At 46.3% G+C, this 71,785-nt stretch overlaps 1 protein-coding gene and 1 non-coding gene across 2 annotated transcripts; both read left to right on the top strand.

The window, feature by feature from the left end:
- Positions 1 to 30,847: 30,847 nt before the first annotated feature.
- LOC112425711 (U6 spliceosomal RNA) lies at positions 30,848 to 30,955 on the top strand. Its single transcript, XR_003016842.1, has one exon. It is a non-coding gene; the product is annotated as a U6 spliceosomal RNA (small nuclear RNA).
- Positions 30,956 to 59,291: 28,336 nt separating this feature from the next.
- Positions 59,292 to 63,607, top strand: LOC105476584 (zinc finger protein 703). Its single transcript, XM_011732679.2, has 2 exons — positions 59,292 to 59,781; positions 60,705 to 63,607. Exons 1-2 carry the CDS (start codon positions 59,539 to 59,541, stop codon positions 62,235 to 62,237), a joined length of 1,776 nt encoding a protein of 591 aa, XP_011730981.1. The 5' UTR covers positions 59,292 to 59,538; the 3' UTR covers positions 62,238 to 63,607.
- The last annotated feature ends 8,178 nt before the right edge of the window (positions 63,608 to 71,785 follow it).

Genomic DNA, 71,785 nt, shown 5'->3' with positions numbered 1-71,785 from the left:
AGAAGTGACTGGCTTTGGTGCAGCCCATCCAGCTCCTCCCATCCACACCATTTTCTGGGCTCCCTCCTCTTCCTTTGTCCTGCCTTATCCTCCAGGTCAATGGCCATAGAAACTTCCAGGGAAGAGCCAGCAATGGAGGAAAGTAGGACAATCTTTAACCACAAAATCTTTAGCACAGGAACATTTCCCTGATTGTTGCAGATGAAAGCACTTGGAGTGAATAGGTTGTCTAAGCCTAAGCTGAGACAAGCTCACACGGCATAGTTTCAGGCCTGCACAGTTCCCTTTAGATGTGCCCACAGGAGGCTGCATGTATGAGCTTTTTTTTTTTTTTTTTTTTTTGAGACAGAGTCTCCTCTGTCACCAGGCTGGAGTGCAGTGGTGTGATCTTGGCTCAGTGCTGCAACCTCCTCCTCCTGGGTTCAAGCGATTCTCCTGCCTCAGCCTCTCAAGCAGCCAGGACTACAGGCACATGCCATCAAGCCCGGCTAATTTTTTTGTATTTTTAGTAGAGATGGGGTTTCATCGTGTTAACCAGGATGGTCTTGATCTCCTGACCTCGTGACCCACCCACCTTGGCCTCACAAAGCGCTGGGATTACAGGCGTGAGCTACCGTGCCCAGCCGCATGAGCTTTTAACACTACTTTCTTGGCAGTGATAATTTGCAGGTTAAAAAAATATATATGGGGGTGGTGAGGAAGGGGAGGGAGAGCATTAGGACAAGTATCTAATGCATATGGGCTTAAAACCTAGATGGCGGGTTGATAGGTGCAGCAAACCATCACAGGACATGTATACCTACGTATCAAATCCGCATGTTCTGCACATGTATCCCAGAACTTAAAGTTGAAAAAAAAAAAAATGGGCCTGGCATGGTGGCTCAAGCCTGTAATTTCAGCACTTTGGGAGGCTGAGGCAGGTAGATCACTTGAGGTCAGGAGTTCAAGACCAGCCTGGCCAACATGGTGAAACCTTGTCTCTACTAAAATTACAAAAAAACAAAATAGCCGGGTATGGTGGTGGAGACCTGTAGTCCCAGCTACTCGGGAAGCAGAGGCAGGAGAATCACTTGAACACAGGAGGCAGAGGTTGCGATGAGCCAAGATTGCACCACTGCACTCTAGCCTAGGTGACAGAGCGAGACTCTGTCTCAAAAAAAAAAAAAAAAAGTCTCGGTCTGGGCACCGTGACTCATGCCTGGAATCCCAGCACTCGGGAGGCCAAGACAAGAGGATTTCTTGAGCCCAGTAGTTCAAGACCAGCCTGGGCAACATAGTGAGGCTCAGTTTCTACAATATATATATATATATTTTGCAACAGAGAGACCTAGTCTCAAAAAATTTTTTTTAAAAATATCGTGTGATGCAACCAGTACAGTGGGACTGCAGTACAGTGGATGTGTCTTGGCATATCCACGATCAGGGGATCATCCCACAAGACAGGCCTGCTTTCTCAAAATCAGTGCTTTTCGCCCCAGGAACCTGCTGCCACGGAACATGGGTCCACAAACTATAGTCTGTAAAATAAATCCAACCAGAGCCCGTTTATATAAAGAAAGTTTCGTTAGAATACAGCCGTGTTCATTCCGTGATGCATTGTGCATGGCTGCTTTCGCAATACAACAGCAGAGCTGAGTCGTTAAAACAGACAGCAGAAGGCACACCACACCTAAAATATATACTCACTTGCCTTTTGCAAGAAAAGTTGCAATCCCCTGTTCTAGACTCTATCCAGCAATGCTGCATGACAGGGAAGGCTTCTTAGTAAAAGGCAATCAATAATTAGTACACATACGGCGATGTATTGTTTACCGAGTGTGCTCATGAACGCGATCCCAGCAATCCTGTGAGACGGAGATTCTCATTATTCCTGTATTACAGAAGAGCATACTGAGACTCAGAGAAGCAAAATAATTTACCCAAGGTCACACAGAGAGCCAGAGGTGGAGCTGGGAGTTGAGGCCAGGCCAGGTGATCTAAGAACCCAAGCATCCCCACTATTCCACCCTGAAGTGGAGAAGCCCTAGGCTGACTCCAGCACTACTACTCACCAGCTGGTGACCTTGGGAAGGTCACTTAGCCTCTCTGGACCCTAGTGTCTTCAAATCCAAAATGAGGAGTCACAAAGCTGAGCACAGTGGCTCACACCTGTAATCCCACACTTTGGGAGGCCAAGGCAGGAGGATCACTTGAGGCCAGGAGTTTGAAACCAGCCTGGGCAACACAGCAAGACTCCATCTCTACAAAAAAATAAAAATAAAAAAATCAGCCAAGTGTGGTGGCACATGCCTGTAGTCCCAGCTCCTCACAAGGCTGAGGCAAGAGGATCCCTTGAGCCCAGGAGTTTGAGTCTTCAGTGAGCTATGATTGCACCACTGGACTCCAGCCTGGGCAACAGTGTCAACCCCTGTCTCTAAAAAAGAAAACAACAACAACAAAAAAAAAAAAATGAAGAGTTGTTCATTGGCAAGCCACCAAAATACTCATTTTGATAGATGCTAAGGGACTCTCCAAGCAAAACCCACAACGCAAACAGCCTGTGAAACATCTCCTGAGGCAAAAACCCGGTTTCCCTCGCCTGATCCGACGCCTCTTCCACCCACAGACGGATTATAGAAGAAGCTCCCGGGCAGGCCTGTGGATGGGAAGGAAGGGGGTCAGGAGAGACCTGCTTTGAGGACTGACCCTCCTAAAGCCCTTCAAGTGCTCCTGGCCCCCAAAAAAGCCCCGTCAGAGGGTAGAGACATTAGCAGCAGGCAGGAGAGGTTGCTGAACACACACAGACACCCCTACCCCACACCAACCCCACCGCCGCTCCCTGGTCATGCGGCCTCCTGAGACAGCAGTCTGCACACTGCCAGGAAGCCCCCACTGCCTCAGTGGTGCTAGGCTGCCTCACACCTGTTGGGCAGGTTGGGGCAGGGGCAGGTAAAAGCAGGAGGGAGAATGCTAGTCCCTTTGTTACAGGAACTGCCATCTCTCTGTGTCAACGTCACTGTCTCTTTCTCTCTCTTCGTATGCTCTCCCAGAGCACCCCCCAAAATCATTATTAACATGATAAATAAAAATGAGAAGCAAGTTATTAAATGTAAAATATGCAAAGTTCCTCCCAGAACTCATCGGGCAGTTCATAAATGTGGCAGCTTAATGTTGCTGCTGATGCAGGCAGCTGATGGAGCCTCGCCGGCTCCTGGCTAATTGAAGCTGTTAAGGAAGTGGAAGACAGAGGTGGTTTTACGTGGCTTCTCTCCCACCTGTGGGAGGATCGGAAGAGTGGCCCTCAACTAAGACCCAAGACCAAGTCCATAGTCCTCGTCATGTACCCTGCAGCCACTGACGCCAGGGCCAAGGGCCTGGAAATTCCCAACCTAGCCAGATCTCAGAGTCTCCACCTGGACCCCACTTTACGATCTAAGAGGATCCTCACCTCTCATCTCCAGAAAAGCATTTCTTTTCTTCTCTTTTTTTTTTTTTTTAAGAGATGGAGTCTTGCTCTGTCGCCCTGGAGTGCAGTGGCATGATAAGAGCTCACCGCAGCCTCAAACTCCTGGGCCCAAGGGATTCTCCCACCTCAGCCTCCCCAGTAGCTGGGACTACAGGCACACACCACCATGTCAGGCTAATACTTTACTTTTTTTTTTTTATGGAGATAGGGGTCTCACTATGTTGCCCAGGCTGGTCTCAAATTCCTGGCCTCAAGCAGTCCTTCTGCCTTGGCCTCCCAAAGTGCAGACATTACAGGCCTGAGCCACTGCATTCGGCCTAAGAAATGCATCTTCACACAGAGATTGGGGCAGGGTCCAGAAATGGTTTGTTTTAGGGTAACTGGAGGGATTCTGACTCACAGAAGCCCTTGTCCTCAAAACCCAGGCCAAGTAGAAACAACCCATCTGTCTGCCAACAGATATGGATAGCACCTTGTGGCACACACTTGTGATGGTGTTCAGGCATAGGAGGAATAAAGCGTCGATGCCGCAGCGCAGACGGGCCTTGAAAACATGATGCCGAGTGGAAGAAGCCAGGGACAGGAGGCATATGATTCCATTTCCCTGAAATATCCAGAATAGGTCAATCTACAGAGCCAGAAAGTGGACTCACAGCGAGGACCTGCTTAACGCCTGCAGGGTTTTGTTGTGGGGTGAGGAAAGGGTTTTGCAGCTAGACAGAAGTGGAGTTGCACCACATTGTGAGTGACTGAATGCGGCTGAATTGTTCACTTTAAAAGGTTTAATTTTAAATGAATTTCACCTCCATTTTTAAACTGGGGGGAAAACCACAAAGCCCAGGCTGCTTGACCTCCCCACGTCCTGTGAAGTTGCGCTCCTTTTCGCGGGCTTCTGATTTTTCCATCAGGAAACTCGATCAAGACCTAGCTCTGTCACCCAGCTCCTTGCCTAGAAGGGGGTGACCCAGGGGCCTCTGGCTTCCCCCTCTTCAACTCATCGAAGCGTCAGAAAGACCTGCAGCCATTTCCTCCAGTCAGCGGGCATGGAAGAGGAGCAAGGGAACCTTTGGGAGGCAGAGCTCAGTACAGCAGAATGAACAGGAGCTTCAAGACTAAAGAAGCCAATGCCGCCACTCCACTGTGATGAAGGGTGAGTAGAAGGCAGGTGGAAGGGGGCATTATTGCAGCTCTGCTTTGCCTGGATTTAGCTGTGCGATCTTGAATAAGACCCTTGAATTCTCTGATCCTCAATTTCCTCATCTATAAAACAGGGATGTAGACATCAGCCTCACCCTCTTCGTGGATTTATTTTAAGCATCAAATGAGATCCTTTGTATATCTGTTATTGATAAAACCAGTGTATTAACCAACAAGCATTTATTAAGGAACTGCTAAATTCCTAGCAGCGTGTTCAGTAATGCCCAGGAAGCAGGGAGTTGGTAGCCAGGTGGAGGGGATGGAGAGTAGCTATGAGGGACAATCCCTGCCTTCTTTATAGGAAGGCAAAACTAACACAAACAAAACCACTAGGAAGCAAAGAACAGTGATCTACGAGCAGTCCTGGTGTATTGACACGGGAAAGATCAAGGATTCTGAACACTGAGAGTTCTAGCCGCACTCTACTGCCAATGCTGTGACCTACTTGGGAGTCATTTAAATATTTTGGTGTTAGATTCCTTGTTTTCCAGGTGAAAGAGTTCAATTAAAAGTCCTCAGCCGGGCGCGGTGGCTCCACTCCTGTAATCCCAGCACTTTGGGAGGCCAAGTCGGGTGGATCATGAGGTCAGGAGATCGAGACCTCCCTGGCCAACATGGCGAAACCCTGTCTCTACTAACATACAAAAACTTAGCCGGGTGTGGTGGCAGGGGCCTGTAGTCCCAGCTACTCAGGAGGCTGAGGGAGAAGAATCGCTTGAACCTGGGAGGTGGAGGTTGCAGTGAGCAGATATCACACCACTGCACTCCAGCCTGGTGACAGAGCAAGACTCAGTCTCAAAAAAAAGAGTCCTCAGTGCAGTGGCTCACACCACGCCTGTAATCCCAGTATTTTGGGAGGCCGAGGCGGCTGGATCTCTTGAGGTCAAGAGTTCAAGACCAGCCTGGCCAACACGGTGAAACCCCATCTCCACTAAAAATACAAAATAGTCGGGCGTGGTGGTGTGCACCTGTGATCCCAGCTACTTGGGAGGCTGAGGCAGGAGAACTGCTTGAACCCAGGAGGTGGAGGTTGCAATGAGCTGAGATTGCACCACTGCACTCCAGCCTGGGTGACAGAGGGAGAATCTGTCTCAAAAAAAAAAAAAAAAAAAAAAGTCCTCAGAGGCTCTTTCTAGCTTTAGGAATCTGATACTTAGCCAAATTAAAAGGCAAAAGAAAAACCAGGAAATATACTTTTATTAAATAAGCCAGAAGATGACTGCTTTTGATATGTAAAGAAGTCAATAGGGGCCAGGCGCGGTGGCTTATGCCTGTAATCCCAGCACTTTGGGAGGCCGAGGCAGGCAGATAAAGAGGTCAAGAGTTCGAGACCAGCCTTACCAGCATGATGAAACCCCATCTCTACTAAAAATACAAAAATTAGCTAGGCGTAGTGGTGCATACCTGTAATCCCAACTACTCAGGAGGCTGAGGCAAGAGAATCGCCTGAACCCGGCAGGTGGAGGTTGCAGTGAGTCGAGATCACACCACTGCACTCCAGCCTGGGCAACAGAGTGAGAATCCATCTCAAAAAAAAAAAAAGTCAATGAGAACAAAGATGACTACCCCAAAAGGAAGAAAAAAATACATAAAGAACACAAGATTCTATACAAAGATTTTCCCACTAATTATGATAAAGAAAAACTAGAAACAGAATAGTTTTCATTTTAATCATGGTAGAGTCACATTACATAGTCATTGATAGTCATATTTTTCATAATATTTAATGATAAAAGAAAGTGTTCATAATCAAAGAGAAAAAAAGAACTTTCATGATTCCAGTTTTGTTTTGTTTTTACCAAAAAAAAAAAAATAAACAGTCATAAGTAGATGATAAATAGGTCGAAATTAATGAAAGGCTAGAAAGATATACACCAAAGAGTTAACAGTAGTTCTTTCTGAATGTGGATTAATAATTTTATTTCTCCTTTTGTGTTTTTCTGATTTCTACAATGAGCACATTATTTTCTAATTTAGAAAAAATACACATAATCTGCAATACAACAGAAAAGCAAATTCAGGGTTTTACATTCTGTTTCATTAAAATTTAATTCTAATACCAAAATGATAAAAACCTTCACTGAAACAAATTTTCAAAGGTTATTAAAAAATGACTGTTATCTTTCTGAGGCTGTTTCTCCATAACGGCACCCATCTCACTTTGTTGACTAGCCTACCTCTGTTCTCAATTACACTTGCAATTCCTTCGAAGCAGGACAGGAATTGAGTCATATCCACTCATGGCACCAGGTGCCATAATAGGTGCTCAATAAATGTTTGCTGTGGGCGGGCACGGTGGCTCATGCCTATAATTCCAACACTTTGGGAAGCCGAGGCAGGCAGATCACTTGAGATCAGGAGTTTCAGACTAGCCTGGCCAACATGGTGAAACCCCGTTTCTACTAAAAAAAAAAAAAAATACAAAAATTAGCTGGGCGTGGTGGCACATGCCTGTAATCCCAGCTACTTGGGAGGCTGAGGCAGGAGAATCACTTGAACCTGGAAGGGAGAGGTTGCAGTGAGCCGAGATCGTGCCACTGCACTCCAGCCTGGGTGGCAGAGTGAGACTCCATCTCAAAAAAATAAACAAATAATAAGATAAAATGAAATAAATAAATAAATATTTGTTGAATAAAGGGTAAGAATTGAGAGATCATTGGTCTGGAAAAAATTGGACAAGAGGCGATAGAAAGTGAGGTTGGCCTTGAAGGCTGGGCAGCAATGGATATTAATAAATTTATTCATCTACTTAGTGATCCTGCTAGGTCTGAGCACTGCACTGGATACTGTGCCTCGCTGGGAGGAATCGCAGGCTAGGGATAGAGGCAGACTCATGCAAAAAAGATAGGAATAAAATAATGAAGCTAGAACAGGGAACACCAAAGAAGAAGCTGTCCACCCTGCTGGCACAGAGGGCAGCGAGAGTGGTTGGGGAGAGGGACAGGCCATGAGGGCAGTGCTGGAGGGAGAGAGAGGGCAGGAGAAGCCACCCTGCAGCATGCATCACAACTCCATCACCCAGTGACCATCCCCAACTTCCACACAAAGTTCACAGGCAGGGAAGCCAAGGACCTGGAAACGGAAACACCTCCCCAGGAGGGCGTGTCCACACGCCTGCAGCCTGGGTTGGTGTCCCAGCGGGCTCTCCCTGTGTAGCAGTCCATTCTTGCATTGCCATAAAGAAATACCTGAGACTGGGTAACTTATAAAGAAAAGAGATGTAATGAGCTCACCGTTCTGCAGGCTGTACAGGAAGCATGGCGCTGGCATCTGCTTAGCTTCTGGGGGACCTCAGGAAGCTTCCAATCATGGGGGAAGGTAAAAGGCAAGCAAGCGTGTCACATAGCCAGAGCAGGGGCAAGAGAGAGAGGAAGGAACGCCATACCCTTTTAAACAACCAGATCTCATGAGAACTCACTATCACAAAAACAGTACCAAGGGGTAGTGCTAAACCGTTCATGAAGGATCCACCCCCATGATCCAATCACCGCCCATCAGGCCCCACCTCCAACACTGAGGATTACAATTCAACATGAGATTTGGTGGGGACACTGATCCAAACCTATCACTCTTTGACCAATATCTTGGACCTCAATATCCAAGTCTGCAAGAATCATGTGTCCAACTCAAACTGGGAAATTATTTTTACCTTGAGAAGAGGTGGTCCTTAAACTGGGGACCCAATAACCATGCTGTCTGCATCACAGTGCCATCACCCCGTGGTGATGAAGGGTGAGTGGAAGGCAGGTGGAAGGGGGAGTTTCTCCCTATGTTTGGCTCCTTGACTTTAAAACTGGGGGACCTTACCTGGTGAGTTGGTGGGGCTTCTCCCAAGGAGTTCCCTGAAAGCATGTCTTCTGCATACAGAAAAAGTGTTGTTGCTGTTGTTGTTTTTAATTTTTTAATTTTCACACACTTAGGGGGTAAAAGTGCAGATTTCTTACATGCATCTATTGCATAGTGATGAAATCTTGGCTTCTAGTGTGTTCATCATCCAAATAGTGAACACTGTGCCCCACAGGTAATATGTCAGCCCTCACCTCTCTCCCAGCCTCCCACCCTTTGGAGTCTCCAGCGTCTATTTCTCCCCTCTGTATGTCCATGTATATGCATTGTTTAGCTCTTACTTATGAATGACCACATGCAGTATTTGACTTTCTGATTCTGAGTTATTCCACTTAGGATAATGGCCTCCAGTTTCATCCGTGTTGCTGCAAAGGACATGACTTTTTTCTTTCTTTCTTTTTTTTTTTTTTTTTTAAAGACGGAGTTTTGCTCTTGTCACCCAGGCTGGAGTGCAGTGGCACAATCTCAGCTCACTGCAACCTCCACCTCCCAGGGTCAAGAGATTCTCCTGCCTCAGCCTCCCAAGTAGCTGGGATTACAGGTGTGTACCACCACACCTGGCTAATTTCTGTATTTTTAGAAGAGACGGGGTTTCACCATGTTGGCCAGGCTGGTCTCAAATTCCTGACCTCAGGTGATCCACCTGCCTTGGTCCCAAAGTGCTGGGATTACAGGTGTGAGCCACTGTGCCCAGCCAATTTTATTCTTGTTTATGGCTGTGCAGTATTCCATTTTCTTTATCCAATCCTTCATTGATGAACACTTAGTTTGATTCCTTAACTTTGCTGTTGTGAATAGTGCTGCAGTAAACATGAGTACAGGTATGTTTTTTATACAATGATTTATTTCCCTTGGGGTAGATACCCAGTAGTGGGATTGCTGGATGGAATGATAATTTTATTTTTAGTTCTTGAGAAATCTCCATTCTGTTAGGAAGGGGGGTTTTATCTATGCAGTAAATACCAGTGTCTGCAACTGCAGCTGGCCCTGATCTGGAATGCATTATATGAACACAAGCAAATGTAGATTGTCGTCTTCAAGTGGAGCTTCTCGGGGGGGAGGTAACAAAACGTTGCCACTGGCCTGAAAGTCAAATGAGGCTCTGCATGACATGGTGTGACCTGTTGTCCTGACACGCCGGCCCTCCTCTTCCCTCCCGAGGAGAGAAAGCCCAGGATTGGGTAGAGAGCCCATGACTTCAACTGCTTCCCAGAGCACCCCTGGACAGCGAGGAATCCTCGTGTGGCAGGTCCGTGGTGTTGCGTCATCCCCTCTCCAGGACACATGCACGGCACATTCAGTCGTTCTTCGTGCAGGACTGATTGTCCACCACATGTCTTACACTGGGAGAGGTGCTGGGGGCAGTGGTGACCTCTGAAGGGAGAGCAGACCCAGGTCCAGCCTGCACAATCTTTCCGGGACTGTGGTCAGCCCTCACTACCACCCTGCAGCTCTCCTCCCCTCCACAGACACGTGGAAAGACATCATCGTTGGCTGCTTTTGGGGGGAATGTTTTATGGAGGAAATGGGACTTGAGCAGTCCCACTTTGTGGGAGCAGAAGGTTTCATTACAGGGAAAAAGGCAATCCAGGCAGGGGCATTCAGACCAACCAAGGTACAGAGCAGACAGTGATTCAGAATCCTGGGCCCGTGGAGCTGCTGTGGGAGGCGAAGTCGTGAAGGCCCCTCCGACAGCTCCTGCTTATGGGTTGAGAAGACGGCGGGTACCACTCTTCGGACCTCCCCCTGAGAGGAATGATGTGAGGCCTCTTGTTAAAACCTGCTCTGAGCTCTTGCTGTTGGCAGCTCCTAGAGGACGGGGAAAACCTGAAATAGGAATGGCATCCACCCTGCGCGGTGCCCCTCGGGTGAGATCTGCTGCTGCGGGAAAGCACCCGTTCTGACCTGGTGGCAGCTTCCTCTGAGGAGCTCATCCACCGGGAGCATGTTGCCCTGTTCCATGTTCCAGGCAGCACAGTCGGGAAAGAGGACTTAGCTCCGGGCATGCAGGGTGCCCTCCAGGCTCTGCATGTTTGCTGAAGCAGGGACCAGTGGCCGGCACCAGAGCACGTCTCATGAGGTTCCCTTGGTCTAGTGTCCCCGCATACTCAGCAGACAGCACTAAGCAGGGCCCTAAAGTCCAGGAAAGGGACAGGATTGCCCAGAATTGCCCACAGAGAGTGAGTGGGCAAGCTGGCAGGCCCAGGCCTGCACCATCCAAGCAGGAGGAGGAACGTCGGGGATGGGCTGTTTTGACATGGTGGTCACAGGCCTGGCCGTGGGAAGGCCAAATGTCACTTTGGTTGAGTTAGACCAAAGTATCCATTGCTTTTCTTTGTTTTCATTCTCTATCTTGACAAAAGCTTGCATGTGCGTGAGTGTGCATGTGTGGGCATATGTGTGTTTGTGCATGTGTGTGCATGTGTGTGTGCATGTGTGTGCATATGAGTATGCATATGTATGTTTGTGTGTGTGTGTGCATGTGTGTGCATGTGAGTATGCATATGTATGTTTGTGTGTGTGTGCATGTGTGCATGTGTGTATGTGTGTTTTGTTTTACATTGCCACAAGATAAATAGAACCATGACTTACACTTCACAATTCACACAGGGATTTCACGTGCATTTGACAGTTGGAGCATGTGTCCTGATGCCATAATTTTTTCCCCATCTAGAAAGATAAAGGGGTTGGTGTTCATGTTCCCCAAAACCACAGCCCTCTAATGTTATGTCTGTGCCACACCTCCTCTCCCACTGCCTCCCAGCTCCGCCAAAGGGCAGTAAATCACAAAGACTAAGCACTATTCTCAAGGCAGCTCCTGTCCATTCCTTTGGGGCAGGTGTCATTAAGAACTAAAACCAGCTTCTGCCCCCAGGTAAATCCTCCCTCCTTAGCCACACTAATACATCATTTTCCAAACCTCCTGGAGAAGGTAAAACCCTGAACTCTGAAAAGAGGTCAGATGACTTGGACATAAAGATGGGCTTTTCAAAAGAGGCACAGGGATGGGAGTGGCTGGAAGAGAAAGCAGGAGTCCAGTGCATAATGTTACGCTTTAAACCACATGCCTTTTCCCAGACTGGGTTATTAAATTAATTCAGAACTTATGCTCACACTTAAAAGATTTCTGTCATATTTTATGAACACGATGATCTCAGAGTAATTTGCACTGGAAATGTGTCATATTAAATCAGGGGCACTAATAAACTTTATTACTTAAACTCCACATGGATCAGACATGGCAGATAAACCATCTTACTTTTGCACTCATCTTTATACCATAGAAATATGGCCCCTCCTATGGGAAAACATAAATAAGCTTGATAGCCTTTCCTCTGCCCCACCATGAATGTATCCATCTAGGCTGGAGGCATCACCTGCCTGTCCTACTACCCCACGCAGAAGCTTAATGTGGGAGTGGGAAGTTTTGATCCAGGCAGAACGATTTCTTCAGGATTTTAAAATGCTTTCATTTCTGTGGCTTTATCACCTTTTGTTCACACTGGCCTGGCCTTTATCCTGGGCTGTGTGTAATAGCTAAGAATTGGTTTACACGAACAAATATGGTATAAAAAGTACTGACTGGTGAGTTACAAGGCCTGAGTTCTTCTGGTTCTGCTACCAGCTGGCTCTGTGATCTGAGCACAAATCAGACAGGACCGTGTAATACAAAAGGCATAGGCGTTGGGATCAGAGGTTTATTTCCATTTAACAGATGTTTTTTGAAAGCGTAACATGATCCAGGCCCTTGGCAGGGCACTAGAGATGCAAGAATGAGTAAGAATTCAATTAGAATCCCAACAGAGTTATTTGGGAAATGAAGTTAAATTGTTACAAAATATGTGTAGATCTGAACCCTTCTACAGATTTAAAATATTTGTGATTGTTTTAAAAACTCATATCAAAACATCTAAGAATAGCCAAGAAAATTAGGAGTAGCATGGAGGGACTTGCCTCATGAGATATTAAATACAAAGTCAGTGTATTCAAAAAGGTGTGGTGTTAGCAAGCTCGTAAGCTCATCTACCAACTTTCAGTCAACAACCCTGTGGTCATGGGAGTTGAGGTGAAAAGAAGGGAAATGATTGCAAGCCAATATTTGGAGCATGTGGACTTCCCAGGAGTCTTCACCAATGCAGGCAGCCAGGCATCCACCTTTCCCTAGGAAACTGTTAAGTTTTTTCTGGAAAAAAAAAAAGGTAAACTGAAGAGTTTCTGAATTTAGAGAAATGGGATCACTGAAGGACAGGCACAAGGTAAAGATAGTACAATAGTAACAATAGAGAAATTTGGTGAAAATCCATTCTTTACGTGGAGAAACATGAAACTGCCGGCCCTTTCCTGCTCTGTTTCTGGGCCGCAAGCAGCTGGGAACACCCTCACATGCATCACCGGAATTCCGGAGCGGGAGATTGCATGACACTTCCAGGCTAGAAAGAAAAAGACCCTCACATACTAACACTAGTGGGATGCAGTGGTAACCTGATCTCCCCCAGGAAGTCCCTCCCCTACACACAAACAGCCTCCACTTAAGCATGGATACAGGGCCAAGGACCATCAGACCCTTGAGGAAATATTCTCATAGAAGATACGATCAAAAACAAACACAAGAAAAAGAATTTGGAAGGAAAATAGACAAGGCAATAATATCCTCAGAGAGATAAGATGATTTCTCATCCATAAACAAAAGTAAAATGCTATTAAAAAACCCAACTTGAAAACAAGAAAGAGCTCTTGCAAATTTAAACCAATAACCAAAATAACATTATTCGGAAGGATTCAAATTAAAAGTTAAGGAAATCTCCCATACATTACATTCAACCAAATGGCAACAAAATAGAAAATAAAAGTGGAAGAGATATAAAAATCTGGTGTAAGCATAAAGGGCTAAAATCCAAATAACAAAGAGCTAAAATCCAAATACCAAGAATGTTGTAAAGGTAGAAGAGAAAAATTGCGCGAAGGAAGTTATTGATGGAAAAAATTAAACATAATTTCCCAGAATTAAAAGACATTGAGGGTACTCCAAGTGACTGTTCTAGTGAATGGAAAAAGACCAGCATGAGGGAAATTTCTGTGAAATTTCAGAATATCAAAGATAAAGAGATGATCCCTACAACTTCCATAGCTCAAGATGGGGATGGAGGGAGCAGGTACGTTAAAAGTAATAGGAATCAAAATGGGTCAAACTTCTCAAAAGAAAACCTAGATGTCAGATGATGGTGAATCAATGTCTTAAAAGTTATTGGCCAGACACGGTGGCTCACACCTGTAATCCCAGCACTTTGGGAGGCCAAAGTGGATGGATCACTTTAGGCCAGGAGTTCGAGATCAGCCTGGCCAACATGGTAAAAACCCCATCTCTACTAAAAGTACAAAAATTAGCTGGGTGTGGTGGTGCACACCTGTAATCACAGCCACTTGGCAGGCTGAGGCACAAGAATCACTTGAACCCAGAAGGTGGAGGTTGCGGTGAGCCAAGATCACGCCACTGCACTCCAGCCTGGCAACAAAGTGAGACTGTCTCAAAAAACTTATGAACAGTCAGATGTGGTGGCTCACACCTATATTCCCAGCCACTCTGGAGGCTGAGGCAGGAGGATCTCTTCGGCCCAGGAGTTTGAGGGTGCACTGAGCTATAATTGCACCTCTACACTCTAGCCTGGGCGGCAAAATAAGACCCTATCTCTTTAAAAAAAAAAAAGTTATGAACACGAAAATCCATTTCACTTCTATACAATAACCATGAACAATCTGGAACAAAAATTAAGAAAACAATTCCACTTCCAATAACCTCAAAAAGAATAGAATGCTTAGGAATAAATTTAAAGGGCTGAAAGACTAGTACACTGAAAGCTACAAAATGTTGTTTAAAAAATTAAAGGAGACACAAATAATTGGAAAGATAGTCTGTGTTTATGGACTGGAAGATTTAATATTGTTGAGATCTCAATACTACTCAAAGCAATCTACATATTCAATTATATCTCTATCAAAATCTCAACAATTTTTTTTTGCAAAACTAGGAAAATGTACCATAAAATTCATATGGAATATCTGACTAGTCAAAACAATCTTGAAAAAGAACTAAGTTGGAGGTCTCCTACTTCCTCCTTAGAACATGTCCTACAAAGCCAAAGTAATCAAAATTGTGTGGTACTGACAAAAAGGCAGTGGAATATAATAGAGAACACAAAAATAAATCCTCACATATGTGGTCAAATTATGTTTTATAATTTTGAGACAGGGTCTCACTCTGTTGCAGGGGTGGAGTGCAATGGCACCATTACAGTTCACGGCAGTCTTGACCTGCCAGGCACAAGTGATCCTCCTGCCTCAGCAACCCCCATAGCTGGGACTACAGACATTTCACCACCACACTGGGCTAGTTTTTTTTTTTTTTTTTAGAAACAGGGTCTCACTATGTTGCCCAGGTTTGTGGTCAAATGATTTTTTGACAAGGGTACCAAGGCCATTCAATGACAAGACCATTCAACAGTCTTTTCAACCAACGGTGTTGAGAAAACTGGATATCTACATGCAAAAGAATAAAGTTGAACTTTTACCTTACACTGTATACAAAAATTAACTCAAAATAGATCAAAGACTTAAACATAAGCGATAAAACTATAAAACTCTTAGGAGAAAAGTTTCATGACGTTGGATTTGGCAATGATTTCTTGGATATGATGCCAAAGGCACAGGCAATAAAAGAAAAAATAGATTAAACTTCATCGAAATTAAAAACTTCTGTGCATCAAAGGACACTATCGACAGAGTGAAAAGGCAACCCACAGAATGGGAGAAAATATTTGCAAGTCATATATCTGATAAAGGCCAGAATATGCAAAGAATTCCTACAATTCAACAACAAAAAAACAAACAACCCAATTGAAAAATAGGCAAAGGACTTGAATAAACATTTCTCCAAAAAAGATAACAAGTAATCAATAAGCATATGAAAAGATTCTCAACATCACTAATTATTAGGGGAATGCAAATCAAAACCACAATGAAATACCACTTTACACCCATTAAGATGGCTACTAACAGAAAGACAGAAAATAAGAAGTTTTAGTGAGAATATGCAGAAATGGGAACTCTAGTGTGTTGCTGGTGGGAATGTAAAATGGATCAGCAGCTGTGGAAAATGACATGATGTCTGAACATAGAATTACAGTAGGATTCGTTAATTCCACTTCTAGGTATATACCCCAAAAAAGTGAAAATGGGAACTCAAACAAATATTTGTGCATCCATGTTCATAGCAGGATTATTCACTATAGCTGAAAAGTGGAAGTAACCCAAATGTTCATCAGCAGATGAATGGATAAACAAAATGTGGTATGTCCATATAATGGAATAGTATTTAGTAATAAAAAGGAGTCAGCTACTGTTACCTGCAACAATATGAATGAAGCTCAAAAAATTATGCTAAGTGCAAGAAGCCAGGCATAAAAAGAAATATTGGCCAAGCGAGGTGGCTCATGCATGTAATCCCAGCACTTTGGGAGGGCAAGGTGGGTGGATCACCTGAGGCCAGGAGTTCAAGACCAGCCTGGCCAACATGGCGAAACCCTATCTCTGCTAAAAATACAAAAATTAGCCAGGCATGATGGTGCACACCTATAATCTCAGCTACTTGGGAGGCTGAGGCAGGAGAATCACTTGAACCCGGGAGGCAGAGGTTGCAGTAGCCAAGATGGCACCACTGCACTCCAGCCTGAATGACAGAGTGAGAATCTGACTCAAAAAAAAAAAGTAAATATTATGTGATTCCATTTATCTGATATTTCTAAAGATGGAAAATCAGTAGAGACAGAAAGCGGATCAGTGATTCCCTGGGACTGGGGGGTCGGAGTGGAGACTCACTGTGAATGGGTCCCTGGGAACCTTTTGAGGTGACAGAAAAAGTTCTAAAACAACTTTAGTGATGGTTGCACAACTGCATAAATTTACTAAACTCATCCAACTGTACACTTAAAATGGGTGAATCTTACGATAAGTAAATTATACCTCAATAAAGTTTTGGGGTTTGTTTGTTTGTTTGTTTTTGAGACCAAGTTTTGCACTTGTTGCCCAGGCTGGAGTACAACGGCGCGATCTCAGCTCACCACAACCTCTGCCTTCTGGTTTCAAGCAATTCTCCTGCCTCAGCCTCCCCAGTAGCTGGGATTACAGGCATGTGCCACCACGCCCAGGTAATTTTGTATTTTTAGTAGAGACGGGGTTTCTCCATGTTGATCAGGCTGGTCTTGAACTCCTGAACTCAGGTGATCTGCCTGCCTCGGCCTCCCAAACTGCTGGGATTACAGGCGTAAGCCACTGTGCCCAGCCAATAAAGTTGTTTTTTTAAGTCACCCGAATTGGGTATTCTTTCCTACACTTAACTGTGTGACACAAGAGCTTTGTTCTGAAATTCTGAAAGTGAGCAGAGAGGGGTTGCATGGGTGAGGCAGGCAAAATGAAAAAGATCAAATTGTCCACTGAAATGCTTTATGGCACCCACAGGAAAGAATTGCAGGCTTTGGGGGCTGCTCTGTCACACTCCAAGAACAGACAGAGCCAGGGTGGAGCCAGGGTCCCTCCTGCAATGGAGAAGTTATGAGTTATGGGCAGCAACATCCTGCCCTTTGCAACTCACAGGTGCTATTTCTCAACCTTCCCCTGGAACATCAGAATACCAGTACAAGGTGAAGACGGCCCTGAGGAGAATGTTTTTCCTCACTGTCCCCCTGCCAATTTGCAATGCGCAAAAGACAGAAAGAAGTAGTTAATGGTTAGAGGACTGTGTGTGTGTGTGTGTGTGTGTGTGTGTGTGTACGCGCAAGTGCGTGTGTGTGTGCGCGCGTGTGTGTGTGTGTGTGTGCAGTTAGACCCATATACGGGCCCATTTGTATGTGTGAGGGGTGGGAAGTGGGAAGATAAAAAATGTAGAGTTTCATCACAATTATATTGCACATTTTTAATTATAGGGAAAAGATAAGAAGGCAATGCACTCGAATGCTATTCTTGGTAGGTTGTTAATTTTTAAACTAGGAAATGAATGTTACTTAAAAGAAAAAAAAAACTTTCCTTTTTACATGGGTTGGCCCACATGCAAATTGGCAGACAGAATCTACAAGTAAAGAGAAATGCTTAATTCAGCTTTTGTGTAATGAAATTAATTTTAATATAAATAAGATTTTAAAAGGATAAAGACAATTTAGAATGTTAATTTCAAATTTTGCTTTGCTATTGAAAGAACTATTAGGAAACAGGGAAACAAAAACACTTTCATTGGGTTAAAACAAAAACTTTCACTAACTTCGTTGGTTTGGTGATCAACAAGAGCAATATGATGGTTGTTGTCATCTTTGTTTATGATACCAGAAGATAAGGGAGGCTTAGAGGTCAGAAGTAGACTTCTCTGTGCAGATGAGAAACCTAAACAATGCAAGTCCTCAAAGAGAATTCTTTTGCTCATATTTCCTGAATGGCCAGTTCCATATCACATTAGCCAAATATTTATAGAATTTCCACTTTTTCATTATGCTTTACAGACAAAACAAAGGGTATAATTCATTTGTATGGAAAAAATTCATTGAAATCCAATGTGGTTTGAAGTCAAATGCCATTTACAGGCTATCAACATATGTATGTCCAAGTTTATGCATGTTTAAGATCAACCCATGTGGGTACCAGTTCACGCATGTTTAAGATATGGAGGGTAATTTCTACCTCTCAGGATTGTCTGGGGAATTTTGTTTGTTTGTTTTTGAGATCAAGTTTTGCTCTTGTCACCCAGTGCAATGGTGTGATCTCAGCCCACTGCAACCTGTGCCTCTCGGGTTCAAGCAATTCTCCTGCCTCAGCCTCCCGAGTAGCTGGGATTACAGGTACACGCCACCACATCCAGCAAATTTTTGTAATTTTAGTAGAGATGGGGTTTCACCATGTTGGCCAAGCTGGTCTCAACTCCTGACCTCAGGTGATCTGCCCACCTCGGCCTCCCAAAGTGCTGGGATTACAGGCGTGAGCCACCATGCCCGGGCTGTCTGGAGAATTTAAGGGTGTAATGTCTGGTAAGGCACTTGCCAAAAATAGGATGACATTCAGTAAATGGTAGATCTTTTCCATCCCATTCCACATCTCACCCATTGTCCACCACCCCACCCAAATACACACACACACACACTTTACAAGTCTTAATCTGCAAAGTTTCACTGATACATCCCATGGAAAAATTAAATGAACCATTTTCAAGAAGAAATGCCCCACTGCACACAAGAAGACTGTAAAGGGCATTCCTGCTCCCAGGGAAGAGGAGCTGGTGACTGGAAACAGCAAAAGGACACCTTATTCCCCTGCCCTCCCCCTGTGCTGGCAGGAGTAGAATTAGAAGATGCCAGAGCACCCAAATCTGGCTAGGAATCTGCTGAGTGAAAGGCAGAGCCTGGTGAACTTGGCTGATTCTGAGGTCAAGGTTGCATATTCAAGCCCCATAAGGAAGATTTATCCTGGCAACAACCTCCCCCTGGCCCTGGCCCATTCATGGATGTTTCCATTGCATGGAAGAGCTTTGTCAGGGGGTGGGGTAGAAAAGGCTAAACACAATCTGTTCCCATCTTCATAAAAATAATAATTTTTAAAAACACAAAACATTGTTCCTCCTGACAGTGGGGCCAGATGTCCTTTTCAAATATCAATACCTGGGAGAAGCCGCAAAGAAGCAGAGCTCTGGTGGAGAATCACATGACTTAGGGAAAACATTCAGTTGCTATAACAAGTGTCAAAATAATAGTGGTTTAACATGGTAGTTTATTTCCTCTCTCACATAAGAATTCAAGTATAAAAAATTCAAGGCAATAGGGCAGCTCTGCAAGATGAGGAACCCAGGTTCCTCCTAGCATACACCCATGACTGCACAGCAAGAGGTTTCCATTTTGCAATCTAAGATGGCTGCTGTACCTCCACCATTACACACATGTCTCAGCCAGAAAGATTGGAAAGAGCGAGGAAGGAGCAAAGGCAAGGCACAACCCTTCCCTTCTGTTTAAAGGCACAATTAGAAATTTGCACACACGACTTGGGCTCACATCCCAGTAACCAGAACCTAGTAACAGAACGCAGCTACCTAGCTGCAAGGGAAGCTGGGAAATGTAGTCTTTCTGTTGGGTGACTGGCTGCTGAGCACAATTTAGGTGGTGGATTGCTTTCCTGGGGCTGCCATAACAAAGTTCCATAAACTGGGTGGCTTAAAACAACAGAGATTTGTGCTCTCACAGTTCAAGAAGCCAGAAGTCTGAAATCATGATGTCAGCAGGGTTGGTTCCTTCAGGAGGCTCTGAGGGAGAAACTGCCCCACACCTCTCTCCTAGCTTCTGCTGGTGTCTGGCAATCCTTGGCACTCCTCGACTTGTGGCTGCATCATTACGGTCTCTGCCTCCCTTGTCATATGGCCTTTGTGTCTCTGTATCTAAATCTTTTCTTTTATCAAGACAAGAGCCATTGGATTTAGGGTCCCACTCCCAATCTAGTATGATCTCATCTTAAATTTGATGACATCTACAAAATTCTTATTTCCAAGTAAGGCCATATTTACAGGTACCAGGAGTTAGCACTTGAGCCTATCTTTGGAGAAGACACAATTCAACCCAACAGAGGGGCTTCCTGCCAAAGGAAGAAGAGGAGAGTGGATACTGAAGAACAGCAACCCCCTTGCTGCAGGACCCCAGGGAGTCGTGCTGGAAGACAGCCACTGTGATGTCAGAATGCACACTCTGTTCCAGTTGCTTGCAAGTGAACCTGACCGACATCTTCCTCTGCAGACACTTCATCTTCCAGGCATGTCATATGACCTGTGTCTCCCAGGCTCAACTGTTCTGCTCCCACAGGTCCACGTCTCAAAATGCCCTCCCATGCTCTTCCCCTCAGCCAACTCCTAAGGAAGAAGTTGCTCCCACAGGCTTTTCTTCTTGCCCCAGCCCACAGTGGCTGATAGCTGTCACCCTGGGCTTCCATTATGACTTTTATGAAACCTAGGCACTTGCCCTCATGGGCCCTTTTCCCTAAGAGCAAAAACTAATCCTTATTTAAATTTTTGTTTAAATGTTTATATCATGCTGCACTGGGTGTGGTGGTATGCATCTGTAGTCCCAGCTACTCAGGAGGTTGGGCCCAGAAGTTTAAGTCCAGCCTGGGCAACATGACAAGACCCCCATCTCAAAACAAATAAATAAATGTTGTATTAAAAAGCATTTTATGATTACACTTGGTATAAAGATGAATGTATTAATGCTATGCACAAAAACATTCTCTTCAACCTAAAAGATATTTTCCTCATCATTTTAAGGAAATTAAAACATTTCTCCAGATCATTAAAAGTATTATGGGCACTAGGCACTGCCCTGCCTGCTGAACGGATAAGACAACTTTACTGGAAAAGATGCTGAAAGGGACAACAGAAAAAAAAAACCCAGCCACCAAATCTGACCACAGACTGCTGAGCAGAGAGTGTGAGTACCATCTACCACCTCTTCCACCCCCAACAGGGAGGACACTTTATGTGCTCTCAATACAAATTGGGAATATGCAACAAGGTCTCAAGCCACTGACTGGTCAGAAAAGACAGCCTCCGCCGGCTGTGGTGGCTCATGCCTGTAATCCCAGCACTCTGGGAGGCCGAGGCGGGTGAATTGCCTGAGCTCAGGAGTTCGAGACCTCCCTGCGATGTGGTGGAACCCTGTATCTACTGAAATAAAAAATTTTTTTTAATTGCCAGGCGTGGTGGCATGCGCCTGTAATCCCAACTACTAGGGAGGCTGAGGCATGAGAATCGCTTGAGCCTGGAAGGTGGAGGTTGCAGTGAGCTGAGACCATGGGCTCCATGCATTCCAGCCTGGGCTACAGAGTGAGACTCCATCTCAAAAAAAAAAAAAAAAAAAGAAAAGAAAAGAAAAGGAAGAGAAGAGAAGAGAAAAACGAAAAGGCAGCCTCCTCCCAGAGCTGTGAAATAAGCATCCTTCACCTCCCACCATTGTTGTCAAACACAACACAACTTAAAGAGTGGCCACCCATGCAACACAGTGGATACAAAGCCTTTATTAAAGGATGCGAGAAACCTCCCATCCTTCAGCATCATGAACTGTTCAATCCTTTGCCACAAATCTGAACTATCCCAAAATATACTTAATCCCAAACTAGCCTTCCTTCTTATTTTATAACCCATGTAGATTTCAAAACTATTATTTTCTAATGTATTTCATTTCAATTCACAAACTGGTTTGCAAGATATGTTTGCTAGGGTGACCAACTCATCTTGGTTGGCTCAGAACTTTCCTGGTCTTGGCCCTGTTTCACACCAGAAAACCTCTCAGTCCCAAGCAAACCAGGACAGTTGGCCAACCTATAATGATATCTAAGCTTCATCATCCTCTTCTGAATTGTATATGTTTAGACCAACAAGACAAAAATCACCAAGAAATGTTTTAAAGCAGCAATTGTTGTTCTGGAAAGTTCAAGTATGGCCCAATGCAACAGCTCAGCAAGATGTACACAGGCACTCGATATGGCCCAACCAGGTCCCCCTGGCTCTTCAGGCAACGTTGGCATGGGAAGGGGTGGCTATGAGTCATCTCCTTTTTTCCTGGGTTTCTCAGAATGGTCTCTTCCATAAATATTTTAGATGAAGGAGGAGGATTTGGGTTTCTGCCAAAGGAGAAAAAGGATTCCAACAGTGGTTCCCAAACCACAGTGCACTTAGGAATAGCCTGAAGAACTTGTTAAAAATAGACAGGTCTGGGCTCTATCCCCAGAAAGTTTAGCTTCAGAGAGTCTGAGAAACACTCTTGTTAACAAGTACCCTGGCTGATCTTGATGCATATTATTGGTGGACCACACTTTTCAAAACTCTGGATTTGGGGCAAAGCTGTGAATGTTGCTTCCTCTTCTGTCTGAAGTGAAGCAGGACCAGAGCTTACAAGAAAGGAAGGGATAACTGAATGCAGTAATAAAGAGGGAGGCACTTAGTGTCAGGGCTACTGTTATCTAAAAAGCACTTGCTTGTAAATCTTGAGATTGTTGGAATATCTTAGGCAAAGCATATCTGGTTTAATCAGGGTGGCTATGCTTTACATACACATACACCCTGTGTGGTACATGGATCCATACAGCTGTAATGTAGATACAGATAAAGCATACACGATAGCAGCCATGAGGCTGATTTGTATATAACAGGCACTTACAAGCGTTTATATTTATGTGTGTGTGTGTGTGTGTGTGTGTATGTCATGGTGGTATGTTTAACATACATAGTAACAAATCAGTAGTCCTGTTTTGATCATGTTAAATCTGAGATGGCCATAAGATAGCCAAATGCAGGTGACAAACAGGCAGTTGGATCTAGGCACCTACAGCTCTGGGATTTGACCAGGGGTCAAGTTAGGAGTAGAGATGCAGATTTAAGGAGTTATCGGCATATAATCCCCAGGGCATCAATAAAACAGAAGCCACAAGGCCTGAGGTTTTCATGCCAAGTCAAGGTCACAGGCCCCATGGCTTTACAACGTGAGCTAGGTTCACTAAATGAAACCAGAAACTAGTAGAGCTTAGGCTATCCATAAACAGGAACTAGAATGTCCTTGTTCATCAGCTCAGGGTACAGCTCAAAGGCCATGTGTAGAAGTCCTTTGCCTCTCAAGGTGAAAACCCTAATTCAAGTTAACCCTCAGCGCAGAAACTCATAGGCCCCAGGCTGAGGCAAGCCTAGTTGCCCCATAGGCAGGCCTCCACAACACAACAAAGAAAGAGAGAGAGAGAGAAAAGAGAAAGAAAGAGAGAGAGAGAGGAAGGAAGGAAGGAAGGAAGGAAGGAAGGAAGGAAGGAAGGAAGGAAGGAAGGAAGGAAGGAAGGAAGGAAGGAAGGAAGGAAGGAAGACGTGAACAGGAAAACAATTTCCACAAACAACATCCCCAGGGGAAGGTGCACTGTGCCAAAATCACAAAATATATGAGGAAGTCCAAAATCAGGGCAGGCGATTTACAAACTCCACATTACCCCCATCCCTATCTCTAAAAAAGGAAGAAATCATATCTAAAGAGGTGGGGATAATAGAACAATCTGAAAGGGACTTTGAAATCAGCACAGTCAGAAACAGCACAGTTGGAAACAGAAAATTCAGAGTCTTGAAAAAAAGCAGGACATGCTGAAATTGGTGTTTCGGAATGATTAGAGCAGCAATGACGTGCAGAATTAAATGGAGAGGAGTGGGATTGGAAGCAGCAAGACCAGCCAGGAGGCTTCATGCAGTCTACCTACAGGTAATACTTTCTCTCGCTCCTGAAGTCTTGTAAAATTTAACTGGCGTATCTCTGATGGCCTTATGACCTTACCAACTTTATTTATTGTTTTATAACTGCTTTCACATATATAAACCATATAAAGGAACTCATTGAACTCAATGCCCCTTGGAGTGATGTGTTTGTGTAAATAGCTAGATAGTGCATGGATAGATAGGTGATGGGTGCATGGATGCATGCGTCTATGGATCTATATACCACACAGAGTGTACGTGTATGTAAAACATAGCTGCCTTGATTAAACCAGATATGCTTTGCCTAAGATAGTCCAACAATCTCAAGATTTACAAGCAAGTGCTTTTTAGATAACAGTAGTCCTTCCTTCCTACCTTCCTTTCTTTCATAAATAAATTAACCAACAAATGAACAAGAGTCATGTAAGAAACTGATTGAATAGAACCTCTAGCTTGAACTAAAGCACAAAATGAAGCTGATGGCCTACCATTAATTGATCTCCCTAGGACCTGATAGTCTCCCTAAACTGGCTGTCTTCTTCTTATCCCACGGGTACATCATCTATTAATGCATTTAGAAGTCAGCTAAATTCAATGACAGCTTTAAGCCCTGTAGCAATAATGAGAATCTTTTGCTATGTGTAAGTCTCCCTGGTGCAGATTGCTATATAACCTGTCTTCCTTTTCAAATTGATTGTCAGTCCATAAGCATTTGCCTATAGGTTACAATGGGCCTTGACCTAAATCTGACTGCTGTATTCCTAAATAGGTAGAACCCTTCCCCTTCCCTCTTTAAGAAAAAACACCCTAATGCAATGACCAAGCCTTGGGAAACATGAATAACTTAGTGACTTGCACAGGGACACAAACCTGCCATGCTGAATAGCCGAATAGCAAAGATTTCAGGACCCCCTGAGAGGCCTAGAGTCATACTTATCTCCAAAGCATGGTGACAATCATGATGATGACAATGACACAAAGCTGTCTTTTATTGACTATCTAATACTGCTAGGCATCATCCTAGGCATCTTCAATACAATCTGGCATATAATCCTCACAAGAAACCAGTAAAAAAGTTACCAGCATGCTGTCTTAGTCTGTTTTATATTGTTTATAACAGAACACCAAAAATTGAATAATTTATAAATAAATGGAATTTATTTCTTAAAGTCATGGAAGAGGAGAAGTCCAAGGTCAAGGGGGTGCATCTGGTGAGGGCCTTCTTGCTGGTGGGAATTCTCTGCAGAGTCCTGAGGAGGCTGAGCATGCTAGCTCAGGTCTCTCTTCCTCTTCTTATAAAGCCACCAGCCTCACTTTCATGGTAACCCATTAATTCATTAATCCATCAATGGACTTCTCCATTAATGAAGGTAGAGCCTTCATGACTCGATCACCTCTTAAAGGCCGCACTTCTTAAAAGTTCCTCATTGGGGATTAAATTTCAACGTGAGTTTTGGAGGTAACAAACATTCAAACCATAGCACATGCCCATTTTGCAGATGAGAAAACTGGAGATGAAAGAAGTTAAATAAATTTCCCATTGTAAAAATCTAGTAAGTGTCAAAGCCAGGATTCAAACCCAGGTCAGCCTGAATGCAGTCTGTGTTCTTTCCACTTCCCGACACTGCTTCCTCTGCCAATGCTCATGCGCTAGCAAAACAACGAGTGGCACTCAGCCACTTTGAGTGATTGTCTCAAGGACTTCAGATGATAGACATGGGCTCTAGAGCTGGAATTGTTTCCCAGGAAACTATAAACACACACAGGCACCAGCTTGCTGTGTTTTGAGTCCAATCTCATCCATGGCTTGCAAGGGAAAGACTAACTCAACCTGGTCTTTCATGCTGCCTCCATTTCACTCTATAGAGAATGAGCTGGTCCAACCCAGTTCCTGATTTTTGTGTCCCCATTGTGAGACCAGCTACTTACCTCCATGGCCAAAACAACTGCAAACAAATAGCTCTGAAATGTTAATGGTCTTCTTGGTGGATACAGAATAAGGCATAATAGGGAAAGACTATTCATAGCATGTTCTAGTACCTGCACTCCATTACCAGTGCAGTCTGGACTCATTGTACTGACTTGCTTTTTAGGCTCAAGTTAACCATAGAATTAATTATTTGAAATGATTTCAAGAAGCTTAAGATGAATTATTTCCTTTAAAATGATTCTACAAACCATATGACCATCAACAAGACAATGGGAGAAGTTGTGACCCATTCATACTGTGGAATATTATACACTTGTAAAAATAGATGAATTACAACTGCTTGCGACAACATGGAGGAAGCTTAGAAACATAATGTTGGTTGAAAAACAAAATCCCAGAAATCTACATACAACATGTGGTCATTTTTAGAGGTGTTTGCAAATTTTTTGACACCCTACCCTTCCAAAGATGGAGGCTAATTTCATTTTTCTTGAATGTGGGCCAGATTTAGTACTTATTTTTTTTTTCTTTTTAATTTTTTGTAGAGACAAACTCTCACTATGTTGGTCAGTCTTGTCTCAAACTACTGGACTCACACAATCCACCCACCTCAGCCTCCCAAAGCAATGGAATTACAGGTGTGAGCCACCACACCTCGCCTAGTGACTTCCCCCCACCACGCCGAGACAGGGTTTCACTCTGTTGCCCAGGCTGGAGTGCCATGACACAATCTCCTCTCACTACAACCTCCACCTCCCAGGTTCAAGCGATTCTCCTGCCTCAGCCTACCAAGTAGCTGGAACTACAGACACGTGTCACCACGCCTGGCTAATTTTTGTATTTTAGTAGAGACAGGGTTTCACCATGTTGGCCAGGCTGGTCTTGAACTCCTGGCCTCAAGTGAACCGCCCACCTTGGCCTCCCAAAGTGGTCTTTAACATGAGTCACTGCGCAGCCCTATTGACTCATTTCTAATGAACATGGAAAAAGCGATGGTATGTTGCTTCCATAACTAAATCAGAAAAAGATATCACCACTTCTGCCTTACTCTCTTGTATCATTTATTCTAGAAAAGCCAATCATGACTGGGCACAGTAGTTCATACATGCTTGTAATCCCAGCACTTTGGGAGGCTGAGGCAGGCAGATCGCTTGAGCTCAGGAGTTTGAGACCAGCCTGGCCAACATGGCGAAACCCCGCCTCCACTAAAACACAAAAATTAGCCAGGTGTGGTGGTCGGTGCCTGTAATCCCAGCTACTCAGGAGGCTGAGGCTGGAGAATTGCTTGAACCCAGGAGGCAGAGGTTGCAGTGAGCTGAGATGCTGGCACTGCACTCTAGCCTGGGTGACAGAGTGAAACACCCTTGAAGAAGAGAGAGAGAAAAAGAGAGAGAGAGAGAGAGAAAGAAAGAAAGAGGAAAGGAAAGGAAAGGAAAGGAAAGGAAAGGAAAGGAAAGGAAAGGAAAGGAAAGGAAAGGAAAGGAAAGGAAAGGAAAGGAAAGGAAAGGAAAGGAAAGGAAAGGAAAGGAAAGGAAGAAAGAAAGGAGGGAGAGAGGGAGGGAGGGAAGGAAGGAAGGAAAGAAGGAAGGAAAGAAAGGAGAAAGAGAGAGAAAGTGAGAGAGAGAAAGAAAGAGAGAGAGAAAGAAAGAAAGAGAAAGAAAGAAAAGAGAGGGAGGAAGGAAGGGACAGAGAGAGAGAGAAGGAGAGAAGCAGAGAAAGACAGAGATTGAAGAGAAGCCAATCACTAGTCCTCAAGACCTTTAAGCAGCCTGTGGAGAGGCCCATGTGGAGAAGTACTTGATCTTCCTGCCAATATCTAGCAACAACTTGCCAGCCACATAAGTGTGCCACCTTAGAAGAAGATCCCCCATCCCTAGTCAAGCCTTCAGATAACTGTAGCCGCTACCAACATCTTGACTTCAACTCCATGAAAAATCCCAAGCCAGAACCACTTCCAAGTTCATGATCCATAGCTAAACCACTGCCAAGTTCATGATCCATGAAAAGTTGTAAGATCAATATTTATTGTCTGAGGCCACCGGGTTTGGTGACAATTTGTGATACAGCAATATAAAACTAATAAATGATATGATACCATTTATTTTATTTTTAAATATTTTTTCTGCAGTTTGTAGCAATCATTTTTTATAAATATCAAAAGCAAGAAATTGCTTATACAGACATGTACATGTGATAAACTATTTTTTAAGTGTGGGAATACTAACCATTCCACTGTTAACAACTGTAATGCTTAGATTAAATACATAAAACAATTATGCAAAAGCATCAGAGAGCAACAGAGTTTGGCAATACTGGTGGGGCCAAGAGTACATAGATAAAGGAAGTGAGGTAAGCCATACATTTGGCTCTGATTTTTCCTTTATGTTACTTGCCATTTTATGATGTGGAGCCATAAAGGCTAAAGGCAGAGAGTATCAGTGAGGCTTGCAGAAATCTCATTAGGCTAGGGAGTCAGAGGTTGGAGTTCAAGGCCTATCAATGGGGAAGGAACTTGGAAAATACTTCAAGATTTTGGTTGAGATTGCTAAATAACTGTGCCCCTAGAAGTGAGTTAAGCTCCAAAAGCAAGGAAGACTATCCTTAGGAATCTTGGAATATCCCCTAGGCACAGTTAGAGGTAGATGAACCCTAACAAAGCTCCTAGACCTATCCTCAATTGCATCAGCATGAAAATGAGAATACCTTATTTCCCTGACATAAGCAAATTTAATAACCTTCAAAGGAAGATATCTATAGAATACAATTTTTCATACATGATGTCTAGATCTCAATTGAAAATTACTAGGCATGCCAAGAAATAGGATCAAATGACTAAAAACCAAGAGGGGAAAAACAATAGAAAAAAAGTGATGCAGATATTGGAGTTATTAAACAGAGACTTTTAAATAACTATTATTAATATGCTCAAGGAAATAAAAGAAAGGACAGAGAATTTTACCAAAGAACTGGAGTCTGCTTAAAAAAAAACGGTCAGGCCAAGGCGGGCAGATCACGAGGTCAGGAGTCCGAGACCAACCTGGCCAACATGGTGAAACCTCGTCTCTACTAAAGATACAAAAAATTAGCCAGGCATTGTGGCGTGTGCCTGTAATCCCAGCTACTCTGGAGGCTGAGGCAAGAGAATCACTTAAACCTGGGAGGCGGAGGTTGCAGTGAGCCGAGATTGCACCATTGAAATCCAGCTTGGGCGACAGGGCGAAACTCCGTCTCAAAAAAAAAAGAAAAAGAAAAAAAAGCCAAATGAAAATCTTGGAATCAATATAATAAAATTACTGAAATTAAAAATTGAATAGATGGATTCAATAGCAAATTAGACATAGCCAAGACAAGACAGTAAAGAACAGAGACAAAAGAATGAAAAATGGGGGGAAAAAAATGTAATTGTCTGGCCACAGTGGCTCACACCTGTAATCCCAGCACTTTGGGAGGCCAAGGTAGGCAAATCCATTGAGGTCAAGAGTTTGAGACTACCCTGGCTAACATGACAAAACCCTGTCTCTACTAAAAATATAAAAATTAGATAGGCATGGTGGTGGGTGCCTGTAACCCCAGCTACTCGGGAGGCTAAGGCAGGAGAATTGCTTGAACCGGGAAGTGAAGGTTGCAGTGAGCCGAGACTGTGCCACTGCATTCTAGCCTAGGCAACAGAGTGAGACTCGATCTCAAAAAAAAAAGTAATTGATATGGGGGTATGGTAAAAACATCTAACATATTTGTAATTGGGACCCAGATGGAGAGAAGAATGGGATAGAACCAACTTTTAAACAAATATTGGCTGCGAATTTTCCAAAAATGATGAAAAACAGCAAGCTACAGTGTAAAGAATTTCTCCTCATGCATAGACGTACACAAACACACACACACATACACACACACCTAGCTATATCACAGAAAAACTGCTGAAAACAAAAAAAGGAAAAATCTTAAAAGCAACCAGAGGGAAAAACCCACATTGTTTTCAGAAGAGCAACAATAAAACTGACAGCTAAGCAAGAGAAAAAATGGATAAAGAAAATTGTTGAAGTGCTGAAAGAAAATAATTACCAACTTAAAATGCTATACTCAATGAAAATATCCTTCAAAAGTGAAGGCATAGTAAAGACATTTTAGGGCAAACAAAAACAGAGAACTTCTTGTTGGCATAGCTACATTCAAAGAAATACTGGAAGAATTTTTTCAGGCAGAAGATAATCCCAGATGAAAACAGTAATGCAAGACGGAATAAACAGGCTAGGCGTGGTGGCTCACACCTGTAAACCCAGCAACTTGGGAGGCCAAGGCAGGCAGATCACCTGAGGTCAGAAGCTCTAGACCAGCCAACATAGTGAGACCCTGTCTCTACGAAAAATACAAAAATTAGCAGGACGTGGCAGCGCATGCCTGTAGTCCCAGCTACTGGTGAGGCTGAGGCACAAGAATCACTTGAATTCAGGAGGTGGAAGTTGCAGTGAGCGAAATCGTGTCACTGCACTCCAGCCTGGGTGACAGAGTGAGACTGTATTAAAAAAAATAAAAAATAAAAAAAAGAAATAAACAACACCAAAAAAGTAAAATTTCTAAATTAATATTTACTACATAAAGCAATAACACTAATGTCTTATAGAGTTCAAAATATAGAGAGAATTAAATATGTTAACAATAACACAAAAGGCAGGAGAAGGGTAAATGGAGTTAAAGTGTTGTGAGGTTCTTGCATTGTTCAGGATATGACATGTACAGTTGTTCCTCTGTATCTATTAAGGATTTGATCCAGGACTTCCCACAGACACCGAAATCCACAGATGTTCAAGTCCCTTACATGAAATGGCATAGTATTTGCCTATAACCTACCCACATCCTTCCATATACTTTAAATCATCTCTAGATTACTTATAATACCTAATACACTGTAAGTGCTATGTAAAGAGTTGTTTTATTGAATTGCTTAGGGAATAATAACAAAAGTCTGTACATATTCAATACAGATGACACCATTCATTTTTTTCCCAAATATGTTTGATCAAAAGTTGGTTGAATCCACAGATATGGAACCCATGGATATGGAGGCCAACTCTAGTCATTTAAGATAGGTTATAATAAAATAATGATACATGTTGCAATCTCTAGGCTAATCATTGTGTTCACTTTGGCAGCATATACACTAAAATGGGAAGAATACAGAGAAGATTAGCATGGCCCCTTGAGCAAAGATGGCATGCAAATTCTAGGGTAATCACCAAAGAATAATAAAAGAATGTACAGTTAACAAGCTTTAGAGTAGGGAAGTGGAATAATTTTTTAAATGCATGAATAATCCAAAGAAGGAGAGAAAGGGGAAAAATTAACAAAAAAAAAAGAACAGATGGAACAAATAAAAAGTAAATTGTAAGATGATAGGTTTAAATCATAGTATCAGTAATTAAATATAAATGATCCAAAGATGCCAATTAAAAGACAAAGATTGTGAGACTGGATAAAAATAAACCTCAAATATAAGGATATGAAAGGAAAAGTTGTGTGGCAGTTTTAAAACATAGCCACAAATCCTTTGGCACCCCTCTCATTAAGAGATGGAGTCTGTCTCCCTTCCCCAATCTGTGTGGGCATGTGGTTCCTTCAACCAATAGAGTACAGAAGAAGTAACACTGCGGGACTTTTGAGGCAAGAGCATAAAAGTCTATGCAATTTATGCCTTGTTTGGTGAAACAGTCACTTTTGGAGCTCTGAGCCCCTGTGTGAGAAATCTGACTACTCAAGTCCGCCATGTTATAAGGAAGTCCAAGTAGGCACTACAATCAACAGTCCTAGCTGAGTCCAGTCTCATGTTAGCCCAGTCCAGGTACCAGACATGTGATTGAAGAAGTCTCCAGATTCTAGTCCCCAATCATTCACATCTTTCCAGCCAAGACTCCAGGCAATGTAGAACAGATATAAAGTGTCCCTGCTAAGCTCTGTCCAAATTCTTCACCCACAATACTTATGAGCATAATAAAATGTTTGTTGGTTTATGCCAGTAAGTTTTGGGGTGGTTGGTTATGCAGCAGCACAAAAATGGAAAAAGTTGAAGCTAAAAGGATGAAAAAGATACATCAAGCTAACAATCAAAAGAAAGCTGGTGTAGCTAGACAAATATCAGACAAAGTAAACTTTAAGGCAAGCAGTTTTACTGAGTGATATTTCCTAACAATAAAGGGATCAATTCAATAAAAAAATTGCAAGTCTAACTTTGTATACACATAATAACGTAGCCTCAAAATAAACAAAGCAAAAACTGACAGAAGAACTAAGGGAGAAAAACTCAGATCCACAAGTACTGTTGGAAATGTTAACATACCTAAGTAAATTTTAAAGTACTGAAGTAATACAAAGGATATTCTCTGATGACAATGAAATTGAGCAAGAAGTCCAAAACAGAAAGATAACTAGAAAATCCCCAGATATTCAGAAATTAAGGAATACACTTTTCTAAATAATGCATGAGTAAAAGTGAAAAAAAACTCATTAAAGTATCAAACTTCTAGTTAACAGAAAAAAAAAAATACCACTAATAACAAGAAAAGGCAAGTCACAGAATGGGAGAAAATATTTGCAATATATATGTATGGAAATCAGAAAATATTTTGAACTGAATGGCAATGAAAATAACGTATCACAAATTATTGGATGCAACTATAGCCAGGCATGGTGGCTCACTTCTGTAATCCCAATACTTTGGGAGGCCACGGTGGGAAGATCACTTGAGCCTAGGAGTTCAAGACCAGCCCAGCCAACAGCAAAAAGCAAAACCCCATCTCTACAAAAAGTACAAAAATTAGCTGGGTATAGTGGTGCACACCTGTAGTCCCAGCTACTCAAGAGGCTGAGGTGGGAGAATCACTTAGGCCTGGGAGGTCAAGGCCACAGTGAGCAGTGTTCATGCCACTGGACTCCAGCCTGGGCTATAGCACGAGATCTTGTTTCAAAAAAAAAAAGAAGTTATTGAATAAAACTAAAATAGAGACAAAGGGAAATGTATAGCCCACTATAGCCCACTACAACTACCAATATGGCTGAAAACGTTTTTTAACTAACAATACCAAACATTGGAAAACTGTTTGAAGTATCTATTATAACATGTACCTATGTGGTGACATAGCAATTACACTCCTGTTATACCCAAACTTAATGAGTAAATATGTGCCCCAAAAGATGTGGACAGGAGAGTTCATGGCAGGTTTCTTAATAGCCAGAAAATGGACACAACGCAAATGCCCAGGAATAATAAAATGAGTGAACAAATTGCATGGTTATACAGTGGAATACTCCTCAACCACAAAAAAAGAATGAACTACTGATGCATACAACAACATGGAGGAATCTTGCAAATAGAATGTTGCCCGAAAGACAAGAGTACATACTTAACAATTCCAAAACTAATCTACACTGACATATACCAGAACAGTGGTTACCTTGGGATGGGGGTGGAGGGAGGACTGACTGAGAAGGGACATTTCTAGTGTACAAATAATATACCATGACTTAATCCAGGTATGCTTACATAAGTGTATAGTGTGTAAAAATTAATCGAGTTGTACTCTTAAAATCTGTGCATTTTATTATTATGTATGTTGTACTTTAATTTTTTAAATGAAGCTTTTTTGAAAAAGCAAAATGAAAATAAACATAAAATTCCAGAAAGTGGCTGGGCACAGTGGTTCACAGCTATAATCCCAGTACTTCAGGAGGTTGAGGCAGGTGGATCACCTGAGGTCAGGAGCTCGAGACCAGCCTGGCCAACATGGTGAAACCTCATCTCCACTAAAAATACAAAAATTAGGGCAGACGTGGTGGCTTACGCCTGTAATCCCAGCACTTTGGGAAGCCGAGGCGGGTAGGTCACGAGGTCAGGAGTTCGAGACCAGCCTGGCCAACATGGTGAAACTCCATCTCTACTAAAAATACAAAAATTAGCTGGGAGTGGTGGCAGGCGCCTGTAATCCCAGCTACTCGGGAGGCTGAGGCGGGAGAATCACTTGAACCCGAGAGGCAGAAATTGCAGTGAGCCGAGATTATGCCACCGCACTCTAGCCTGGGCAAAAAGAGCGAAACTCCTTCTCAAAAAAATAAAATAAAATAAAACTCCAGAAAGTGGTCATTTCTGGAGCAGAGACCAGAAGATAGAAGAGGAGAGGCTAACATTCATACGTACAATGCGTATACCCTTCTGTATGCATCAAATATTAAATGCTAACACACACATTATATTAGTAAAAACAAATTCTTCAAATATTTACCACGCATGTACTGAACTCTGGAAGAATTTTAAAAGCAAAATGAATATAAATGACTCTCACTGATGTTTAAATACATGAAGACAATTGCATTAATTTAATAAGTGCCCTCCTAGCGTCATGCTGATTGTACCTTCAAGAGACCACTTTGTATGACGTAGGCCATAAGCATGACAGGCATTATTGAATGCATACTGTCTGTTGGGCACAGTTGTGAATGCTTTACATGCATTTAATTGTCATATAACCATATGAGGCCAGTACTGTTATCACCCCAATTTAACAGATGGGGAAACACACACAGGGAGTTCAAGTGATTTGCTGGTGGCCTCACAGCAGGCAAGCAGCCGAGCCAGCATTTGAAGCCTGCTTTTGAATGGCTGTCTGGTTTCAGAGCCTGCTTGCTCTACCTCTGCACCACTCTGCCTCTTTTAAGGAGCACAGCTCCCATTTCTGGGAGTTTTCCACCATACCCCTGACTTCTGAAGAGGACTGAAATGGAGTTGCACGGTGTCCATAGAGAGGGGGCTTGTGACATGTCTGTAATTACAATGACAGTGAATTGCATTGTCATCACTGACAATGATGGTCATAATAAACATTGAGCCCACATTGTTCTATATCACAGAATATATTAAAAAGTTGCTATGATTAAACAATTAACAAGTTTTTTAATTCCAGATCTTCACTAAGAAATAACCTGGATCGGCCAGACACAGTGACTCCCACTTGTAACTTCAATACTTTGGCATGCTGAGGCGGGTGGAACACCTGAGGTCAGGAGTTCGAGCCCAGGCTGGCCAACATGGCGAAACCCCGTCTCTATTAAAGATATAAAAATTAGCCTGGAGTAGTGGCATGTGCCTGTAATCCCAGCTACTGGGGAGGCTGATGCAGGAGAATCGTGTAAACCAGGGAGGCTGAGGTTGCAGTGGGCCGAGATCACACCACAGCACTCCAGCCTGGGTGACAGAATGAGACTCCCTCTCAAAATAAATAAATGAACAAACTAAGAAATAACCTGGATAAATTATCTTCTCTCTCTGAATTCTCTCCCATCCTTTTCTGGCTTATGGCACCTACAACTTTATATTTACTTATTTTATTTATTTGTTTGTTTGTTTATGTATGTATGTATGTATGTATGTATGTATTTATTTATTTATTTATTTTGAGACTGAACCTATTCTATTGCCCAGGCTGGGGTGTAGTGGCACGATCTCAGCTCACTGCAAGCTCCACCTCCCGGGTTCACGCCATTTTCCCACCTCAGCCTCCCGAGTAGCTGGGACTACAGGTGCCCACCACGACACCCGGCTAATTTTTTGTATTTTTAGTAGAGACGGGGTTTCACCATGTCAGCCAGGATGGATCACCTACGACTTTATAAATGCTTGAGCATTTGTTTCTGATTCTTCTTTGTCTTCTTGTGGGGCATGTTACTTAGACATGGAAGATGCTGAGTAAATATCTTTGTAATATCTGTGAAATAGCTGAGTCCATACATGACAAATAAATAAAGATGACGTCAAACATCCAAGGTCTTTGCAAAAGCTCCCACATGTCCCTTGGCCTTGCCCGTCATATTCACTGCTGTAACCCTGAGATTTAGAAAAGAGCCTGTAAGTTGTAAGTGCTCACTCAATACCAAGTTTTGGTTGAATGAATGAAAGCAGGAATGACAGATAATTCTGGCACTTTGTAAAATATCTGTAGACCAAGCCTCATCTCTGTGAAAGGCCTTGCTGACACTGGAACGGGTCGACATGTCTACCAACTCAGAGGGATAAGGAAGAGGCACTACACTGCTGGGTCCTGATAAGAGAAGAAGGCATCTACAATGCTGGAGTGGACAGCAGGCTGGAGGGAGAATCCTTTTAAGAAAACCCATGCATGCGGCGGGTGCGAGTCTCCCAGGTTTTCAGTGAGCGGTTCTTACTATGCACAGGGGAGGATAGGGATGAGGGTAAATGTCTTGAGTATCTCTGAGAATTTTCTTTTTTCATCTTTTTTTTATTTTTCTGAGATAGAGTCTCGCTCTGTTGTCCATGCTGGAGTGCGGTCACAGCTCACTGTAGCCTCCAACTTCTGGGTTCAAGCCATCCTCCTGCCTCAGCCTCTTAAATGGCTGGGACCACAGGCACACCACCACACTTGGCTAATTTTTTTTTTTTTAATTTTGTAGAGACAGGGTCTCACTATGTTGACCACCAGACTGGTCTCAAACTCCTGGCCTCAAGCAATCCTCCTGCCTTGGCTTCCTAAGCCCAGCGAGAATGTTCTTTCCTTGACTACTAAGAGTTCAGCAGTGTCTGCCAGGCTGAGCAAGTGGAGCTCCAGGGTCAGGTGGGTGGAAGAAGTTCCGTCCTCAGTCTCCCTGCTCCACTCCTGTCTCTTGTTTTCTTTTGGGAATTCTTTCTCTAGCGATGGGGAAGGCATGTGATGGCCTTTTTAAGGATAGAACATCACGAGTCATCTGGAACTGCCTCTTGGGGAAAGACTGTTCTCTTCCCTTAAAAAGCATGCCTTGTTCTTCCAGGAGAGATGCTTGCCTTCCTTCCTCCCCCTCCTCTCCACCCTTCCCTTCCCACTCTAGCCTCTCCTTCAAGCTGTCTTGCGTCCTCTTCTCCCTACTCCTGCCTTTTTCTCTGGTCCTCAGCGGGGAAAGCCAGGAGCCTAATCTCAGGAGCAGAAAAAATCTCCAAACCAATACACAGAGCCCAGGAGAAATGATCTGGAGCAAAGTGCTTCTCAGGGGCTCGTGCAGCAGAAAATCAGAACCTGATCATCTGGTCTGATGTGTCTGTTCCTATCCTTTGGTTGCAGAAGATCAAGTTCTGGCCATCACACATGTTGATGTCTGATACAAGGCATTGCTTAGCAAAGCCCTGAACTCTGCCTCCCACCACCACTCCCCTGGCTAAGTGAGGTCTGGGGGGCTGACATCGGCCTGGCCTCATCACTCTCTGACTCTCAGACTCAGAACCTAGTATCAGGGAGATTTCATCCTAAGACCTCCTTGTCTTCTGGGGGCCTTCATTCATTCACAACATTCTGAGTGAGTTCTTATGTCACCTGCCTCAACAACTTTGCTTCTCCACTTCCAGTTATTTCTATCTTGGTCCATTTTACCGGCTCCTTCTCTTTCCACCACTTTTCTCTCTGTCTCCTTCATTTCTTCCTGTTCTAGGTGCTTCACATGGCCCTGTCTGCAGGCACCTCTCTCGTTTCTGTCCCCGGGAGCATTCTCCTCCATCCTCCCTCCTTCCTGGGGACTCTGGGAAGTGCCTGAGTGTGGCCTTGCAGGTTGCGCCACCGCTTTCATCCTGATCCAGGTGGCTGCAATCCAGTACAGGATTTACGCTGCCCTGACCCTGAGCCGTCAAGAAGGAACAGCCAGATTAATGGGGTGGGCGGGCTGGGGTAATAATCGTTTGTTTGATGTGACAAGCCTGATAGGCGTTGATTTACTTACAGACTGATGGGCTTTTAATTGAGCACGCCATCCCAGTCACTTCAAAGGCAGGGGAAGTTGACAAGGGGCCCCTTTCACGAGGACTCCTGGTGACTGACAGGCCCCCTCTGCTAAGACTCCCGCCTGGCCCAGGACCGGCCCGGGCAGCCCTCACCCGGCTCTGTACCAAAGGAACACATTTTCTGTAACTCAGAAATAGCCTTTTGTCTACTGCCGAGGAAGGCGGCCCCTGCTCGGAAGGCCTCACATCTCTCAGAGGGGTGAGGAATAAGGAGGAATGGGGGAGCCTGAGATGGGGCTGCAGAAAGGGCCTGGAGGAGGTAGGGGAGATTCCATGCCCTTGATGTGCAAATGGCTACTTTGTTCTGACCTCCTGTGTTGAGCCAGCCTCCTCCACCTCACTTTCTCCACCTTCTCCTCACTTCCTCCCAGTCTCTCTCTCTCTCTATATATATATGTGTGTGTGTGTGTGTGTGTGTGTGTATTATATATGTATATATGTATTATATATACATATATATGAAAATATATATTTATATATCATTTATATTATATATACATATGTAATATATATGAAATATATATTCATATATGACATATATATGAAAATTATATATATGTATTATATGTATAATACATATACATACAATTTTCTACTTTTTTTCTTAAATTAGAGACTGGGTCTCATTATGTTGCCCAGGCTGGTCTCAAACTCCTGGGCTCAAGGGATCCTCCAACCTTGGCCTCCCAAAGTGCTGGGATTACAGGCGTGAGCCACTGGGCCTGGCTGCTCCCTCTTTTCAAGCCCTTCTTTTTGTATTATCCTTCCCAGTTCTCGGGCCCCTTCCTTCTCCCGCTCTTTCTCCTCCCACTTCCTCCTTCCTTCTGCCTCACAGGAGAGGCCAGAAAAGGTGGAGTCAGCTCCTAATGTCCCTAGAGTAGTGGCCCATTCACAGCAGCCCCCTCCTCCCTGACAACCACCCTCTCTCCCCCAGGCTGTAGGCTGTGAGGCCTTCAGACCAGGACACCGTTGGACGTGGAGGCGGGGCCTCTAAAGTAAACCCCTCTCTCCTATAGATAACACTACAATGAACAGGGGCCACAGACACCCAGGCCTAAGGCCAGGGACTCAGGTTCAGTGCAGTTTCTATCCCATTCTTGTTTGGTCCGGAAGATGCTAGGCCAAATGTGATTAATATTAAAATAGAGGTTTTATTCTGTTTGAAATGTTAGAAAACATTCTTTATCAAGGATGTTCTGTCGAAATGGATTTGCTTTGGTTTTGTTTTGTTCAAGTCCCATAGGACACAGTCCCTGACCTCTAGGAAGAGGGACCTTCTACATCAACCCCCAAACTTCATCACTAAGTGGGGAGTGGGGATGGAGGGGAGGTCAGTGAGACTCCCACCCTGCAGGAGTTTGAGTTGTAAGTCAGGCCCTTTTAGTGACTGCCAGAGACAGTAGGCAAGCCCTGTTCCCTGCATTCCTCTTTTTTTCCCTGTGGTAACTTACCCAGGCACGCAGAGCCAGGCCCTGGCTAGAAAGACCATGGTAATAACTCACATTTGCATGCCACCATTTCATTTGGAAGGGACCTTCTTTTTTTCTTTTTCCTTTTTTTTTTTTTTTTTTTTTGAGACTGTCACCAGGCTGGAGCGCAGTGGCTCGATCTCGATTCACTGCAACCTCCACCTCCCGGGTTCGAGCAATTCTCCTGCCGCAGCCTCCTGAGTAGCTGGGACTACAGGTGTGTGCACCACGCCCAGCTAATTTTTCTATTTTTAGTAGAAATGGGGTTTCACCATGTTGGCCAGGATGGTGTCAATCTCGTGATCCACCCCCGCCCCCCACCGCCCCTGCCGCCCTGGCCTCCCAAAGTGCTGGGATTACAAGCATGAGCCACACCGCGCCTGGCGGCACTTTCACATATATTATCTTAATTAGTCTTTTAACAACTGTGGGAGGTAGATAAGCGCAATGTTATTATGCCCATTAGACAGATGATAAAATTGAGACTCAAAGGATGATGTGCTCCTAAGAGGCAAAACTGAGTCTCAAACTGGGGGATTCTCCTGCTTCTTCTTCCACCGCCCCTCACTGCATCCCAATGACTATTGCCCCATTCCTCTGGAAGCTGCATTTTCTCACTCTAAACAGATAGGTGGTTTGTTCCCATTTCCCTTTGTCTTTTTCCCCCTTTGTCTTTTTCCCCCTTTTAGGTCCTTCCCCACCCTCCTGGCCTCGGTGTCCAGAGTCAGAGAGCCTCCAGCCCTCACCTTACAAGGCAGAGCTCTCCCGCTGGTCTCTGTTTCAAAGCTCACTTACAAATGTTGCCTGGGAGCCTGATGTTCCCTCAAGATTTGCTACCCCCACCTCTCCTCTCATCCATAGAAGGGCCATAGGTGAGGTGCCTGGGCCTTTGGTTCTCTGCTGTTGAGAACGTGTTCACCAAGGTAGCTCATGACCTGTTGGAGGGGTATTTCCCACTGCAGATCTAAGCCCCAGGGCTGACGCTTGAGAGAAATCAATTAGCTCTCCCTTCTCTGCCTCTATGCCTTGAATCTAATATTTTCACAGAAATATTAATGCCCTGAGATATTATGGCTTGTTTACACATTGGTCCCCTCACTAGAGAGTCCAGTCCTTTAGGGCAAATACATATCTGTTCATCTTATATCCCCAGGGCTCAATGGTGCCAGTTTAGCTGAAATGTTTGTTGTTGAAAGTTTTGTTGGCCCAGACTGTGTGGTGGTTCATGCCTGTAATCTCAGCACTTTGTGAGGCCGAGGAAGGGGAATTGCTTGAGCCCAGCCTGGGCAACAGGGTGAAACCCCATATCTACAAAAAATTTAAAAAAATTAGCTGGGCATATTGGCATGCTCCTATAGTCCCATCAACTCAGGAGGGTCAGGTGAGAAGATTGACTGGGCCTGGGAGATCAAGGCTGCAGTGAGCTGTGAGTGCACCACTGCACTCCAGCCTGGGTGACAGAGTGAGATATTGTGAAAAGAAAAGAGAAGAGGAGAGGAGAGGAGAGGAGAGGAGAGGAGAGGAGAGGAGAGGAGAGAAGGGGAAGAGAAAGTGAAGGGAAAGGAAGGGAAGGGACTAAGGAAGGAAGGAACGAACCAAGGAAGGAAGGAAGGAAGGAAGGAAGGAAGGAAGGAAGGAAGGAAGGAAGGAAGGAAGGAAGGAAGGAAGGAAAGAAGGAAGGAAGGAAGGAAGGTTGGTTTTGTGTGAAAGGCCAAATAGTGGACTGGTGGAGTCAAACAGCCTACGAGAATTTGAATCCCAGCTCCACTGCTTGCCAGCTACTGTTGGACAAGGCATTTAAATGTTCCATGCCTCAGTCTCCTCATCTGTAAAATGGGACAAAAATAGTACCTATCTCATAAAGTTACATTATGAGGCTTTCATGAGTTAATAACATATTTCATCTCATCCACAATGCGCTGTTAATTTAGGTCCAACAAAGAAAGAAAACAACTGCTGTTAAATAATCAGTGACACGGTGCCTTTTTTATCTGTGTCAGAGATGTTTAAAATGTAGGGAAAATGCATCTTAGAATTGATTAGCAATGCCTGTGTGAAACACACGGAACAGTCGTTGGCACACAGAGCCTGCTATGAGAGTGAGAGCTACTGCCTGTCATTGCTGTTGAACTGAATTCTCACAAGAACCTGATGATGAGTTCACTTAATCCTCGTTTTACAGATGAGGAAACAGAAATGCAGAGAGCTGAAGTGGCTTGACCAAGCTCACTCTGCCAGGTAATACTCAAAGGCATTTAAACCTGCCTTTGAGGTGCAATAATCTATAGTGATTATAGTCACTGGCAGCGGCCCACCAAGCTACCAGGGAGTTAGGAGCTGCGTTTTGTTCTCAATTGCATTCTCTTTTCTTAATCTAAGCTTTGTTTCCCCTCTGGTATAATTAATCTCCTTATTCCTCCCCCTCCTCATTTTTACTTGGCTCTGATCTTTCTACCTTTCTGCTAATGGTTTCAGGTTTTACTGTATCTGCATTTGAAATTGTAAGCAACTTCAGATCTTTCATGGTGGTGGAAGGAGTATAAATAAATATAAAGGCAAAAACTGGCTTTTTTTTTTTTTTTTTTTTTTGAGACGGAGTCTTGCTCTGTCGCCCAGGCTGGGGTGCAGTGGCCGGATCTCAGCTCACTGCAAGCTCCACCTCCTGGGTTTACGCCATTCTCCTGCCTCAGCCTCCTGAGTAGCTGGGACTACAGGCGCCCGCCACCTCGCCCGGGCTAGTTTTTTTTGTATTTTTTAGTAGAGATGGGGTTTCACCGTGTTAGCCAGGATGGTCTCGATCTCCTGACCTCGTGATCCACCCGTCTCGGCCTCCCAAAGTGCTGGGATTACAGGCTTGAGCCACCGCGCCCGGCCCAAAAACTGGCTTTTAAAGATGACAGGTAGCAAGAAAAAAGATAGAGAGAATATGCCCACAATCACATGTGGGGTGTGTAGGCTCCACGTGGACACCCTGAGGGACAGCCCAGCCAGTGCCCACCCAGACACCCTGCCCCCTGGCTCCCTCCAGCCTTCCGTGAGAGCCTCTGATGCCAAGTGCCTTGACAAAAATGCAGAAAGCTCCACATGCCTCTCAAGCCAGTTATTGGCCACACCAGACTCTTTCTCCCATGAACCAGCAAGACACTATGGTGTGGAGGGGAGGTTTGATGGGGGAGGGAAGTGGTTACAATTAACTGTTCTAGAACCTTCTCTGGCTCTGTTTGGCACCTCTAAAGAAGCAGCAGCTACTTGAAAGTGTAAGTTTCTAGCTTGCTATTGCAATGAGTCTGAGGCAAAGGAAGAAATCCTGTTAGCTCCAAAAGGAACCCATGTAAAAGGTATATCACTGTTTTTACCATCAAAAAAAAAAGTATTGGCCAGGTACAGTGCCTCACACCTGTAATCCCAACATATTGGGAGGCTAAGGCAGGAGGATGCTTAAGGCCAGTAATTCGAGACCACCCTGGCAACACAGCGAGACCCCTTCTCTACAAAAAAATGTTTAAAATTCACCAGCATAGTGACACGCACCTGTCATCCCAGCTACTCTGGAAGATGAAGCAGGAGGATCGCTTGAGCCCAGGAGTTTGAGTCTGCAGGGAGCTAAGATCACAGAACTGCATTCCAGCCTGGTCAACAGAGCAAGACAGTGTCTCTAAAACAAGGAGAGGAGGGGGGGGGGAAGGGGAGGGGAGGGGGGGAAGGGGAGGGGAGGGGAGGGGAAGGGGAAAGAAGAAAGAAAGAAAGAGAGAAAGAGAGAGAGAGAGAAGAAAGAAAGAAAGAAAGAAAGAAAGAAAGAAAGAAAGAAAGAAAGAAAGAAAGAAAGAAAGAAAGAAAGAAAGAAAGGAAGGAGAAAGAAAGAAAGAAAGAAAGAAAGAAAAAGAAAGAAAGAAAGAAAGAAAGAAAGAGAAAGAAAGAAAGAAAGAAAGAAAGAGAAAGAAAGAAAGAAAGAAAGAAAGAAAGAAAGAAAGAAAGAAAGAAAGAAAGAAAGAAAGAAAGAAAGAAAGAAAGAAAGGAAGGAAGGAAGGAAGAAAGAAAGAAGGAAAAGAAAGACTTGCTTTAGAATGTACTTTATTTGGGATTTTGTAGTAGTCTTCCTACAACCTTAAGTGGCTGTCACAGGTCACGGGAAGATGCCACTCCTGAATCATTCCCCCAAGTGATGAGCACCAATATTCTGCCACTTCCGCCAGGCTTGCCACGCTCACCTTAACAGATAATGAATGAAATATGTCACAGTACTGTACTGAGTTTTTTCCTCCCAAATAGGGAGGCCATGGGCCAGGTGGAGGGCTGTATTTGTGAATTTGCTTGAGTTTGTCCAGAGGGCATCAGGAATGGTCGGGGAGGAGATGGTTTCTCCCAAACTTCTCTCCACTCTCCCACATGGCCTGTGACCTATTGAGTTAAAGGCTGGGTGAGGAAGAGGTTTTTAAAAGGACAATTGCATTTGGGAGGTTTGCCAGGGCAAGGATGGAGAGCATGCCATCCTTCAGTAGCCTGAATGCAGCCTACAGTCCTTCCAGTTCCGAATAAAATGTACTCAAGGCCCAGATCCATCAGACAAAGAAAGATACATCAGTAGAGGAGGGGCAAGATGAAAATGGGAGTCCGGCTCTTCATTCACGCACATGTAGTTCATCTCTAAGGCTTCCAAGAAAGCGGCCGCACACCAAATCCCTTCCGATTCTGTCTGTATCTGAGTCTCCTGTGAGATAATCCTCTTAATGGAATATTTAAGGAATCGGATATAAATCACCAACCTTTTATCTCACCTGCAGATTCATATACCATAGGACATATTGTGTATATGTCTATCTACATATAGATGGTTGCAGCTGCTTTTATGAGTGGATATTGCCATGTTTTTAGTATCAATATGTTTTCCAATATCTAAACCTATTTTTTTCCTGGAGATATGGGTGCAAAAATATAAATTTTAGAGCTTGGAGCCCAGAAAATAGATGTACCTAGAGACGTTTCAAAATTAAAACACACATCCTTCTGAAAATCTTTTTTGTCATTTGCAGCCACTACAAATGCCTATTGTCATGATGCACTCATAAATAACTTGATTTTGGCATATGCTTTCAAACCATACAGAAAATGAATAAATTAAATTTGATTTACCACCTTTTTCATTTTTATTAGCACTACTCTGAAGAGTTTATGTAAGGGACGTGCCAGAGCAGTTATGCCAAATGTTTTAAGGCGTTGGTATTGATATTATATAAATTAAGGTGTTTTAATTTGCATTCTTTAATTAACTAAATACTGGCAGAAAAATAAAACACAAGGGCAGCCCTGACTTATTGCCTCTATTAAACTGCTGACATCTCCAAAAAGATGCTTTAAGTAATTCAATCCAGGCGGTGGGTGGGAGGGGGATATTAACACTCTCTTATTTGGCAAAACCTATTGGGGTTAAAGAAACCAATACCATGCTTTCTTGCAGAGTGGTAAGGGACTGGGTGTGTTCTATGGTCTGAATTTGTGTCCCCAAGGAGAAGTTAATTAAATGCTTTTAATTCTCTGTCCTGAGCATGGCGGGCTGCTGGGTGCAGGGCCCTGGAGGCCTCTGCTGGCTGTCTTTGCCCCCAGGGCTGAATCCCTGACAACTTGAGAAGAGACAAACTGGTTGAATTAATTAAGTAGATTCCATATCAACATAATTTTACGAGAAACAAAAGGAATCATCCAAGACCCTTCAGGAGAGCTGGCTGCTTCCAGTCCATCCTCTTCATCATACTTGGGCCCCCAAACCATGAAAATAAACTTTCTCAAAAGATGTGCAAAAGCTACTCACCATAGCAAAGACATGGAGTCAACCTCAGTGCCCATCAACAGTGGACTAGATAAAGAGAATGTGGTACCTATACACCACGGAATACTACGCACCCATAAAAAAGATGAAATCATGCTCTTTGCAGCAATGTGGATAGACCTGGGGGCCATTATCCTGAGAATCAGTGCAGGAATAGAAAACCAAATATTGCATGTCATCACTTATAAGTGGGAGCTAAACATGGGGTACACATGGAAATAAAGATGGGAAGAATTGACACTGGGGACTACTAGAGGGGGAAAGGAGGGAGGGGGGCAAGGGCTGAAAAACTATTGGGTACTAGGCTCACTACCTGGGTGACGGGATCAACCATACCCCCAAACCTCAGCATCGTGCAATATCCCTATGTAACAAACCTGCACATGTACCCGCTGAATCTAAAATAAAAGTTGAATATTTTAAAGAAAGAAATAAAAAGAAAAAGGCTATCCGAGCTTTAAAACATTTAAAAAAAATAAAATTAAAAAGATGTGCCGGGAATACTCTAACTCCCTTCCAAAGCCTGCGTCTCATCACCACCTCCTGAGACTTTTTTAAAATTCCCCATCTCAGAGGAGACAGCACCTTCTTTCTCGGCTAAGTAAATGCTTTCTTTTCCCTCCTTCCCCTCATATGTTCTTGATTTTTGCTCTGTTTCTCCTCTCTCTCCTGTAGGACCAAAGTAAACTCTGCTAAGTTCTCATCTTCTTTAATTATCCCTCCAGATTTTTAAGAAGGAGCAGCTCTAAGGAGAAGATTACTTTCACCAGTTGATAGCCATAGAAAAGGAATTGATCCCAAGCATAGGCAAGACAACTGCATTTGTCTTCCCTAAGGCCACTGAATCCTTAGTGAACCGTCTGTACAACAGCCTTTACTGTTCTCTTGACATTCTGAGGATGTCTGTCTTGCATTCTTCACCACATCTGGGAAGCCTCATGTCTAGTGGCCTCATCGATACCTGCTAAGTTGACCTGAGACATCACACAGGCATCATGGGGCTAGGGAGTGGAATTCACCTTCTCCTGGCCCCCACTTGACCTCGGCATTTTCATACAATAGTGTCTCTTGTGAGAGGGCCCAATAAGAAGCAGTTCAAGGGCACCCCAAGCCCTATTGCCCAAGTCTCTGAGTACCGTTATTATGCAATGTCCTTACCCCAGCTTTCTTCTTAAAACAAGTCTCGCTCTTAAGAGTGGAGTGCAGTAGGGTGATCTCAGCTCACTACAGCCTCTACCTCCCAGGTTCAAGCGATTCCCCTGCCTCAGCCTCCTGAGTAGCTGGGATTAGAGGCACGCACCACCACGCACACCCAGCTAATTTTTGTATTTTTAATAGAGATGGGGTTTCACCATTTTGGACAAGCTAGTCTAAAACTCCTGACCTCAAGTGATCCACCTGCCTCTGCCTCCCAAGATACTGGGATTACAGACGTGAGCCACCACGCCCAGCCCTGAATGGTTTTTTTACTTTTTATTTTTTAAGACAGGGTTTCACTGTGTCACCCAGGCTGAAGTGCAATGGTGTGATCACAGCTCACTGCAGCCCCGAACTCCTAGGCTCAAGGGATCTTCCCACTTCAGCTTCCCAGTTATCTGGGACTATAGGTGTGCACCACCACGGCTGGCTGCTGCTTTTTTTTTTTTTTTTTTTTTTAATTTTTGTAGAGCTGGGGTTCTCCTTGCTTTCTTACCCAGGCTGGTCTCGAACTCTTGGGCTCAAGAAATCCTTCCACCTCAGCCTCCCAAAGTGCTGGGATTACGGGCATGAGCCACCACCACACCTGGCCCTGGATAGTTTGCTTTATTTGTTCAAGGAAGAAAGGATAAATTCCAGCATTTAATAAGGAAAACAATTCTCTTTTGCCAGCCTCCAATCCCATCCTCCCTAATTAAAAAAAAAATCTCACTTTCTTGTCGTTTCCCATCTTGCAGCTCTTGTCAGTTGTTTTAAAACATGTCTCCTGTCATCAATAAAGTCATCATTATGCATTTTGACTGCAGTGATGAAAAATTCACCCAGTTTAAAGAGAGGACAGAGACCTGGGAGAGCCCATTCAGGCCTAATGGGAAGTGAGAATAAACATAAAGAAAAGGACACATTCGACTCATGGTTTTTAACTGCTGTCGCTTTTCTGGTTCTGGTTGCTTTGATTTTGTTGTTGTTGTTGTTTGGTTATTTGTACATTGGTTGATTTCTTTAAGGAAATTAATTAGAAAAACAAACACACCCCGGAAGAAAGCAGTGGTGCTGACCTCATCAATGTCAGGCCTCGAGAGACACGGAAGGAGCGCCTCAGGATGCCCAGTGACTGTTCTTCAGCACACGGGGCAGCGGGTGACACAGATGCACGGGCAGGAACTGGAATTCTTGCTAGAAGTTTACTTTAGACATGCTGGAATTTCCACTTATCCTGACTCTACAAGCACATCGAGACACTGACCAGTCCTGATCCTTCTTCCCAGTGTCACAGAGTCAAGGTCACTAACAAAGAGTGAGGCCCAAGCCCGGGACTGATGGTGAAGAGATGAAAGTTGGGCTTCAGCTACTGGGGAGGCTGAGGTAGCGGGATCGGCTGAGCCTGGGAGGTCAAGGCTGCAGTGAGTCAAGATCATGTCACTGCACTCCAGCCTAGGCAACAGAGCAAGACCCTGTCTCAAAAAAAAAAAAAAGAAAGAAATTGGAGGCTTGATCTGTGAGTCTTTGCAATGAGAAGCTGTGTAAACCAAAATGCCTAGTGAATGAGATGCTCTGCTTTACTGTTTTTTTTCTTCGTAAATGGTTGATAAAGCAGAAGATTCTCAACATCTCTCAACATCCCTTTGTACCTTTAAATTTTGCAGGCAATACCTATGCAAAAAATAAATAAAAACAAGGACAAAATAAAGACAACTTTCCTGCCCTGGTGAGTCCTCTACTAACAATAGTTATTTATTTCATGCTTTGGTATCTTCCAGGGCTTCACAGTTCTCATTCGGGCAATTCACGGTTAAGACTGAAGACGAACCTCTGCTGACACTACCAAAATCATTTCCTATATTTACTGTCTTTGACACAACCTTTGCCTTTTTATGAACATGATCCAAAAAGGTCTGGATAAACCAGAGTTTTAATTAGGTTTCAGTTACTGGAAATTCTGCTTTGCTAAAATATCTATTTGTCAATATCCTGGATTCTTTTAGGCTAGCTTTGATGTATTCCTCTCCTCCTTCTTCTTCTCTTACTAAAGGATGGAGAGGGTGGGAAGGGCATGATATTTACTTAAATCCAAAGATGGAAATGCAACCACTTCCTCTATGAGCCTTTATAGTTCTCCAAATGTCTGTGACCAGAAGGTCCCAGAAGTATTTCCTGTGTATTCGTGCTTACACCCCAAAGCTGAATTTTTTTTTTTTTAACCGAGTCTCACTCTGTCACCCAAGCTGGAGTGCGGTGGTGAAATCTCAGTTCACTGCAACCTCTGCCTCCCGGGTTCAAGTGATTCTCCTGCCTCCGCCTCCCAAGTAGCTGGGACTACAGGCACGCACCACCATGCCGGACTAATTTTTGTATTTATTAATACAAAAATTATTATATTATTATTTTTTTTTTGTAATTATTAATAATAATTTTGTATGTTGTAGAGATAGGGTTTCACCATGTTGGCCAGGCTGGTCTCAAAGCCCTGACCTCAAGTGATCCATCTGCCTTGGCCTCCCAAAGTGCTGGGATGACAGGTGTGAGCCACCGCAGCTGGTCCCAAAGCTGAATTTCTAACACACTCCAAGGCTACTCTACCAATTTTCTTAAAACAGAGTTGTTCTAAATGCATATAGCTTTTGACCCAACAATTTTACTCCTAGGAATTTCCCCTATACTCATGCCAGCACACATTGAGAATAAATGACATATATATATATATGACATTATATATATACAATGACATATATAGTTATGCACTGCAGGAGCAAAAGGTTAAAGCTATCTAAATGTTGGCCGGGCGCAATGGCTTACGCCTGTAATCCCAGCACTTTGGGAGGCCGAGGCGGGTAGATGATGAGGTCAAGAGATGGAGGCCGTCCTGGCCAACGTGGTGAAACCCTGTCTCTACCAAAAACACAAAAATTAGCTGGGCGTGGTAGCATGCACCTGCAGGCCCAGCTACTTGGGAGGCTGAGGCAGGAGAATCGCTTGAACCCAGGAGGCAGGAGGTTGCAGTGAGCCGAGATTGAGCCACTGTACTCCAGCCTGGTGACAGAGCAAGACTCTGTCTCAAAAAAAAAAAAAAAAAAAAAAAAAAACTATCTAAATGTCTAGCAGAAGGGGACTAGCTAAATAAACTGTGGCATATCCATGTAACAATACTGTGAAACTGGAAAAAATAAATAAACAAAACATAGAAGCCCTTTAAGCAATCTCTAAAATATATTATCTTTAAGAAATAAAAATAAAATAAATAAAGAGCAAGTACAGAATAGTTCATATAGTATATTCCCATTGATTTATAAAAGGTGGAAAGAAGCCAGGTGCAGTGGCTCACGCCTGTAATCCCAACACCATAGGAAGCCAAGGCAGGAGGATCACGTGAGCCCAAGGCTTCAAGACCAACCTGGGCAACACAGCAAGACCCCTATCTCTACAAAAACTTTTTAAGAAATAGCTGGGTATGGTGGCATGCACCTGTGATCCTAGCTACTTGGGAGACTGAAGTAGAAGGATCACTGGAGCCCAGGAGGTTGTGGGTGCAGTGAGTTGTGATTGTGCCACTGCACTCCAGCCTAGGTGACTGCACCAGACTCTATTTAAAAAAAAAAAAAAAAAAAAAAAAAAAAAGGTGGGGGCAATTCACAATTGCAGATATATGGAACCAGCCCAAATGCCCATCAATCAATGAGTGGATAAAGAAATTGTGGTACATATATATATATATACACACACACATACATATCACAATGGAATACTACTCAGCCATAAAAAGGAATGAATTAATGGCATTCACAGGAACCTGGATGGAATTGAAGCCCATTATTCTAAGTGAAGTAACTCAGGAATGGAAAAGTGAACATTGTATGTTCTCACTCATAAGCAGGAGCTAAGCTATGAGGATGCAAAGGCATAAGAATGATACAATGGACTTTGGGGACTCAGGGGAAAGGGTGGAGGGGTGAGGGATAAAAGACTACAAATTGGGTTCAGTGGATACTGCTTAGGTGATGCGTGCACCGAAATTTCACAAATCACCACTAAAGAACTTACTCATGTAACCAAATACCACTGGTTCCCCAAAAACCTATGGAAATTAAAAATGCGGTCGGGCACAGTGGCTCACGCCTATAATCCCAGCACTTTGGGAGACAGAGGCAGGCGGATCACCTGAGGTTGGGAGCTCCAGACCGGCCTGACCAACATGGAGAAACCGTCTCTACTAAAAATACAAAAAAATTAGCCAGGTGATCTCTGTACGCACGCCTGTGATCCCAGCTACTCAGGAGGCTGAGGCAGGAGAATCACTTGAACCAGGGAGACAGAGGTTGCAGTGAACCGAGATCGTGCCATTGCACTCCAGCCTGGGCAACAACAAAAAAAAATCACCACCACTAAGAACTTATGTAACCAAATACCGCCTGCTCCCCAAAAACCTATGGAAATAAAAAAAAATTTAAGGATTGGGGGAGAAAATACATATATATGTATTTGCCAATATGTGCAAAAATACTTCTGGAAGGATGGGCAATAAACTCAAAGCATTGATGCACTGCGAATGATCAACAGCTGGAAGGTTTTTTCCACTCGTAGCTTTAGAAATGGGTGCCATGGGAATGCACTTCATTATAAATAAATAAAACGCATTTTTCGACAACATTAAAAAGAATTCTAAATCACTTTTAAAGGGGGCTTGTTATGTAAATCCCCAATCTGAATGAACCATTATACTTTTGGCCATGGGTTTGGTTGGGGCCGCGCTCCTCAGGCCCCCTTCTCCAAGCAGAGGCTGGCAGAGGGCCACTGAAATAAACACTCCTCGAAATTTTCCTGACATCTTGGAATTTGGTTTTATCAAATACAACTTGCGACCATCAAGCCATTTCCTGAACAGCTCCCCCTTTTTCTCGCATTGTGTTTGTTGAAATGAGTTGGGAGCTGCCCATTCCAGCTTGGAAGACTGGTCTAGAAAGGGGCACATTTTGGACAAGCCTAGAGGCTTACTCCCTAGAAATGTGGTCACGGAAACATCATCACCTTCACGACTGAAGCCACAGCAAGGGTCAGAAGCAAGTGACACTCACAGCCTGACACCCAGCAAGGTCTTCTGGAGGGTCTGAGGTTTCCTGTGGTTCTGGCTGGCGGTCACTCAATGCAGGAAAGGGCAGGATGCTGGGGGGCACAATGCCATTGGGTAAGCATGGGCCCTGCTTCTTCTTTCAGGGGCCTTTCACTCTAATACTGGATTCCCCTTCCACCCAAGTGACAGAAGGTGCATAAACACGCCTAGAATAATGCCTGCACTCAGAAGCTGCTCGGTAAACGTTAGTGGAAATCTGAATTTAACTTGAAGTAAATGCACTTAAAAAAGAAGTGGGGGTCCGGCCCCGCCCTACAACTCCCCGTTGTTGTTCGACTAGGGGGACGCCATGTCCCTGAGCTCCCTCACCTCCTCCGCCTCCGACCAGGACCAAGATTACGATTATCCGAACTAGTGGGGCAGCCGCTTCAAGAAGCTGGCAGACATGTACGGTGGTGGGGAGGATGACTAGGCCGCCTGCCTGCAGGGCTGGGGACCAAACGTCAGGCCACAGAGCACCTCCAAGGGGTCTCAGTCCCCCTCTTCAGCCGAGGACTTTGGAGCTTGTCAGGAAGTGGCCGTCGCAACTTGGAGGAGATAGGCTATGAGTCGGATGTTAGAGCAGTTGATTCCTTAGCCTTTCAGGATGGAGGAATGTGGGCAGTTCGACTTCAGCACTGAAAACCTCTCTGCCTGGGCCAGGGTTGCCCCAGAGGCCAAGTTTCCAGAAGCCTCTCACCTGCTCTAAAATGCTCAGCCCTGTGTCGTGGGCCTGGGCCTGCTGTGACTGACTCACGGTGCCTTTCTCTCTGGAATGGAGCCCCTTCTTACGCCTCCTGGTGCAACTTAATTTTTATTTTTTAATGCTATTTTCAAAACGTTAGAGACAGTTCTTCAAAAGCACAGCCCGGAGCTGCTGGGCCCACTGGCCGTCCTGCATTTCTGGTTTCCAGACCCCAAGGCCTCCCACTCGGATGATCTCCGTGTTTTTATACTGAGTATGTCTAGGTCGCCTCATATTTTTTATTTTCCCTGTTGCGTTGCTGTAGATGAAGGGTGAGGACAATCATGTAGCTGTACTAGAACTTTTTTATTAAAGAAACTCTTCCAAAGAAAAAGAAGTGGGGGTCAGGAGCAGTGGCTCAGGCCTGTAATCCCAGCACTTTGAGAGGCCAATGAGGGCAGATCACTTGAGGTCAAGAGTTCGAGACCAGCCTGGCCAACATGACCCCGTCTCTACTAAAAATACAAAAATTAGCCAGGCGTGGTGGCATGTACCTGTAATCCAGCTACTCGCAAGGCTGAGGCAGGAGAATAGCTTGAACCTGGGAGGTTGAGGTTGCAGTGAGCCGAGATCATGCCACCGCACTCTAGCCTGGGCAACAGTGTAAGACTCCATCTCAAAGGAAAAAAAAAGTGGGTGGGCCAGCGCAGTGTCTCATGCCTGTAATCCCAGCGCTTTTGGTGGTCGAGGCAAGAGGCTTGCATGAGGCCAAGACCAGCCCTGGCAACACAGCAAGACCCCAATCTCTACAAAAAATAAAATAAAAATGAGCTTGGTGTGGTGGCATGCACCTGTAGTCCTAGCTACTCTGGAGGCTGAGGTGGGAGGAGCACTTGTGCCCAGGAGTTTGAGGCTGTGATTGCACCACTGAGGTCTAGCCTGGGCAACAGAGTGAGACTCTATCTCAAACAAACAAACAAACAAACAAAAAATCAGGGAGCAACTGAAAGATGGGTGTACTAAGCAGGACTTCAGTTAGGGCCTCCTCACTTTTTTATTTCTTAATCTGCAAAAGGAGCATGCAGATGCAGAGAGGATAGGAATGTGCAGCTGCTGAATGTGCATCATGGAGAGACGGACGTGGGGCTTGCTGGCTTCCTCTGGTCTTTACCCACCACGAAATCGCCTTGAGCCTGCACCTACCAAGTGGTCCATAAACAGTAATTGAATGCATGATTAATTGAGTTAATCAACTCAATCTAATCCATTAATGGAATAAATGGAAGTTCCCCTCACTTCCTTCTCTGCCTCAGTTTTCTCTCTCCCCTACTTCTCATTTCTCAAGATGAAAGGAAAATCTGATGGAGAAGACCAGCCCTCTGGAAAATGATTAAAGTAATTTGTCTTCAGTTTCTCCTGCTGCTCTCTCCGACTTTAAGTCTCCCCCTCCTTCAGTCCTGCACTCTGTAGAGTGGCTCAGGAACCAACTATCTGTACTTGAATCCTGCATCTACCACTTTCTAGCAGTGTAACTCGGGCAAGTTGCTTAACCTCTCTGGGCCTCACCTACAAAACAGTACCTTACCTATAAAATAGGCATAATAATAGTGCTCACCATGGTTTGTTGTGAGAAGTAAATGAGTTGTTACAGGCAAGGTGCTCAATACAGTGTCTAGCAGGCTAAGTGTTCAATAGATGTTATTATTATCCTGAGAGGAACACTCACTCTGCTAACCACAATTGGCTGATAACAAGGGTTTGACGCCTCCCAGCAACATTAGCGACTTAAAAGAGGAATCTCTAAGAAACTCGAAGGCCCAAAGGAACAAAGCAGTCAGGGGTGACTGCCCAGGGCTAGGGTTGACGTATCAGGGCAGGTCAGGCTAAGGAAGGAGAACTTCAAAAGCACACCTACTCCATCTCCCTGGCCTAGCTCCCCAGGGGCTGATAGGAGATAAACCAAACCACCCTCTTCAAAGCAGCTGCTCAAGGACCCAGATCAAACGCACAGGCTTGGAGATAAGCTTCAGTCCGCACTTCCTTTTGTCCCTTCCTCCCCACCACATCTCTAGAGGAAATTCTTAGGTGAGGAAAAGGAGTTCATTCTTCCTTCTTTTATCAAAAGAAGTCAGTTCTCTGTCCACACAACAACGGGTGGCAGAAGGCAATAGACCAAGAACCGGGGAAGGGACTGAGAAGGCCTCATTCTGTCCCCACTCTGCCAGTCTTCTGCTGTATGTGACTTTGGACTCTCCCTTACGCTCTCCGAGCCCATTTCCTCATCTGTCAAAAAAGGATAATAACACCTGTCCAAAGGAAAGAAAATTGCTGTGAGATGCTGGACCCAAAAATGCGTTTGGGGCCAGGCACAGTGGTTCACGCCTGTAATCCCAGCACTTTGGGAGGCCAAGGCAGGAGGATCACCTAAGGTCAAGAGTTCGAGACCAGCCCGGCCAACGTGGGGAAACCCTGTTTCTACTAAAAATACAAAAATTAGCTGGGCATGAGGGTGGGCACCTGTAATCCCAGCTACTTGGGAGGTTGAAACAGGAGGAGAACGGCTTGAACCTAGGAGGCGGAGGTTGCAGTGAGCCAAGATCATGCCACTGCCCTCCAGCCTGGGCAACAGAGAAAGACTGTCTCACAAAAAAAAAAAAAAAAAAAAAAAAAAAAAAAAAAAAGGCATTTGGGAAAAGATACTGTAACATATTTATATATCAACATTTTGAAAAATACAATCATCCATCTTAAATCTTTTGGGAATACAGTGAGGTTTGATATAAATAAATAGCCCTACTTTTATAAAATTCTTCATTCATCAGAAACATTCACTGGGTACTAACTGCACTGAGACTGCCTGGATTTGACACTCCAGGCTCACCTCCTACCAGCTTGGGCCTTGGGCAAGTTACTTAACCTTTCTGTGCCTGTGAAATGGCAGTAACCATAGGACCCATCTCCTAAGGTTTCTGTAAGGATTAAATGAGAGAATGCATGCAAAGTGCTTAGAACAGCGTTTGGCACTCAACGTTGGCTACTGTGGTGATGGTGAACCGCTCTGTTAGGCAATAAGTACACAAAGAGGATGAGGAAAACAAGAAGCATTCACAGTCCAGTGGGAGATCAGACAAAGAAGCAAATAGTGGCAGATGCCATGTGATAGGTGTAATAATAGAACATAATACCAACTGTGAGAATGTGGAAGAGGGAGCCTCTTGAGTCATCGGTGGGGCAGGTTTCCTGCAGGGCTGGCTGTCCTGGTCTTAGCCTGCTTGCTCCCACTGTTCCCTGGTGCCCCTCTCGTGCCCCAGGCTGTGTCTGAAGTCGGGGGATGGGGCAGACAGAGGAAGCGCCTTCAAGTGCCCTGAGTGCAGTGTGCTAAATCAGGGCTCCTGGCCAAAGCAGTAATTGCCAGCCGCTGAAAGATATTAAGCGCCAGGGAGGAAAACCAAGTTCTCTATGAGGCAGACTTTTCAGAGTTCTTACAGCTTGTAAAAAAAAAAAAAAAAAAAAAAAAAAATTTTTTAAATGTAAATAGTTACCCAGTGAGATATTATTTCATGTTGTTGCCATTAGGGTTTGAGTGTTATGAAGAGAGAGGAGAGAGAGGCGATCATTCAGGCAATTCTGCCTCAGCAAGGACTGAAAACTACACATTAACCCCACACAACAAATCTACTCCCTCTAGGACTTAACCTGACTAGAGCATTTTTTCCTGGGTGGTGAATTTTATGTAAATTGAAGGAGTGAAAAAAAATCTATACATATTCACAGTTTCCTAAAGGATTTTCTTGATGGTTTCTAGGGAGGGGTGGGCTTTTTAAATTTTTATTATTATTTTTTTTTAAGACACATTGTGGGCCGGGCGCGGTGGCTCATGCCTGTAATGCCAGCACTTTGGGAGGCTGAGGCCAGCAGATCACTTGAGGTCAGGAGTTCGAGACCAGCCTGGCCAACAGCATGAATTCCCATCTCTACTAAAAATACAAAAGTATTAGCCGGGCATGATGGTGCATGCCTGTGATCTCAGCTACTTGGGAGGCTGAGGCAGGAGAATTGCTTGAACCCAGGAGGCGGAGGTTGCAGTGAGCCGAGATCACGCCACTACACTCCAGCCTGGGCAACAGAGCAAGGCTCCGTCTCAAAAAAAAAAAAAAAAAGAAAGAAAGAAAGGAAGAAAAAGACACATTAGACTGGAGGCTGGGGAGGGGTTACTTTCATTTCTGTAGAATTCAGAGACAATCTGTGCTTTTCTGCTTGGGTTCTCAGTGCTAAATCTGGTGCTGATGTGGCTGCTCCCCAGAGCAATTGCTCCTCAGACACAGATGATGCAATCAGTTGCAGCCATCATTTACCTTCAACTTCCTTTGTGCCAAGCATGAAACAGGTGACATGCGTTGTCTGCTTCTGGTCTCCCAACTCTGAGGTGGCCACGCTTCCATTTTACCCTGGAGGAAACCGAAGCTTAGGGAGGCTCACTGGCCCAGGGTCCCCACAGCAGCCTGGCTCTGGGTCTGACTCCCTTCAGCTTTAACTGGGAATGATAGCAACACCTGATGTTTATTAAGCGCCTGACATACGGAACTGTCATTCTTCACCACAGTGTCATAGGGGCACTCTCAGGCAGCCCTCTCCCCTGTCCCATTTTAATGGTGGCCGCTCATTCCTAGGGCCATTTGAGAAGGGCCTGGATAGAGGAAGGCCCCTGAGCCGTGCATCTGCCACTTTTTGGCAGGGGGAGAACCTGTGCCATATGTCCTGCACAGGGATGTCTTACTCGGGCTTTCCAACCACACGCCCCTCAATAAACACAGCCCATCTGAATACTGAGCCACATTCCCTCCCAGGTGACAAGCCATTCCTCTGAAAACTACACTTGCCTTCAGGCCCCGAGGGCCCCATTTAGTGCTCTGTATAGGTTAGCATTTCAGCTAAGTGAATGGTGAATCCCGATCGTAATAATCATCTAGTAGTGTTTTAATTAGGCCTCTGGCCTGGCTACGCATGGTTTTTCATTTTTCCTCCTACGAAGTTTGGATGAATCCAGCCAAAGAAACCCTGCTACCCTGACCAGCAGCTCAAAGTGTGTCCCTCCTGCCTTGCATGTTTTCGGAGGTGTGTCTTACCCACTTCCCAGGAGGTGGGAGCAGGCCAATGTTGTGTGCCCCTGTCAGTAATTACCACTGGGGGCTCAGGGAGTGAGGTGTTCTTAACAGGACAGTATAGATTTGCCTAGGCAAATTCCCCATCACAGCCGGCCAGCCTGTCCTTACCTCCTCTTCTCTCCCTTCTTTCCTTCATTCACTACCTTTTTCCTTCTCTTTTACTCTCCAAACAGAGAGTGAATATTCTATTGTCCTCTCCCTTCTCCCCGCTCTCCTTTCAGCTGCCTCCTACTCCCTCTGTGTTTTTCAAATTCCCAAATACTTCTTCCCTCTCCCCTCCCCTTTTCCTCCTGATTTATTTCCCATTAATCATTTCTAACACACATCTGCTCAGGCCCTAGAAGGATCCCTTGGCTCCCTCTCACAGCTGGGCTGGTTACAATAATCAGGGGGTCTTTCATCTTTCACAGCCTCCTAGGTCTCCCCTCTACCAGCTCCTCCTCCTCTGCATTCCCGCAAAGACCAGCCTCTCTGCACCCTGGCTTCCTTCTGCCCTTCTGGCTCCGCACAACAGACTCCCCAAGGCCAAATGGCTTGTGGGTGAACGCAGCCCTGCAGTGGACTTTTACAGGTGGTGTTGGCAGTGATGGCAATGGCTGCGCACAGAAGTCGGCATGAGAACCCTGCCACGATCAAATAAATGAGATCACCCCCTCCCTTTTCATTCCCGCACCCCTCTTGCTGCAATGTAGGATCCATCTCCCAGTAAGAGTACCCCTTGCCATTCGGTGTAACATGATTTTACCAAGATTAAAATTGGGGAACATGTAATTACAGCTTGTGTAATTTCTAAGCATTCTATTTGTGCTGCCCAAAAAACAGTAGGGATCCAGGGAGCGTGCTTAGTTTCGGGTATGACTGATACTGCCTGGAAGTGGAGTCTGCTGTCTTCTCTATTGGGCAAGATACAGGATCGTGATAGCTATTTCCTTCTGTTTGAAGAGCTCCTTTGAAATCACCTCTCCCCATCTTGGGTTCTCAGGTCGTCTCAAGGCGTCGGTCAGCGCGGCAGAGTCGGGAATCTGCCATGCTAGAGCAATACGCCCTGAGTGACAGGCCTGACAACGGGAGTGATGAATTGGGACTGGAAAAGTGGTGCTGGGAGCCAGGCAGTGACACCAGCGCGCCTCCACTGGCCGCCGAGCGCATGGAGAAGTGGGCTCCCCAGAGGCCCGCGCCCAGAGGACCAACTTCGCCTCCGGAAAAGCGGCCGATCCGGAACTTGGATGTCAGGACTATGACTACGTAAAATCTCTGCCCAAGGCAAAGCTAGCAATGCACACTTTATCAGAATGGCGCAGGGAGTCGGGAAGGGTATTGTTATTTTTAATTAAAAGTTTTTATCCCGAAATTTCCCTGGGGAAAGCTAGTGCTTTTTCCCCCGGAGTGAGAAGGATTGGGGGGGGCGGAGGAGTTGTGCCCCCGAGCAGCGGTTAGAGAGAGATCCCCCCGAGCAGCGGTTTGAAAGAGATCCCCCCGTCCAGGGACACCCGCCTCGCCCGTGATCTCGGTCCCTCCTCATAGCAGCTGGGCGCGGTACAGTGAGGAACTTTACGACCCTCAGCAGGACACGGTGAGAAGCCTGAAACACACCAGACACCGAGCCTCTAACGCAGGGTGCAGGCACAGCGCTCATAGCCTGGGGTCCCGCGCTTGGTCGCCGACCATGTCACTCCAGAAGGGAGACAAACTTGCAGGCTTCAGAGAGGACGGGCTGAAAGTAGTTGGAGCTGCCTACGCCGCGTCCCGAGAACAGTGGGTGCCTCCGAGGCTCGGACGCTTCCAAGTGAACACACCAAGGGGAGGCCAAGTAGGGGAAGGAGAGCGGGGCCGAGGAGGGCCCGAGCAGCTCCGGAGAAGGACCCGGGCTCCCGAGGCGAGGCTCGCCCCCAGGCGGCCTCTGGGAGAGGCTTGGACTCCAGCGCCCCGGAGCCCGCGCCGTGCGATCCCTCCCACCCCCCACCCCACCCCACCCCACCTCGGACACACACGGCTGGCGGGGTGACAGCCCCCGCCAGCATCACCCGCTCCCCCCCCCCCCACCCAGTGGTGAGAAGGGAGAGAGGAGAGAGAACGGCCGGAAAGGAGGACGGGGCACAGAGCTCAGGATCCCGGAGAAGTCCCGTCCCAGGAGGGACCCCAGGGCGAGGAAGGCCCAGTCGGGGGGAGGGGAGGAACCCTGGGAGCGGCCGAGGCCGAGGCGGCGCCGCCGCGCGGCGCGGCCCCTTTAAGGCTCTCCCCGCCCACCGACGGAGCCGGCCTCCGCCCGCCGCTCTCTCCGCCCTGGGGTCCCGGCGAGAGCTGCGATTGGGCGGGCGCGGCGATCCCTTTGAAGTGTGGCTGCCGATCGCGGCTATTTGACGTGCGGCTCGCGGAAGGCGAAGGTTTTTGTGTTACTAGCCCGGGCCAGCGGCGGTGGCGGCGGCGGCGGCGTCGGTGGAGGAGGGGAGGCGGCGAGGAGGCGCAGCGCCCGCTGCACCGCGATCGACGCTGCGGAGCGAGCCCACCCGCCCCGGGAGCTCGCCTCCCCGGTGCTCCCCCGCCCTCCCCGCCCCCCCAGCGGCGCTGCCTCCTCCAAATGAGCGATTCGCCCGCTGGATCTAACCCAAGGACACCCGAAAGCAGCGGCAGCGGCAGCGGCGGCGGCGGGAAGAGGCCGGCGGTGCCGGCAGCGGTGTCCCTCTTGCCACCGGCGGACCCCCTGCGCCAGGCGAACCGGCTCCCGATCAGGGTCCTGAAGATGCTGAGCGCTCACACCGGTCACCTCCTGCACCCGGAGTACCTGCAGCCGCTGTCCTCCACTCCCGTCAGCCCCATTGAGGTCAGTCCCCGGCCGCTGCCCCGCGGCGCCGGCCCCATTCTTCCCACCGCGGCCAGGACCCTGACCCAGCTCCCTGCGCCCCGGGGCCCGGTGCGACGCCCAAGTCTTGTCACGCCGACGGGCTGAGTGATGAGGGGCAGAAAACCGAGGGATCAGAGCCCACCAGGGCCTCCCCAGGCTTCCCCGTGGAAGGATCTCCTTCCACGCTCGCCCTTCGGAGCTCCGTGTTTTCTCTCGGATTGGATTTGCTCCTGGAGTCCCCTCTGGGTCCTTTACTTTTCCTCTGATCCCCAGTTTTCAGCCAGGAGGTGATCTCTGCTAGGCCTTCCCCGCCCCCCACGCCGGGCTGTTTTCTTTGAAGCTCTGGCTGCCCGGGTCCCACTCCGCCTCTATCCCAGCCAGTGAGGGTGCACGGCGCCCGGGCGCTCCCGATCCCGGGTCTTTCTTCCTGCCTCTTCCCTGGGTGCCCTCCCCGGGAGGGAGGTGCTACGGAGAGAGCGCCAACTGCAGCCCCTCCTTTAGAATCCGCGCTCCCCGCTCCTACACCAATGCGCCTTTGCCAGAAACCCGTCCCAAGCGAAGTTCCCCCAAACTAAAGGAATAAGTTTTTTTCCTGGGCCTGGAAGAGGGGGACATTAGAGGGAAGTGGCGAGTCACAGCCCCGACTCCAGAGACGTCACCTTCTCCGGCAGAGGTCCTGGGTGAACCCCTTCCGCAGGGCCTGCGGCGCACCCCGGGACCCAGCGGCAGTGTGGGCGCAGTTCCGCCAGATGCCGCACCCGGCCCGGCCCTCGCTCGCAGACCCTCTCCCCAGGCCCGCCCCGCCCCGTGGCGCCGCCGCCCAGCTCCCCCGGCGCCCCCGCTCGCCCCGCAGGCCTCTGGGTCTCACTCCTTCTCCCTCCCCCTGCTGCTGTCTCCCACAGCTGGACGCCAAGAAGAGTCCCTTGGCGCTGCTGGCCCAGACCTGCTCGCAGATCGGCAAGCCGGACCCGCCGCCCTCCTCCAAACTCAACTCGGTGGCGGCGGCGGCGGCCAACGGGCTGGGAGCGGAGAAGGACCCCGGCCGCTCAGCCCCGGGGGCCGCCTCTGCAGCCGCGGCCCTGAAGCAGCTGGGGGACTCCCCGGCCGAGGACAAGTCCAGCTTCAAGCCCTACTCCAAGGGCTCCGGCGGCGGCGACTCCCGCAAAGATAGCGGCTCCTCCTCGGTGTCTTCCACCTCCTCCTCGTCCTCCTCGTCCCCGGGAGACAAGGCGGGCTTCAGGGTCCCCAGCGCCGCCTGCCCACCCTTTCCCCCGCATGGAGCGCCGGTCTCCGCGTCCTCGTCCTCGTCGTCGCCCGGCGGCTCCCGCGGCGGCTCCCCGCACCACTCTGACTGCAAGAACGGCGGCGGGGTTGGCGGCGGGGAGCTGGACAAGAAAGACCAGGAGCCCAAGCCCAGCCCGGAGCCGGCAGCCGTGAGCCGCGGCAGCGGTGGGGAGCCCGGGGCGCACGGTGGCGCTGAGTCCGGGGCCTCCGGGCGCAAGTCCGAGCCGCCCTCGGCGCTGGTGGGGGCCGGCCACGTGGCGCCGGTGTCTCCCTACAAGCCGGGCCATTCGGTGTTCCCGCTGCCGCCTTCCAGCATTGGCTACCACGGCTCCATTGTGGGTGCCTACGCCGGCTACCCGTCTCAGTTCGTGCCTGGCCTGGATCCTAGCAAGTCCGGCCTCGTGGGAGGCCAGCTGTCTGGGGGCCTAGGCCTGCCGCCGGGCAAGCCCCCCAGCTCCAGCCCGCTCACCGGGGCCTCCCCGCCCTCCTTCCTGCAGGGATTATGCCGCGACCCCTATTGCCTGGGAGGTTACCACAGCGCCTCGCACCTCGGCGGCTCCAGCTGCTCCACCTGCAGTGCGCACGACCCAGCCGGGCCCAGCCTGAAGGCGGGGGGCTACCCGCTGGTGTACCCCGGGCACCCGCTGCAGCCCGCCGCGCTGTCGTCCAGCGCCGCCCAGGCCGCGCTCCCCGGCCACCCTCTCTACACCTACGGCTTCATGCTGCAGAACGAACCGCTGCCGCACAGCTGCAACTGGGTGGCGGCCAGCGGGCCGTGCGACAAGCGCTTCGCCACCTCGGAGGAGCTGCTCAGCCACCTACGGACCCACACGGCCCTGCCGGGAGCCGAGAAACTTCTGGCCGCCTACCCCGGGGCCTCGGGCCTGGGCAGCGCCGCCGCCGCCGCTGCCGCCGCCGCCTCCTGCCATCTGCACCTCCCCCCGCCGGCCGCCCCCGGCAGCCCCGGGTCGCTGTCCTTGCGGAGTCCACACACTTTGGGGCTAAGCCGGTACCACCCCTATGGCAAGAGCCACTTATCCACAGCGGGGGGCCTGGCCGTGCCGTCCCTCCCCACAGCCGGACCCTACTACTCGCCATACGCGCTGTATGGACAGAGACTAGCTTCAGCCTCGGCGCTGGGATACCAGTAACTACAGCTCTTTCCTCCACCCCAGCCCCCTCACCCTCCTCCCTCTCCCTCCCCTCTCCCCACCTGCCGTCGCCGCTGCAACCTCCACTACTGCTTGACCCTGCCGGGATTCCCCACCCAACCCTTCCCCACCGGACTGTGTATTTATTTACTATAATGTTAGCTTACAAGCTGGGAATATAAGTGCATTAACGGCCCACATGAGTCAGTGGTATGCAAAAAGTATGTGTTCCCCCAAATAATAATATTAATCCCACAAATAACGACATGATCCCCGCCCCTCTTCCTTTCTGTTATTTTCTTTTTCTTAGATGTAAGTTTTACATTTTTTATTCCTTTTCCTCTTTTTTTGGTTTTTGATTGGTTTGGTTTTAGGGAGAGGAGGGAGAGTTGGGGTCTTTGGGTTCTTCTAGACGTTTTATTTTCCCTTCCTGGGGAGTTTCTTGCATGAGTCTTAACTTAAAACTACGTTTCCCCCTTCTCTTTTTCCCTCTTCCCCCTTCATTCCCTCTTGTTTCCTTCCATTTCATGTTCTGTTTTTGTTTTTTTGTTGTTTTGTTTTGTTTTGTTTCCTTTGTTGTACAAGTAACAGAGAGGAGATTTTTTTTGTAACTCATTTTGGGGGTGGAGGGAGCCACCTGGGTGGCAGGGGCCCTGGAGCTCTATTGACCTAGTACACTGCTCCGGGACTCCTCCCCCGCCACCCTCCACGCATAGGGTCCTTGGTCTGGACCCTGCCCCCCAAACGTAGGGCCTTGCTCCCCTACCTTGCTCTGAGCACGGAGAGTCCTGACCCCACCAGCAGGCTCGCCCCCAGAGAGGCCCAAGTGGTCTCACAGAGCCTTGCCGTCTACCGTCACCTTCCAGACTCCCGCCCCTAACACCCAGTGGCCACAGTGCGCCTGTCGGGGCACCTGGAGCGCTCACCTGGTTGAATTCAAAGTCCCAGAAGGCCCTGCTGGCGTGAAGCCGGCCCCTTACATTTTGCGAAGTGCTTTATAGTCCTTGTTTTTCTCTCCCTCGTGGGGGCAACGACCCCACCCCTGGCGGTAGGGGTGGGGTGGGTGACTCTCGCTAGATCCCTCCAAAGCAGACCGGTGGCGATGTCAGCGGACGTCACGAGCTCGTTAGCTGCGTTCGGGGAAGCTTGGGGCGTCAGGGAGCGCTCGAATCACGGCAGCCCCCGCCCTCTCCTAGGCCTGGCCCGGCAGAGCACCCCAGAGTAGACCCCGCAGCGACTGGGGTCTTCTCCCCACTCCTCCCTCCTTCTGGTCTGATGCGGCAGCGCGGGGGCTGCGGGGCCTGTTTGAGACGAACAGAGCTCTCCCTTGGTAAGACTTATTTTGTTAATAAATGGAATACTTGGCTATATTCACACCGTGGTGTGCTTCTGTCTTGCCTCGCCCACACTCTTACTTCCAGACACCTAAGCAGATGCCCTTTTTTTATTCTTGTTTAAAACGCCTTATGGTTTCCTTCTGTGATTTCCGTTCAAGGACGAGTTTAATGCCTTTCCTCAAGAAATGGCGGAGAAAAAACAAAACTTCTGCCAACGCATTACAAATAACATAAAACCACCTTTTAATTTTTTTCCCCCAGTTGGTTATGTAGCTCCTAGCCTCACTTCAAAGGCCTTGACATTTCCTGGGGCCAGGGTGGAGGGCGTGTGTAAAAGTGGATTTTCCTCTGGGCCCAGATGCGAGGTGCTAAGGGGGCTAAGAAGGGACCCCAGGACCCCAGCACCAAGGGCTCCGGCAGAAACTCCTGCAGCGCAGTCCTGGAGCCCGGCGGCCTGGCAGGCAGAGACGACATGCCTTTGGCGCCACCTGGTGGCAGGAAGATGAGCAACAGGCCTCGGAGAGAAGCCGCAGCCGGCACCAGCCCCGACGGCACCTTGGTTCTTCCATCCTATGAACGCGAAGGATTCCTACCTGCTGTTTCTGCGGGGCATTTCCTCTCTCCTGACCGCAGGGTAAAGGCATCTGTTGAGAGGGTTGCTTCTCAAGGCTTGGGGTCTCCCTTCAGCCATCGCTGGGTTGTCGATCTGGGTCATCTGTGCCCCGGAAACTTTTCGAAGCGGGGTTTGGGTTTTGCTGAGAAGATGCCACTTTTCGAAACGGGGTTTGGGTTTTGCTGAGAAGATGCCACGATGATTCAGGACCTTGAAGCCACTCTCAGTCCGGAGGAGTCGGGCCCCTGGGACTGACTCGTCCTTTTTCTTGAGTTCGCACGACTGACACTGGCCTCTGCATCCTCCGGCAAGAAAGGGTGGGTGCTGTTTACCGACGTGTTGGCCAGGATGCCTGCCCCCTATGCCAAAGACAGGCCCTGCGCGAGTGTCCAAGGTGGGAGGAGAGAAGGGACAGCTCCGGCAGGCCGAGCCACGTGCAGCCCAATGCGGACTCGCTGCCCTACCCCCAGCAGCGAGAGCGGGGTACGCCCGCCAAGGCCCGGCCGCTCAGGCTCCGGCTGCCAGACGCCAAGACCCTGCTCCATCCAGCCCCGGCGCACACTCCTTGCGCATGGGCCTGGGCGCGCAGGGTCACTTGGACGCGCTGCAAAACCGCCTCCTGCGCCTCTTCCTGGCCATGCTCCTCGTGGGATCTGCCTTTGGGGTTGTGCCGTTTGCTTTTTCTGTAAGGATGCGGCTTTGGAGTTCGTGCTCCGAAAGGTGCATGCTTTTGAAACGTCTGTGGCCCAAGGTCAAGTGCGGAGCGTAGGGTGGGGCCGCTTTCTCTACGCTGTTTTTGGTTGTCCACAAACTCGACGACAGACCGGGCGGGGTGTGTGGGGGGGGGAATCTGGCAAAAGGAAAGGGATCCTGGGCTGCTCCTACCACTGGGCCCTGGGAAACCCGAATTAGAGAAAGTGCCCTGAGACCAGATCAGAGTCTTCCTGGGAAACCAGGATTATCCAATTTCTCGGGATTCAATCTGGCCCGAATCTTTAAAAGAACTAAATGTAGCAACTCGTGGCCTTATTGTTTTTCTGTTGTTTTGTTCGTTATTATTTCTTTGTCATCTTCCCTTCCTCTGAAGGCCCCTCTTTCCTTCAGAGACCCACCCCCTCACCATGTTTTTTAATGCCTGCTAAAAATGATGGAAATGGCTCCCTCTGTAGGGCGACTTAAACTTTTCTTTCTTACACTTCAAGTCTTCAGACCTCCCTATCTAAAAACCAAAGGGCTCCTCTTGTTGGGAGGAAGGAAGGAAGGGATGTAGTATCTCCCCCAACCAGCAAATTCCTTATACCAAAAGAAACTGTTCTAAAAGGTGTTTGGCTTATACCATAGGTGTGAGAATGCAATTAGAGAACTCCTTAGACTACAGAGTTTCCCCCATAAAATTATTGGTGGCCTTTGGTGACTGGGAAGTTCACTGCTGGGCCTGGTTGGAATAGGCTGCCCCCAACTACCATTGTGGCCGCAAAAGGCAGGTCATGTAGTCTGGAGTGTCCAGTTCTACTCTGAGAAGAGGGCTCTCTCCACCTAAGAAATGTGACAATTTTAATAAGCTGATGAAAAGTTTGTTACTTTCAATAGCTTAATTCCCATTAAACAAAGTTGCCATCTTAATAGAGGTGGTGCTCCCCTATCCAGTGCTTATTTGCACAATTAATACCTCCAGCAACCCTTTATTTGAGGGTTACCTCCACCTTCCATTTCTCCACCTCCTTCTCTTCCCAGCCCTCCTCCGCCTTTCTCCTAATCTCTCCCAGGCGCCAGAAATGGGGCCCGTGTTCCCAAAGCACCAGGAAGGGTGGAAGCCACAGGGCTGGAACTTGAGACACTGGACGTTCCTGGCTCCAGGTCCTATTTTCACACCTCTTGCCTGGTTATTTTTGTGGCCTTGTGGCAGCCATGGGAGGAAGGGAGGAGAAGAAAGGGGAAAGACTCACCCTCAGATATAGGCTGGACTCAAACAAAACGTGTGGTGTTAAGTTTTTAACTTCCCAACTGTACACCCGCAAACCCATCTCCTAAGAAATTCACAGCCCAAGTGGGAGGTGTGGGGCCCTTCCCCATCTTTCTGCAGCCATAATTGCTCTGCCCTACCTAGCGTACCGTGATTGTATCTCTGGGTATATGAACTAACTCGCTCCTGATGTATGTCTGGGTTACGGTGGAATTCATCTTACAATAATCCTGTGGCTCTACACTTTATTAATCATTCTGTAGGGGAAGCTGCACTCCAGTTTTCTGTTTGATTTGATTTCATTCATCCTGTCTTTTTGCAAAATAGATGGTTGAGTGCATCTGATAATGTATGGTTTAATTTGGAGCACTATGGGTTTGAATTACCATTTTCATAATGTGCTGTGCATTAATGTGTTACATCATTTCTAAAGAGGAATGTGCCGGGTTTCAAACTTTCTCCTGAAAGCCAAAGTCACCTAAAGGAAACAAAGCCAAATCACATCAACCCATCTTCTTACCTCCCTGCCAGAGAGCCTCCTGCCTCCCCAACCCCAGTTCAATCTGCCAAAGCTCATAAAACCCAACATGAAGGCTTTGTATTCACAGAATGCAGGTGGGTGTCGAGGTTTGGGGGGAACTTTGCACATGGCTGCCCAGGAGCCGTCAATGGCAGTACAAAGCTCCCCCTCATTATTGCATAACAACAGCTTTGCAGCCAACCCGATTTTCATTTTTTTTTTCGGAGACCTCCAGTGGATGGCTCTTCGTCGACCCTAATCCCAGCACTCCCTTCCCAATGGCTGTAATAACACCAGCTGTCTGTTACTCAAACTCTGACTGAGGAGGAAAAAGCACTGATTATCCAAATACAGTCATTAAAGGGGAAATGTGTTTTTAGGACTGTCAGAGTGATTAATGAGGGCTAGCCGTCTTTGCAAATGCACTTGTTTAGTCTAACTGGCAGCTTCTATTTTCCTATTGATTTATTGCAGCCGTTGCCGGGCCTTGGTGTGTGCGAAGTCAGGGCACTTCACAACTGCGCCCTGTTTAAACAGGAAAAGCATGCACCATTTTGTCCAGGAGGGAGGGAACAGCCTAAAGTCTCTCCCTTCAGTTCAGTCTCCAGTGGCCCAGACCAACAAAGAAGACATTAAAAACCTGCAGCCCGGAGAGGGAAGGAAACTGCTTCTCCTGGGTCGTCCCCGGTCACTTGGTTCCAAGGTCAGTGGAGACACACCATGGTCCCTGGACAAAGCCCGCCCTATTGTGACACTCAGCATGCCCACATTTTCTCCGACAGTCCCCCCAAACCAGCTGTCAGCCCCTGAGTCCAAGTTCAGGAAAGGCCCCCAGCAGAGGGAAAGGCAGAAGAGGGAAATGCTGACGCTAGGTAAGGGGAAAAACATAAGCAGAGCCACCCCTGGAGTCCAGGGTAAGGCAGAGGGGTCATTGCAGTAAATTGATAGACCAACAGCTGGTTTCCACCTTTACAAAGAGAAGAAGGTGGAGTGACCTCTATTGCAGAGAGTGACACCGACTTCTTTCCACTTGTACATTTCATGTTTTGACAAAAGATGTAGCTAATGACCAAAATTGAGAAATGGCAGCTTGAAAATAGAGTCCTAACTATTTGAGGATTTCACTTTCAGGTGGCCATCATCAAAGCAAACAGAATTTACAGAATTCCTGTTAGGTGCCCAGCACAATGCTGGATACCATAAGATGCAGAAGAAAACTCAGACAAACTTCCTGCCCCATTGAGCTGGGGGAGACAAGATGCACCCGTGAGAGAGGGAGCAAGATTGCATTATACATAACTGCATTTCTGCTGATCTGAGAAAGTGCTAAATCATTCTGTGCAGACAGCGGAGAAGAGGATAGGATATAATAAGGTGCTAATTGTGCAGATCAGATGGTCGTGCCAGCCACAGGAGCTGGAGAAAGGAGAGCTCACTGGGGCTGATATAGGGAACCTGGGCCTCCCCAATTCCTCCTAAGCCCGTGCTCTTTTGAAGATGGGTGAGGTTCTCATTCTATAGCGATGAGAAGGTTGAGCCCCCGAGTCAGTAATTTCCATTTCTAGAGCAGATCAAGGAACAGACTTAATTAAGACTATATAAACACATCTGAATTTTCTTCTACCCACTCTCTCCCTAATCAGCTTATTCCTTCCCAACAGCATTCCCGGCATGGAAATGGTTGATATGTCTTCCTAAATGAAAAATACCTTTCCAGGTTTTCCTGGGATAGTGGCATATCACCAGCATTATTAACACTTCCTAAAACAGAAAAAGCTGCTAGCAGATTTAGATTACATATGAACTGGGGTGCCTTTTTCTTAAGAGAATATAATTTGAACCTGTTGGCTGAGAGAAGAGGAAGAGACTATATATATATATCTTTTTTTTTTCCAAGACGGGGTCTTGCTGTGTTGCCCAGGCTGTAGTGCAGTGGTGCAATCTCTGCTCACTGCAGTCTCCGCCTCCCAGGTTCAAGCAATTCTCCTGCCTCAGCCTCCCGAGTAGCTGGGATTACAGGTGCACATCACCACTCCTGGCTAATTTTTGTATTTTTAGTAGAGACAAGGTTTCACCATGTTGGCCAGGCTGGTCTCAAACTCCCGACCTCATGATCTGCCCACCTCGGCCTCCCAAAGTGCTGGAATTACAGGCATGAACCACTGTGCCCGCCTGGAAGTGACCATATTTTATGAACTTCAAAATGGAGACAAATGGTATACGTGTACTTTGATGAGCTTTAGGGCTCTCCTGGAAAGTCCAGAACATCTAGTCACTATGCACGTAGTAGAAAGGGCATTGAAACGAGTCAGAGAACCTAGATTTTGTTCTGGTTTCAAAACCTAATTGTCGTGTTTCTTTGAAGAAGTCACTTAGTCTCTCTGAACCTATTTTCCCATTTCTGAAATCAAGTCGTTGGGCCCTATAATCTTTAAGGCCTTTCTAACTGGAAGAGTCTATGATCATCTAAAATTATGATGGTGAGAGTTGCTTAGGATGCTCTGTCTTTGACCCTCATCAAATGCAACTCTAAATTTCCTATCAGAACAGCAAACAGGGAAGACCCAGGAAAAGAAGGCTCATGATTTCACCTCAGCAATGAGTGGGTAGGGGGTGTATATTTATACAAAGAGAGAGAGACATGGTCTCACTCTGTTGCCCAGGCTGGAGTGCAGTGGCTCAATCTTAGCTCACTGCAACCTCCCCCCTGGGGCTCAAGCAATCCTCCTGTGTCAGCCTCTGAGTAGCTAGAACTACAGGTGCATACCACCATGCCTGGCTAATTTTTTGTTGTTGTTGTAATTTTTGTAGAGACAGTGTTTCGCCCTGTTGTCCAGGCTAACCTTGAACTCCTGAGCTCAAACAATCTGCCCGCATCAGCCTCCCAAAGTGGTGGGATTACAGGCATGAGCCACCGTGCCCAGCCAGAACACAAGAAGAATATTGCAATGTGGATTTTTTCACCCAGAGAACTGACTCCAACAAAGTGAATTATTAAATTTTTATTTAATTTGATGCAATGCTGTGTATAGGGTGATGTAGGGATTTCAGAGACTATGTCAAAATGCTTAAGTGGGTTAGGAATTATTTAAAATAATTTTGAGACTACTGTGAGGTTAAATCAAGGTCTACAAAAAGAATCAGATTTTTCATAGCCTAAAGCCAGTAGCTTTTGAAAAATGGGGGAGAAGGAAGGAAGGAAGGAAGGAAGGAAGGAAGGAAGGAAGGAAGGAAGGAAGGAAGGAAGGAAGGAAGGACAGAAGGAAGGAAGGAAGGAAGGAAGGAAGGAAGGAAGGAAGGAAGGAAGGAAGGAAGGAAGGAAGGAAGGAAGGAAGGAAGGAAGACAAGAAAGCAGGAAAACAAGAAAAAAGAAATGGAAAGCAGACAAAAATTATACCACAGTTGGGGAACTTCTGCTCTGAATGGGCAGTGGGTATCTCCACAGCTCTTTGGAACACAAAATAAAATGACTCTTCTGGAGTTCCAATCAGAGCCAAATTGTAGAATGAAAACAGCAATTTGGAGAATTCCCTTGCATGTCCCTTATCCTGTTTGCTCTCCTGGGTGTGTTGTATGTGCATGCATGGTGTGAGCTATAATGTGGGCTTGTAGTCAGTTCACACAGGAATCAGTGTGGCTGTGCTCTTCCTGCTTCAAACATGGGCACCACCAAAAATACAGAAAGGATAGGTCAGGCCCACCCTAGGGCATCTCAGGAAGCATCATTTTGTGTGTACCATGGCACAGTTAAATATACGAATATATACTGAACATTTAATTCTTACAACAAACCTTCAGTTTCTCTTTATATGAAAACTAAAATTTACAGAGGTTAAGTAAATTGCCCAAGCCTGGGCGCAGTGTCTCACGCCTGTAATCCCAGTACTTTGGGAGAACGAGGCAGGTGGATCACCTGAGGTCAGGAGTTCGAGACCAGCTTGGCCAATGTGTTGAAACGCTGTCTCTACTAAAAACACAAAAATTAGCCGGGCGTAGTGGCACACGCCTGTAATCCCAGCTACTCAGGAGGCTGAGGCAGGAAAATCACTTGAACCAAGGAGGCAGAGGTTGCAGTGAGCCAAGATTGCGCCACTGCACTCCAGCCTGGGTGACAGAACAAGACTCTGTCTCAAAAAAAAAAAATGCCCAAGATCTCACAGTTAAAGAGCATGAAGCCAGGATTCTATTATGGTTCTGACTCTAAAACTCTTTACACTTAGCCAAGCAGCTTCAGACTTTGTATGTTGGTGGGCCTGGATGCTATGGATAGATAGAATAAGGGGGCCTGCCCCTGGAAAGTTCTGGCTGTGCCTGTGTGTGTTGGGACAAGTTGACTATGTACAATTCAAAAGAAATTGGTCCTTTCCCAAACAAGAGCTGAAATGCTGGTCAGTGCAGTGGGTTTGACTCATTCAGTAAACATTACAGAGCACCCACTACCTACTAAGTATTTTGGTCTGCTCTGGGAATTCAAAAGATGGAGGAGATACTGGCCTTGCCACAAGGAGTTTACAGTCAAATGGGAGATAGGTGTATAAACTAAGATATCACATTATATCCTAGCCCACACTGGCCAGGCACATTGGCTCACACCTGTAATCCCAACACTTTGGGAGACTGACGTGGATGAATCACTTGAGGCCAGGAGTTTGAGACCAGCCTGAAAAACATGCCAAAACCCCATTTCTACAAAAAATGCAAAATTAGAGAGGCTTGGTGGTACTCGCCTGTGGTCGCAGCAACTCAAGTGGGAGAATCACCTGAGCCCAGGGAGGTCAAGGCTGTAGTTTGCCATGATTGTGCCACTGCACTCCAGCCTGGGCAACAGAGCAAGACCCTGTCTCTAAAAAAAAAAAAAAGAGAGAGAGAGATAATGTGCTAAGGACTATTAATGCCATTGCAGTAATCAGGAGTATAGGCTAGGTTATACGGTGGTAACAAATTAACACACAAAGTTCAGTGGCTTAACACAAAAAAGGCCTCTTTGTTTTTTGTTTTTGTTTTTTCACTTACACTGTGTATCCATTGTGGATTGACAGGGACCTCTATCAGTCAGGGTTCAACCAGAGAAGCAGAAGCAGTAATATATGGAGACATTTATTTCAAGGTGTTTGC

The sequence above is a fragment of the Macaca nemestrina genome, chromosome 8, assembly GCF_043159975.1.
Source record: "Macaca nemestrina isolate mMacNem1 chromosome 8, mMacNem.hap1, whole genome shotgun sequence".
Lineage (NCBI taxonomy): Eukaryota > Metazoa > Chordata > Mammalia > Primates > Cercopithecidae > Macaca > Macaca nemestrina.
Note: the sequence above shows the minus strand (reverse complement) of the source record. Positions and strands in the feature narration are given on the sequence as shown.

What these genes read in the sequence shown, in the direction of transcription:
- LOC105476584 (XM_011732679.2), top strand. Translation starts at nt 59,539, where the DNA reads ATGAGCGATTCGCCCGCTGGATCTAACCCAAGGACACCCGAAAGCAGC. An exon ending in CTCCCGTCAGCCCCATTGAG is followed by an intron (nt 59,782 to 60,704) that starts GTCAGTCCCCGG and finishes TGTCTCCCACAG; the next exon opens with CTGGACGCCAAGAAGAGTCC.